This window comes from Anomaloglossus baeobatrachus, chromosome 4, assembly GCF_048569485.1.
Source record: "Anomaloglossus baeobatrachus isolate aAnoBae1 chromosome 4, aAnoBae1.hap1, whole genome shotgun sequence".
Taxonomy (NCBI): Eukaryota; Metazoa; Chordata; class Amphibia; order Anura; family Aromobatidae; genus Anomaloglossus; species Anomaloglossus baeobatrachus.
The window spans coordinates 133077082-133149170 of record NC_134356.1 but is presented as its reverse complement, the minus strand read 5'-3'; positions in this window follow the sequence as shown (position 1 = coordinate 133149170).

The following is a 72089-nucleotide window of genomic DNA, read 5'->3' as shown; positions in this document are numbered from 1 at the left end:
ATGCTCATAGTCCTGGAAGAACCACTCATGGTGGGCGCCGTGGGTACAGTCTGTCTGGAGCTTCTAGCTGCTTCCACAGTGAGCCTCCTCTACAGCAATGCCCTCTCTTGAGCTCTGCAAATGGCATCCATATTATATTCAATGGTGACCTCATCTCAAAGCAGTGCCATCTCCTCATCATACCACACAACCCACTGACTTTTTTGGGTATTAACCTCCAGCTCCCGTCTTTCTTCCTCTTGCTGTGGAAATCCTTCCTCTGTGCCATCTTGTAGGCAAACTCCTTCCAAAGCCTCAATTAGTTGCTCCTTGCAGAGTCCTTTGTAATTGACTCCTAATTCATGGGGCCTTTGTTTCTAGGCTCAACACAGTCCAGTTCCTGTATTCTGAGGATCTGGTTCCAGACGTTGATAGGCCATTGTCCTCCATTCCTTCTGCTCTGATTCCATCGCTGCAAACCAGTTTGTGACAGGGTATGCGACAAAGCTGGCAGGGACACCAGGCTAATGAACAATCCAACAAGTTTTATTGAGGCAGGGAGCATAGAGCATCCAATAACAACATTGTTCTTTAGAGTCCACAGTGAGTCCTCAAAGTTCCAGGGGCGACATTCGGCAATCCAACGCCAGAGAACACGTAGAAGTAATTCTTGGAAGAAGTTAATGGATCCAACAGATGAGAAACACAACCTAATCCCGCTTGACAGCTTCCATAAATCCACACACAGGTGCCAGGGTCTTGCTTCAGCAAAGATCCCAACACATACTCAACTCAACTCAGGATATTTGTCAAAACTTGATTGACCCACCACACTTTACTGTTGGACATAGGATGATAGCCTGAAGAGAACTCCAAGCATAAATTCATCCGCTTGCAGTTGGCCCTCTAAAATCTGGACGCCTCTATCAGAAACTACAGTGGGAAAAAAAAGTATTTAGTCAGCCACCAATTGTGCAAGTTCTCCCACTTAAAAAGATGAGAAAGGCTGTAATTGACATCATAGGTAGACCAAACAAATCCAGAAAATCACCTTGTCTGATTTGGCAAGATCTTTTTTGCAAATTATGGTGGAAAATAAGTATTTGGTCAATAAAAAAAGTTAATCTCAATATTTTGCTATACACCCTTTGTTGGCAGGTCAAAAGTTTTCGGTAAGTCTTCATAAGGTTGGCACACACTGTTGCTGGTATGTAGGCCCATTCCTCCATGCAGATCTCCTCTAGAGCAGTGATGTTTTGGGCCTGTTGCTGGGCAAGACGGACTTTCAACTCCCTGCAAAGATTTTCTATTGGGTTGAGATATGGAGACTGGCTAGGCCACTGCAGGACCTTCATATGCTTCTTATGAAGCCACTCCTTCATTGACCTGGTGGTGTGCATGGGATCATTATCATGCTGAAAGACCTAGCCATGTTTCATCTTCAATGCCCTTGCTGATGGAAGGAGGTTTGCACTCAAAATTTCATGATACATGGCCCCATTCATTCTTTCATGTACACAGATCAGTCATCCTGGTCCCTTTGCAGAGAAACAGCTCCAAAGCATGATGTTGCTACCCTCATGCTTCACAGTAGATATCGTGTTCTTTGGATCCAACTCAGCATGCTGTCTCCATCAAACGCGATGAGTTGTGTTTCTACCAAACAGTTCTACTTTGGTTTCATCAGACCATATGACATTCTCCCAATACTCTTCTGGGTAATCCAAATGCTCTCTTGCAAACTTCAAACTGACCTGGACATGTACTAGCTTAAGCAGGGGAAAACGCCTGGCACTGCAGGAGAGTCCGTGGTGGCGTAGTATATCACTGATGGTAGTCTTTGTTATGGTGGTCCCAGCTTTATGCAGGTCATTTACTAGGTCCCTCCCGTGTGGTTCTGGGATATTTCCTCACCGTTCTTGTAATCATTTTGACCCCATGGTGTGGAGCCCCAGATCAAGGGAGATTATCAGTGGTCTTGTATATCTTCCATTTTCTTATTATTGCTCACAGAGTTGATTTCATCACACCAAGCTGCTTGCCTATTGCAGATTCAGACTTCCCAGCTAGGTTCAGGGCTACAATTTTGTTTCTGGTGTCCTTCAACAGGTCTTTTGTCTTCACCATAGTGGAGTTTGGAGTGTGACTGTTTGAGGTTGTGGACAGGTGCCTTTTATACTGATATCATGATCAAACAGGTGCCATTACTACAGGTAATGAGTGGAGAACACTCTTAAAGAAGACGTTACAGGTCTATGAGAGCCAGACATCTTGCATATTTTTAGATGACTAAATACTTATTTTCCATCATAATTTGCAAAAACAAAAACTTGACAAATCAGACAAGGTGATTTTCTGCATTTGTTTTCTCATTTTGTCTCTCATAGTTGTGGTCTCTCATCTTTTTAAGTGGGAGAACTTCCACAATAGGTAATCCGTGAAGGTGGAAGATATGCTGAATGTACTACTTGGTGAGCATGGAAGCAGAAGCAAGACTGGACAAAGGAGTGAAGTATGTTATTTTGGAGATTCGGTCCACTACCACACTTATGATTGAACTTCCTATGGACACCAGAAGATCTATGTTGAACTCCATAGCTATTTACTACCAGGGAGCAGAAGGCACAGGGAAAGATAGTAACTGACCTTATGGAAGCTGTTTTAGAGTCATATTCCCACACAAGATGGACAGGCAGAAAAAAGTTTGCAATGTCTTTGCATGAGGATGGCCACCAGTAATGCTGACAGATGAGAAGAGCAATCTTCTTCTGCTCAGCATGACGAGCCAACTTAGACAAGTGACCTTACTGTAAGACTAGCTTCCTGTCAGCTTCTGTGACAAAGGTCTTTACGGGAGGAACCCAAGATAAGTTTACCGAAGCCATGGTAAGCATCCTGGAGGGCTAAATGATGTGTTGAGGCTTCTCCTCCTGGTTGGATACAAAATGGACCCTGAAAGCACATCCACCTTAATTTTCTTGTCTTTCGGCTGAAAAAACCTCTGTGCAGACTATAAGCCAAATTCTTATGATTGGTGTAAATGACAACTGGGTGGACTGACTCTTCAAGTAGATAATGCCACTCCTCCAAAGCCATCTTAATTGCCAAAAAATTCTCGGTTACCAATCGAATAATTGCGCTCTGGGGCAAAGAATGCCTTGTAAAATAAGCTGCAGATTGCCATTCGGCTGGTTTAAAATTTCTGCCCGAGGACCCCACTGGCCCCAGAGGAAGAAGCATGCACTTCCAAGAATTGCTTGGCGATCACAGGTCTATGCAGCACCGAGGCAAATGAGAAGGCCTGATTCAGGTACTCTCAGCCTCCGGAGTCAACATCTTCAGATTCGCCCCCTTGCGGATCATAGTAAAAATTGGAGAGGTTCAGAAAGAGAAATGTGGAATAAATTGGCATTGGGTACAGATGACTGTACATGGAACAAGCACAGGTTGAAAACTATGCATTTTGAAAACTAGAAAACATACAGCAGACAGACTTTACATGTTGCTCAGACACCTCCCAAAGGGGGAGGATGCTGTACATACTTAGTGCCTCCCAGATATAATATGGGAGGCACTTATGGGTAAGGGCACACTAGCCCTTTAAAAGGAGGAAGAAGCGCCGACCCTAAATGCGCTCATTGGAGATCTATGGGGCATGTGTAGGCCCCAGGAACAAGAGGCAGTAACGGGGACAGAAGCCAGGGCAGGAAGGTGAATGCGCCAGCATTGACGGCGGGACAGTGCCGGGAAGCCGACACTAGTGTTACAGCTATGCAAATAGGTCTATATTAGATTTCTATATCAGTTTATTTATTTATTTTTAAATGTCACTATTTTAATACAGTAAGAAATCCAAGTAAAGAAATTGGAGAAACAGCTCTATGTAGTTTTGTATTTAAAGATGTACCAATGAAACTTATAAACTTTATGCTATACTTTCAAAAATTTGGCATAAATAAAGACAACTTAAAAATATCTCATATGATAAATTTTCTCCAATGTATTTATAGTGATCCATGCAGCGCGGTTCTCTTTCTGCCTGGCTTTATTATTAGAGTTGAGCGAGTACCTAACTATTCATACTCACTATACTCATAACGAGTACTGTCTACTACTCGCATATTCGTTCCGAATTGTTTGTGCAATACAAGTCAATGGGGAAAAATTCACAAAGTAATGAGTAACCTGAATGCCGGACTATTCGTGCGAGTAGCGGATAATGCGGAATTCAAGTTACTCGCTGCATTGCGAGTATTCCCCATTGACTTGCATTGCACAATCTATTCGGAATGAATATGCAAGTAGTAGACAGTACTCATTATGAGTATAGTGAGTACGAATAGTTAGGTACTTGCTCAACTCTACTTATTATGCATTCACCTGGTCCTACATAGGTAGTGTCACTAACAATATTCTGTTCTTAAATACTTCAAACAATTGTTTATTGCTTTTTTAGAATAATATTGATGTTTTTTATGTAAAATAATTTAGAATGTAAGCCTGTTAATATAATGAAGAAAATGAAGAAGAACTTTGAATATAGAACTCCTTTGCCTTTCTTTATCCAATAAAGGACCATAGGGGAAAGAGAAGAATAGAACAGCTGCTTGAGCTGCCTTGTGCTGTGGAGCCGATCTGCTTGGTTAACAATTGGTTCATTTTTACTATAGATACTTATTGCAACGCATAACATATGTTCGGTCTATTTTCCAGGTATCACTTAAATAAAGTAACACACATAGAAAACTGTAAACACAAAAATGTTATGACACAGGGGAATGTCAGTAGCCCAGATGTTTTATAGATGACAGCCGCATGCACAAACATATGAAGCAAAGGTGAACTCCGCACATTTTATATCTATAAAATTAAGAACGGTTTCTAGAAGCCAGGAAAAGTGAAAGAGAATGCCACGTAACAGCTTTTTCTAATGCGAGTCAGTGACTACAACTTTCAGAATGTTGAAGTAACTAAGCCGCCATGAGAAGAAAATTCATCTCAGATTTCATCATCAGTAGATGACATCACCATCGCCTAAGTCCTTGAGTTGTCCTCAGTTGTCCTCCTCTATGAGGATACAGTATTAAAAATTGTATACAGCTGTTACTTAGAAATATGATTCTGAGTAACAATTACAACATGGATACACTTTTCAGCTCCCAAGAAAGTTGCCGCCTAGCTTTCCTAGGCATCAGAAAACTGAAACTGCCAATAATATCCTTTAAGAAAAAAAAATTCTATTCAGAGTGAAAGGGAAGCAGTGTGAATCACTGTGGGAGGTGTAATTGAAGCTGTACTGGTTGCTTAAGAAATTGAAATAAAAAAGAAAAAAATATCTTATTTTTTATTTTAATTAGTAATTACTTTTCGTGACTTCTGTACACCACGGTATAACATTTATCTCAGTTAATTAATCACCCTAATTATGTAATTAATATAATTTCAGATAATATTTCTTCTTAGGCCCCCTTTATATACACATTATATATGTATATATATATATATATATATATATATATATATATACAGTATTCTCACCTTCTCATTCAAAGTATTTTCTTTATTTTCATGACTCTGAAAATTTTAGATTCCCATTGAAAAAGCATCAAAACTATGAATTAACACATGTGGAATGAAATACTTAACAGAAAAGTGTGAAACAACCTATAATATGTCTTATATTCTAGGTGCTGCAAAGTAGCCACCTTTTGCTTTGATTACTGCTTTGCACACTGTTGGCATTCTCTTGATGAGCTTCAAGAGATAGTCACCGGAAATGGTCTTCCAGCAGTCTTGAAGGAGTTCCAAGAGATGCTTAGCCCTTGTTGGCCCTTTTGCCTTCACTCTGCGGTCCAGCTCACCCCAAACCATCTCGATTGGGTTCAGGTCTGGTGACTGTGGAGGCCAGGTCATCTGGTGTAGCACCCCATCACTCTCCTTCTTGTCAAATAGCCCTTGCACAGCCTGGAGGTGTGTTTGGGGTCATTGCCCTGTTGAAAAATAAATGATGGTGCAACTAAACGCAAACCGGATGGAATAGTATGCCGCTGCAAGATGCTGTGGTAGGCATGCTGGTTCAGTATGCCTTCAAATTAGAATAAATCCCCAACAGTGTCACCAGCAAAGCTCTCCCACACCATCACACCTCCTCCTCCATGCTTCACGGTGGGAACCAGGCATATAGAGTCCATCCATTTACCTTTTCTGCGTCTCACAAAGATACGGAGGTTGGATCCAAGGATCTCAAATTTGGACTCATCCATTCCTTGTGTTCTTTAGCCCAAACAAGTCTCTTCAGCTTGTTGCCTGTCCTTAGCAGTGGTTTTCTAGCAGCTATTTTACAATGTAGGACTGCTGCGCAAAGTCTCCTCTTAACAGTTGTTCTAGAGATGTGTCTGCTGCTAAAACTCTGTGTGGCATTGACCTGGTCTCTAGTCTGAGCTGCTGTTAACCTGCAATTTCTGTGGCTGGTGACTCGGATAAACTTATCCTCTGCAGCAGAGGTGACTCTCGGTCTTCCTTTCCTTGGGCGGTCCTCATGTGAGCCAGTTTCTTTGTAGCATTTAATGGTTTTTGCCACTGCACTTGGGGACACTTTCAAAGTTTTCCCAATTTTTCGGACTGACCTTCATTTCTTAAAGTAATGATGGCCACTCGTTTTTCTTTACTTAGCTGCTTTTTCCTTCTGCACAACACAACTGATGGTCCCAACCCCATTTATAAGGCAAGATATCCCACTTATTAACCCCTTCACGACCGGCCGATTTTTCGCTTTCCGTTTTTCTTTTTCGCCATTCTTTTTCTGAGAGACTTAACTTTTTTATTTTTCAGTCAATATGGTCATGTGAGGGCTCATTTTTTGCGGAACGAGCTGTACTTTTAAATGAAGCCATCAGTTTTACCATATAGTGTACTGGAAAACGACAAAAAAATTCCAAATGCAGAAAAATTGCAAAAAAAGTGCGATAGCACTATGGCTTTTGAGATATTTTATTCACTGTGTTAACTATATGGTAAAACTGATGTGTGGGTGTGATGCCTCAGGTCAGTGCAAGTTTGTTGACACCAAACATGTATAGGTTTCCTTTTATATAACGGGTTAAAAAAAAATCGGAAGTTTGTCCGAAAAAAGTGGCGCACGTTTTACGCCATATTCCGTGACCCGTAGCGTTCTCACTTTTTTGGGATCTATGGCTCAGTGACGGTTTATTTTTGCGTCTCGAGCTGACGTTTTTAACGGTACCATTTTTGCGCAGATGCTACGTTTTGATCGCCTCTTATTGCATTTTGCGCAAAAGTTGTGGCAACAAAAAAACATCGTTTTGGCATTTTGAATTTTTTTGCCACTACGCCATATACTGATCAGATTAATTGATTTTATATTTTGATAGATCGGGCGTTTCTGAACGCGGTGATACCAAATGTGTGTATATTTTTTATTTTTTTAACCCTTTAATTTTCAATGGGGCGAATGGGGGTGATTTGAACTTTTAGGTGTTTTTTTAAATTTTTTAAAACTTTTTTTTAACTTTTTTTTTATTTTACTAGTCCCCCTAGGGGGCTATTGCGATCAGCAATCCGATCTCTCTGCAGCATCTGCTGATCACAGCTACAAGGCTGCAAACAGCAGATATGCTCTCTTTCTCTTTTGCTGTGCCGCTGGCACAGCGAAAGTGAAAGCAAGTCAGGTGTAGTACAGGAGTCATCACATGACCCTGTGCTACCATGACAACTATCGGAAGTCAAGTGATCGCGTCACGTGACTTCCGGTATCGGGCGGTAAGTAAAAGTTTAGCGCGATCGCGCTTATAATGGCGCTGTCACATATTGACAGCGCCATATAAGGGGTTAAACGGCACGAGCAGATAACGATTCTGCTCGTGCCTAGCAGGCACACATCTCAGCTGTGAAAATCAGCTGAGATGTGTGCCGATCGCAGCATGATGCTGCCAGCAGACCGCGGGCAGTAACGTTATGACCGCAAGGACGTAATTTTACAGCCCGCGGTCGTTAAGGGGTTAAACCTGACAGGGCACACCTGTGAAGTGAAAACCATTTCCAGTGACTACCTCTTGAAGCTCATCAAGAGAATGCCAAAAGTGTGCAAAGCAGTAAAGAAAGCAAAAGGTGGCTACTTTGAAGAACCTAGAATATAAGACATATTTTCAGTTGTTTCACACTTTTTTGTTAAGTATTTCATTCCACATGTGTTAATTCATAGTTTTGATGCCTTCACTGTGAATCTACAATTTTCAGAGTCATGAAAATAAAAAAAACTATATATATTGTGAGGTAGCGTGGTCGGCTGCACGGCAGAAGACACGGGATCCAGGGACCAAGGGTCACAGCACACGGTTTATTACACAAACCAAAAGTCCAAAAACAATATACATGTGTTCCCCGGGCAGAAACTCAGGGAGTTGTGTTCACTCCCTCACACTAAGGCCCCACGCCCATGTTCCTGTTTCCTTTTAACCCTCCTTTCAGCCTGCCGGGAAACAGCATTAACCCTGGAGTGGAGTTGCTTTCTATACATGGAGTGAGCACAACCGGGGCGAGACGTACCGGCCGTCATAGATAACCCCGGTCACAGTCTCACATACCCCCCCTCAGTTCAAGCGAGCGGGGTTGAACTCCCGCCATCAAACACGGGCCGCGGGACAAGGCATCGGCGTTGCCCTGCAACCTACCGGCCCGGTGTTCAACCGTAAACCAGAAGTTCTGCAGAGAAAGGAACCACCGGGTAACCCGGGCATTCCGTTCCTTGGCGGACCTCATCCAGACCAGCGGAGAGTGATCAGTCACCAAGCGAAACTGTCGTCCCAGCAGGTAATAGCGTAGGGACTCCAAGGCCCACTTGATCGCCAGGCACTCCTTCTCCACTACTCTATAATTCCGCTCGGGAGGGGTGAGCTTCCTACTTAAGAAGGTGACGGGGTGTTCCTCCCCCTGAACCACCTGAGACAGCACTGCCCCCAGGCCGACCTCCGAGGCGTCAGTCTGTACTATGAACTCCTTCCGGAAATCAGGGTTGACAAGAATGGGCTGTCCGCACAGGACCCCCTTCAGGGCCCGGAAGGAGTCCTCGGCCTGCGGAGTCCAGCGCACCATGACGGACTTCTTGCCTTTGAGAAGGTCCGTCAAGGGGGCTGAAAGTCCCGCAAAATTTTTTACAAACCTCCTGTAGTACCCCACGATACCCAGGAAGGCCCTAACCTGCTTCGTGGTCAGGGGTCTAGGCCACTTCTGGATCGCCTCAACTTTGTTAATTTGGGGCTTAATCACTCCTTGGCCTATTACGTAGCCCAAGTAGCGGGCTTCCGTGAGCCCCAACGCACATTTCTTGGGATTGGCTGTCAATCCGGCTGTTCGGAGCGCGTTCACCACCGCTTGTACCTGTTCTAAGTGGGTCTGCCACTCAGAGCTGTAAATAATGATGTCATCAAGGTACGCTGATGCATACGCCTGGTGGGGTTCCAGCACCAAGTCCATCAACCTCTGGAACGTGGCCGGAGCGCCATGTAACCCAAAAGGCAAGGCAACATAGTGGAAGAGACCCTCCGGCATAACAAAAGCGGTTTTCTCCTTGGCGGACTCCGTCAGTGGCACCTGCCAGTACCCCTTGGTCAGGTCAAGCGTGGTGAAATATCGCGCCTGTCCCAGCCTATCAATCAGCTCATCCACCCGGGGCATGGGGTAGAGATCGAACTTGGATACTTCGTTCAATCTCCTAAAGTCATTGCAGAACCTTAAGGAGCCATCGGGTTTTGGTATCAGGACAATGGGACTAGCCCATTCACTCCGGGATTTTTCGATGACCCCCAGGCGTAGCATTGTCTTCACTTCCTCTGATATGGCTTGTCTTCGAGCCTCCGGCACCCGGTATGGCTTCAGGCGTACCTTCAGGTGAGGCTCGGTGACAATGTCATGTCGTATCAGACTGGTCCTACCAGGCAGCTCGGAGAAGACATCGGGGTTCTGCTGAACCAGCCGTCTGGCCTCTCGCCTCTGTTGCTTGGTGAGGGCTTCTCCAATCCTTACTTCCGGTTCGTCCTCTCCGGAGGTCGCTGGAGCCGGGTTTGAACGAACCGAAGAGGAGGGAGATGGGGAAAAAGCAACCATCAGGCTTTCCCGTTCCTGCCAAGGTTTTAATAGGTTGACATGGTATATTTGTTCAGGTTTCCGCCTACCGGGCTGCAATACCTTATAGTTGACCACCCCGACTCTTTCCTTTATCTCGTAGGGGCCTTGCCACTGAGCCAGGAATTTACTCTCCGCCGTGGGGATCAATACCAACACCCGATCCCCGGGTTTAAAGGTCCGCACGGTGGCTTGTCTATTGTAGCGGCCGCTTTGCGCGGCCTGAGCCTCCTGTAAATGCTCCTTCACAATTGGCATGACCGCGCTTATGCGGTTCTGCATTCCTAAAATGTGTTCAATCACACTTTTATGGGGGGTGGGCTCCTGCTCCCATGTTTCCTTTGCCAGGTCCAACAATCCCCGGGGATGTCGCCCGTATAACAACTCAAAAGGCGAAAACCCCGTGGATGCCTGTGGCACCTCTCGGATGGCAAACATCAAATAGGGAAGCATCATTTCCCAGTCTTTCCCGTCTTTGGAAATCACTCTTTTGAGCATGGTTTTCAGGATTTTATTGAATCGCTCCACTAAACCGTCCGTTTGAGGATGATACACAGACGTACGCAACTGCTTGATCTGGAGTAGCCGGCATAGCTCTTTGGTCACTTTAGACATGAATGGGGTCCCCTGATCCGTAAGGATCTCCTTGGGCAACCCCACCCGGCAGAACACAGCAAACAACTCCCGAGCTATAAGCTTCGCCGCAGTATGTCTGAGAGGTATCGCCTCTGGATACCGGGTGGCATAGTCAACGATCACTAGGATGTGTTGGTGCCCTCGAGCGGACTTTACGAGGGGCCCCACCAGATCCATCCCTATCCGTTCAAAAGGGACTTCTATAATGGGTAACGGTACCAACGGACTGCGAAAGTGGGCCAGGGGTGCGGTAAGCTGACACTCCGGGCAGGTTTCGCAGAACCGTTTTATCTCCCCAAAGACCCCGGGCCAATAGAACCTTTGCAATATTCGCTCCTGCGTTTTCTTGACCCCTAGGTGGCCACTCATCAGGTGTTTATGAGCCAAGTCGAGGACCCGCCGACGATATGGCTGGGGCACCACCAACTGCTCTACCCCCACGCCCCGTATTTCATCTACCCGGTAGAGTAAATCCTGTTTAAGAGCGAAATGGGGGTACCTTACCTGGGCACCGGGCAGCTGTTCCACCCCGTCAACCACTGTCACCCGACTCCGGGCATGTATTAATGTAGGGTCCTGGAGTTGGGCTGTCCCAAACGGGCTCGACCATCTCAGCCTCTCCTGCCAATACCTCTAGGGGCGACCTATCGGGTTCACATTCTGTCCCTATCATGGAAACCCCTACGGCAGGCGTCCCGGATTCGGGATTGTCGGGCTCAGGTCCCGGACTGTCCAATACCTGAGGGGACTTAGGAGGCCCCTTCCACAGAGTCCAAAAATACGGCAGATCCCTTCCTAGGATCACGTCATAGGGAAGAGTGTTAATAAGTCCCACCTCATGTTGCACCTGACCGCATGGTGCTGTGATGGTGACAATCCCCGTGGGATAGTCTTGGCGGTCCCCATGTATGCAAACCACCCCCACGGTACGTCCTGTGGCTTTTACTTCAGCCCTTAGGGTTGATCGCACAAGGGTCACTAAGCTTCCGGAATCCAACAAGCCTGTAACCGGACATCCATTCACCTGTATTTGGCACAAGTGGGGCTCAGTCTCCGGGGAGACAAGGTCCGCGGTACACACCGCCTGAGCATACATTGAACCCCGCCGGGTAACCCCACAATCCATGGGCTCCATGGTGAGTGGACACTGGGCTTCCATATGTCCCACCCGCTGGCACCGCCAACATCTAATAGGGAAGGAAACCCCCTTGACGAGTTGTCGTTTAGGGTACATAACATTCCGGACCTCAGGGACGGCGGGCGCGGTCTTAGACGGGATGGTAGCGGACTCCCGCACCGGTGTCCGCGGTGGGTCCTTGGCCCGAGGCTTGGAGGGGCTGGACCGACGGGCGGCACGCAAAGTCTCAGTGTCCCGTATCAAGTCCTGCGTAGCCACATGCCGCTCCACCAGGCACACTAATTGGTCCAGGGTACTTGGGTCGCCCTGTCCTACCCACCGTTGAATGGTGACGGGTAAAGTGCGCACAAAGCGATCAACTACTACCCTTTCCACCATTTGCGCAGGGCTCAGAATGTCAGGCTGCAACCACTTCTTTAACAGATGCAACAAGTCATAGGCCTGGGAGCGTACGGGTTTGGCTTTCTCATAGAACCACTGATTTACCCGCTGAGTCCGTACATAGGTATTCACCCCCAACCGAGCAAGTATTTCGGCTTTCAGGGTCGCATATTCTATGGCGTCCTCGGTACAGAGGTCCAGGTACGCTTTTTGGGGCTCCCCCGTCAGATAGGGCGACAATACCTCAGCCCACTGGGGGGTCGGCAGCTTTTCCCGCTCGGCCACCTGCTCAAACACCGCCAGGAACGCTTCCACATCATCCCCCGGGGTCATCTTTTGCAACGCTTGTCTCACCGTTTTCTGGACGCTGCCGTCGTCACCCGGTCCCAGGGTTGTTGCTGCCGGTCCGGCACGGATCGACTTGGCCAGGAGAACCATCTGTTCTTGGTGCCTTTGTTCCTGCAATTGCAAGGATTGCTGCTGACGATCCAACGACCGGAGCAGGTGTGCATTGGTCTGTTGCTGCTGTGCATTAGCCTGTTGTTGCTGTGCATTAGCCTGAGCCAGCTGCATACTAAATGTCCTCCATGGCATCGCCGAGTTTGGGCTGTAGTATAGCCGCTCGAATCCAGGACATGTGCTACCGGGTCATCAGGGATGGATGCTACACCTCACCGGGCTGGCATGCCCGCATTCTCCACCATCTGTGAGGTAGCGTGGTCGTCTGCGCAACAGAAGACACGGGATCCAGGCACCAAGGGTCACAGCACACGGTTTATTACACAAACCAAAAGTCCAAAAACAATATACATGTGTTCCCCCGGCAGAAACTCAGGGAGTTGTGTTCACTCCCTCACACTAAGGCCCCACGCCCATGTTCCTGTTTCCTTTTAACCCTCCTTTCAGCCTGCCGGGAAACAGCATTATCCCTGGAGTGGAGTTGCTTTCTATACATGGAGTGAGCACAACCGGGGCGAGACGTACCGGTCGTCATAGATAACCCCGGTCACAGTCTCACAATATATATATATACATACATATTATACATATATATATATATATATACACACTTTCAAATGCAATTTAAAGAAGTCAAATGTTTAAAAAAATACCACATAAAGGACGGTTTCCACCAATATTTCCCCTCATAACATATTATGGATTGCTTTATATTATTTTAGGTTTCCTTTTCCCTTTTCCCTCAAAAAGTTAATTTATTTCAGGAATTCAACACAAAAAGGGACACACATGTGCTGCCCCTGCAGCGGATCGAACCGCTCTGATCCGGAGGTGGTGATTACTCGTGGCTCGAGGGTCTCCGGACTTGGGGGCTTGGGGCCACATTCAAATGAAGAAGGGGCTATTTACAGGGGAGATAGATATAGTTTGTGACGCCACCGTGGTGTACGGTAATTGGGAGTACCGCCGCTGCCGTTGGGAGTACCTGGGGTGATAGAGTAGGGCAGCAAGGTGTCGTTACCCTCCACGGGTAGGGAAAGGCCCCGACACTCTGGATGGTGATACGGGGTGTAGTGCAGGTGGAGCGCAGACTCGCTGGTTGCAGGGGTTAATCTGGTACTCACTCAGCAATAAAGCAGCCGCTGGCAACAGGATAAACCAAGTCTCTGACTGCCGCTGTCTCTTGAGTGGAGCTCATCTGGGTCCCGTCCCCTGCAGCACTGCCTGGTGGTCCGTGACCTGCCTCCTGGCACAAAATTTAGAGTGTCCTTTGTGGCCCATCAGCTTGAAGCTTTCTGGGCCCCACTCCCCACTATACCTAAGTGAAAGAGCCTGCTCTCAGGAGCTCACGCTTGGGATTTCAGTGGGCCGCTTGTTTGGAAAGTCCTATCCCCCTCATTGCGCTAGTGCCCCCGATCTCTGAGCTTCATAGGAACAGTCCATAAAGGCCCTGTGCTCTATGCGGTTAATTGCCGGGTCGCCTGAAGCGTCTCCCCGACCTAGGATCCGTGTACCCTGTCATGCCTTCAGTCCCGGACCGGTGGTGATAGGACCAGGCTGCTGACCTTCCTCCAAGACGGGTCCCAGGCACCTAGCCTCAATCTCCTGTGACCGGGGGTCCGACTCCTCAAGGTCCAGACCCTTGTCTGCGACCTAGTCTGCCTCTCCTCTGGGAGCGCCAACTCCCAGCTCTCTCTCCGAGCTCCTCACAGCTCCAGAGCCATTTCTGTTCTCCTCGACACCTCTCACCTCCCTGCCTGACCCCTAGGTGGGCAGCCCTATTACTGCTTAAGCAGCTCACTGATGTGCCTGACAGGCTGTGGTGCAAGGTGTATAAAGGATTGGTGAATGCTGGTGGAGGCAGTACTGCAGGGTGGAGACCCAGAACCATGGGGGGTTGACTCCTGCATGGGGAGGGAAGATTGTGCAGAACCATGTGACAACCTGAATAGTCCAGGGCGTCACACACATATATTATATAGAGTCATTACACACAGAGTGATCTATGTCAAGTGTTACTTCTGTTAATGTTGATGATTATGGCTTACAGCCAATGAAAACCCAAAAGTCATTAGCTCAGAAAATTATAACATTATATAAGATCTGCTGAAAAAATGATTTTACACTCAGAAATGTTGGCGCCTACTGAAAAGTCGGTACAGTAAATTCCTCAATACTTGGTTGTGGCTCCTTTTGCATGAATTACTGCATCAATGCGGGGTGGCATGGAGGTGATCAACCTGTGGCACTGCTGAGGTGTTATGGAAGTCCAGGTTGCTTTGATAGCAGCCTTCAGCTCGTTTGCATTAATTGTTGGGTCTGGTGTCTCTCATCTTCCAATTGAAAATACCCTGTAGATTCTCTATGGGGTTTACATCAGACGAGTTTGCTGGCCAATCAAGCACAGTGCTACTGTGGTTATTAAACCAGATGTTGGTACTTTTGGTAGTGTAGACAAGTGCCAAGTCCTGCTGGAAAATGAAGTTTCCATCTCAAAAAAGCTTGTCGGTAGAGGGAAGCATGAAGTGCTCTATGGCTGTGTGCGCACGTTGCGATGTGTTCCTGCAGAAATTTCTGCAGGGATTTGACTGACAATGAATGCAGTGTTTCTGCAGAAAGAAAGCCGATTTCACGCGCTATGGAAGCAGCCTCTCCCATATACAGAGTGGGACCTGCATCCAAAGCACACGGAATAAGTGACATGTTGCTTTTTATAATGCAGCGATTTGGAACAAAATTTTGGCATCCAAATCGCTGCGCTCTTAAACGCAACGTGCACATGGATTATGCACAACATTCATAGATTGTGCAGAGGACACAGGACTTATGCCTTTACGCTGCGATGCAATCCGCAGCGAAAATGCATGAAATTCAGCAACGTGCGCATGAGCCCTAAAATTTCCTGGTAGACAGCTGCTCTGACCTTGGTCTTGATAAAACCCAGTGGACCTACACCAGCAGATGATATGGCTCCCCAAACCATCACGTATTCTGGAAACTTCATATTAGACCTCAAGCAGCTTGGATTGTGGCCTCTCTACTCTTCCTCCAGACTCTGGGACCGCGATTTCAAAATGAAAAGCAAACTTTATTTTCATCTGAAAACAAAACTTTGCACCAGTGAGTAACAGCCCAGTTCTTTTTCTCCTTGGCGCAGATAAGATGCTTCTGGTGTTGTCTATTGGTCATGAGTGGTGTGATACAAGGAATGCGACACTTGTAGCCCATGTCCTGGACTCGTCTGCGTGTGGTGGCTCTTGAAGCACTTACTCCAGCAGCAGTCCACTCCTTGTGAATCTCCACCAAATTTTTGAATGGCCTTTTCTTAATAATACTATCAAGGTTGCGGTTATCCCAGTTGCTTGTGATCCTTTCTCTACTACACTTTTTCCTTCCACTCAACTTTCCATTAATATGTTTGGATACAGCACTCTGTGAACAGCCAGCTTCTTTAGCAATGACCTTTTGTGGCTTACCCTCCTTGTGGAGTGTATCAATGACTGCCTTTTGGACATCTGTCAAGTAAGCAGTCTTCCCCATGATTGTGCAGCCTACTGAACCAGACAAAGGGACCAATGTATAAGCTTAGGAAGCCTTTGCAGGTGTTTTATGGTAATTGTTCTAATTTTCTGAATAATGACTTTTGGGTTTTCATTGGCTGTTAACATTAACAGAAATAAACACTTGAAATAGATCACTCTGTTTGTAATGACTTATTATTTTATATCTCATTATTTTATTGATTGTCATCTCAGTAAGGCCGGCGTTATACGGGACGATATATCGTGCGATCGCATGAGCGATTGCACCCGCTCCCATCGTTTGTGCGTCACGAGCAATTTGTTGCCCGTGGCACACTAAGTCATTTACCCCTGTCACACATACTTACTTCCCGAACGACCTCGCTGTGGGTGGTGAACATCCTCTTCCTGAAGGGGGAGGAACGTTTGGCGTCACAGCGACGTCACACAGTAGCCACCCAATAGAAGCAGAGGGGCGGAGATGAGCGGGACATAACATCCCGTCCACCTTCTTCCTTCCGCATTGCCGGCGGGACACAGATAAGCTGTGTTCGTCGTTCTCGGGATGTCACACGGAGCGATGTATGCTGCCTTGGGAACTATGAACAACCGGGGCGCAGACGGAGGAACGATTTTATGAAAATAAGCCACGTGTCAACGAGCAACGATAAGGTGAGTATTTTTGCTCGTTCACAGTCGCTCGTCGCTATCACACGCTACGATATGTCAAACGATGCCGGATGTGCGTCACGGAATCCGTGACCCCGACGACATATCGCCCAATATATCGTAGCATGTGATGCCTCCCTAAGACTATCCTCTTGCATTATGCATTGCACTGATACTGGAATGATTTTTTTTATAACTTATTATCTGGACTGTTTATGCACTTGCACCATCATAACAGTGAAATCAGCACTTTGTAGCATGCAGAATACTGAAAATAAAGTTAAATTTTGTCAAACTGTTAACTGGACTGTTTTTGTATTTTAACTTTCATAATAATGGATTTGTATGATCATTGCAGCATTCCACCATACCTTGTTCCACATCATGATAATTTTCACCCTATATTTTATGGCTTTAGCAGTGTTTTTAGAGTGTGATTATAATTTAATAAATATTCTTCTTGACTATTTATCCCCTTAGTGACCTAGCCAATTTTGATCTTAAACAGTTATTTGCATAGGTGCAATAATAATAAAATTTTCAAATAACTCCAATTAGAAATGTGGTATATTTCTCCTGATATAGCCAAGTCTCTCACCTCATGTGGAGGGCATTGCAGCTTAGGTATCCATGGTTATATCCATTTATATAGTGACAGTTAGTTAGTTAGCTGCTCGTGGTCGTAACCATTTATACCTAAGCTGCAATGCCCTGCACATGAGGTAAGAGACATGGCTATATCAGGAGAACTATACTACATTTATAAAAGAAAATATTTGCTATCATTAGTATTATTATTATTAGACCTACTACATATTGGGATAGGATCTTGAGATTAGGAATACCTTTTTAATGAACAATGCAATTTTTCTAAATCTGAGCAATATCATTTTATATAGTAGTAACTCTGGAATTCTTCAATATATACATACCAGGGATTCTGAGAATGTTTTCTTCATGGCACATTATACTTTATGTTGGTGGTAAACTTAGGTCAATACTTTTTGCGTTTATTTGTTAAAAAATCTGAATTTTGCCAAACATTTTGCAATTTTCCAATTTTATGACCAGTTAGTCATGCTGTACAAAATCAACAAATAATACTTCCCATATCTGCTTTACATCTGCTAAGGATAGAACGCACAATAGGGTCTTACCCAAAACACATGTAGAAGGTGTTGGGGTGACTGTGCTCACTTGTACACATACCGTATTTTTCGGACTATAAGACGCACCGGACCATAAGACGCACCCTGGTTTTAGAGGAGGAAAATAGGAAAATAAAATTTTAAGCAAAAAATGTGGTCATAACACACTGTTATGGGGTGAGGATCTGCTGCTGACACTATTATGGGGGTAATGTCCCCAAATTCTCTACTAAGGTATCCCATCCTGGTAATGATCCTCCTGCCTTGTATATAATCCCCATCCTTGTGTATATGTCCCTCATCCTGGTATAGACCCCATCCTGATAAATAACCCCATCCTGATAAATACCCCCATCTTGCTACATAGCACCATCCTGGTATATGCCCTCATCCTGCTATATACCCCCATCCTGCTATATACACCATCCTGCTATATGGCCTCCATCCGGATGCTGCAGGGAACGGCGACGCCTCCACACAGGTCAGCGGCGCTGCTGCTGGCACAGACAGGAGGACGAGCGATGCTGCATGGAGCGAGGAAAGGTGAGTATAAACGTATATTTGCAGGGCTCCAAAGGTGCCTATATTGTGTCTATTGGAAATTACACCACTCAAGGATTGTATTTAGGGATATAATGAGAATTTTGAACCTAAATGAACTACACAGAATTTGATACCATTAAGTCGTCATATTGAGAATGTTCATTTTTTTTTAACAAAAATGTTGCTTTAGCCCCAAATTTTTCCTTTTTGTAAGAAGTAACATAAAAGGTGGACCATGAAGTTTTCTACCAAAACGGACAAAAACAGAAAACCCACATTAGTGTGGTGAGCAATTTTCACCTGCAAACTACACAGAATTTTATAAGGTTGGCCCATGAAAACAAAAATCTTGTGGTTTGAGCACATGGCAGGGATTGGATGGAAGGGAGCGCTGTTTGGCTTTTAGAGCACATATTGCATTTGAATAGATTGTCGGCTCCATTAGCCAAGCCCTTGAGGTACCCGATCAGCCCAAAAGTGACCTCATTGTAGAAATTGTACCTCTCAATTAATTCATCTACAGCTGCAGTGACTATTTGTAATATTCATGCCATGTATTTTTTCTGGAGAATTGCAAATTTAGTGTCCATACATTATGCTCAGTTTGTGCCGCTGGTGAAATGACCCCATAAATAGTTAATTGGGCTCTCCCCACTATAATAATGCAACACACATGGTCGCTTAATGTGATTTAGGCACAATGGGGCTCAGAAGGACAGGGAATTTGGATTAAGGAACACAGATTTCACTGGATTTTATTTGAGGGAGGAGCCATGTCACTTTTCAAGAGTTTTTGTTCTACCAGTAACATAAGAGCCCCCTATATTTCCATTGACAGATTATGAACCTGTGTTGGGACTGGTTTTGAAATAATAAAGGGGTTTTGTTGTTAACATTTTGGGGTACACAACATGTTTTGATCGCTGGGAAAATATACTTGTGTTCTATGCTGAGCAAATACGCTATGGTTTCCAAGTAAATCCCACAAATATGCGATTCAGATGAAATCTATGATGGAACCACTCACTTTAATGTATCAGTAGCAAATATTTTGGAATCCGTTTGGCATCTGTTCCAGTAGTATGCATCCTTTTTAGGTGTTCACAAATCTGTGGTTGATCACAATTGTGCACCAAAAAGAAGTCTCAAATGATGGACTATTGCCGTAACAAAGACCAGGAGTCCAAAGTGTCTCCATCTGCCTCATTATAGTGAGTGGTTTCGTCAGAGGTTTTGTATGAATTGCGCTTTTTGGGAATTTCATGGGAATACCGACGTGAAGGTTCAACGGAGAGCACAGGACAAATGTCAGCCGAGCCTTATTCTGATTTTTGGGAAGCAGAATGAACAAATAAACAGCAGCACAAGAATAGTTCTTATTTTTATTTCTGTGTGGTTCACCATGCAGTACTATTGATAGGACGGTTTTATTCTACATGTCAGTGCGATTACAGTGATACCAAATTTATATACAGTGTAAAAAAATGCTTTTTTTTTATAGAAATTAGTGTTGTATCACCGCATTGTAAAAGCTGTAACTTTTATTTTTATTTTTTTAACAGAATTGTATGAGAGTTTATTCTTTGCCCAATGAGTTGTATATTTTTCTAGTAGCACTTTAGGAAACATAACATTTTTTGATTGCTTTCTATTCAGATTTTTCAGATGCAGAGATAACAAAACCATCAATTCACTTTATTTATAGAATTTTTTGGGCGCAGGTCACTGTGCAGTAAAATTAATAGTACTGATTTATTATTTGGATTGGTATGAGTACAGCGATACCATATTTACATAGGTTTTTCTATGCTTTGCTACTTTTACACACTAAAAACAGAATGTTACAGAAACTAACTTGTGTTTGCATCGCCACATTCTGAAAGCTGTAACTTTTTTATTTTTTGGCTGAATGAACTATATTAGGCCTTGTTTTCTGACTGACTATTTGCCGTTTTCATTTGTACCTTTTTTTACATATGACTATTTTACGGCTTTTAATTCCCACGTTTGTGCAACAGTATAATGGAAAAACATATTTGTGTGTTTTTGAATTTTTTATATGGTGTTTGCCATTTTGCCATACAGAATTAAAATAAGTGACTGTTTTATAACTTGGGTCACTTTGGATACGGCGATACCAATTTTGTATACTTTTTTTTTACTTTATTTTTGTTTTACGGAAACACCGCGTTTTTAGTGACAAAACAGGTTTCTGTGCGTTCACTTTTGTACTTTATTAACTTAGTCTCACAGGACATGAATATTTTTTCCTTTGATCACTGGTCTCTTGCACTGCAGGACTCAATTCACAGCAGTATTAGTTTGCTCCGATCGTTCCTAAACCAGTTGGGGCCAATATCCACAAATGTACGCTGTCATATACAGCTAGCACCCACGGTCACTATTAAATGTGGTATCGGCAGTCGTTAAGGCTCCTTATTGTATAGGATGTTTTCATACTTTTGCATAGACTAAATGCTGTTTTTGGCCTGGGTTAGTTTATACTGTGAAAAACATCTGCCCAGGAGCGGGCCAACAGTTTGGGTAGTAAAAAGCTGTACCCCTGAAAAAAAAACTAAACGGAAATTTACACTTTAAGTTAATTGTGAATGAGTTTTGTTAACATAGCTCATTTTACTATTATCTTGAAGTGTAAACAGGCTGTATATCACCAGATGAACAAGCAAAACACTTGATCACTGGGTATAATTATCTTTTGTATAGATAAAAAAAATCATTGTTTTCAATGATGCATCGTCTTGTGTAAATAGGACTCACACTGCTAATAACAGTGATGGCCTATATGCACTAATCGATCTATAGATTACTTAGTGCACATCATTTACCTTCTGTAAATTGTCATTCTAATGGCTGCTGATTGGTAAAAGTGTGCCAATTGACAGTTGTACAAAGAAGCACATCAGTCAAGTGAATGGAACATAAAGCCTGCTTTACACCTTGCAATGGAGCATATGATATCGTATGCGATCGTACCCGCCCCTATCGTATATGTGGCACGTTCAATTTGTTGAACGTGTCGCACAAACGAATAACCCCCCTTCACATGTAGTTACCCGTCCATACGACCTCGATGTGGGCGGCGAACATCCACTTCCTGGGGTGGGAGGGACGTTCAGCGTCACATCGACGTCACGCGGCAGCCGGCCAATAGAAGCGGAGGGGTGGAGATGAGCGGGACATAAACATCCCGCCCACCTCCTTCCGCATTGCCGGCGGGAGCCACGGGACGCAGGTAAGATCTGTTCTTCGTTCCCGGGGTGTCACACACTGCGACTTGTGCTACCCCTGGTACGATGAACAGGGGAGGAGAAGCTCTGCTCACTGATATATGTAGGTGCTCAGAGGTAAAATACAGCAAGAACAAAAGATAACCGTGGCACACTACTACTCCCAAAAAAAGAATCGGATGACTTCTCTTATGCAAATTTTTCTTTATTGATCAAAATAAATCTGTAGAATATGTAATATGATTCGTCCAAACAAGTCGACATTTCGGCCTTAAGCCTTCGTCAGACAGGACATTATCTGAACATGATAACAAAAAAACATGATCAATATCATATACACAATGTCTGATTATATCAGGTACAACAACCGACAGTATGGAAATATGACGAAGAAATAACAAATAGGTAGGGACCTGGCGTATCATTTTGTAGAAGAAATCATCATAATGTAAAGATAAATACCCTCAATGATATAAATAAAGATATAGGTGGTATAAACATTATTTACGTGAATATGAGGACTATGAAATCGGTGTGTATGGCAATGGTGTGTTAGTGGTAAAGTAGTTGGAGAAACCGACCAAGTATAGAAGAAAAGTCAGAGAAAGTTCTAGAAAAGCAGGAGATGAAAATGGCTGATACGATAGTCTAAGGGAGTCTAAGACGCCACTCACCATATGATATGGTATGGTAGTGCAGATTCACATCCAGGCTCAGTATATTGATGGCGGTCTGGGGAAGGATTCAGGTTCCAGCGCCCTTACAGATATGGAGGATATGCCTCTACCAGCGATTCAGAAAAATCCCGCCAGCCGCCAAGTTTTTTAGATCAGCGCAGACCACCCACAAGAAGACAAGGCGGGGGAAGAGAAAGATATCCCAACAACAGAGAAGGACGGATTTGGACTCGTTCACAGGTAACACCAACCTTGTTTACAACATCTCTTCCTACAACTTGTCGCCCGCTGAACATTTAGTATTACAAAAGGGTTTATCATTTAGTCCTACCTCACGGTACGACACCTTTCAAGTGGAACAAGAACTGAATCAATTCTTTAGGTCCTTGAGACTAAAGGTACATTTTGATTCACGTGATAAGAGACCTAAGCCTCTGCTGAGTGGTGATGTCTGTTTTAACCTTAAAGATCTTGGTTTGAAAACCACTAGTTCTTATATGCCACCTAGACAGTACCATCAAGTTGAGACTTTCGTGTCTTTGGTTAACAATGATGTCGATAAATTGAACAGTAACATACATAGGGGTAACCTACATTTGAACCACAATTTGAGCATAGAGGAATCTAGAGCCATACAGAACCTTAAGGATAACACTATGATCATAATCAAGCCAGCGGATAAGGGCGGGGCAATAGTGATCCTTGATCGGGACTACTATGTGACAGAAATCTTAGGGCAACTAGCTGACACAAGTACTTATGAACCCATCCCACGTGATCCCACATCGCAGATCGCTTCCCTCGTTAAAACTACATCTTCACGGTTCCTACAATTAGGTATCATAGACCAAAAATTGGCCGATTTTCTCGTTAATCCACACCCAACAATTCCCGTATTCTATACATTACCCAAAATACATAAAAATTTGACTCATCTACTGGGAAGACCGATAGTGGCATCCACTGATTCCGTACTCTCCCCTCTGGCCAAAACCATTGAAAAAATACTATCCCCGTTTATACATCTCTTTCCATCATATGTAAAGGACACTTCTCATTTTCTCGACATTATCAGGGACCTACACCATATCCCTTCCAACACATACCTGGTCACGCTAGACGTCAATAGCTTGTATACTAGCAAGAGGGTATTTATCTTTACATTATGATGATTTCTTCTACAAAATGATACGCCGGGTCCCTACCTATTTGTTATTTCTTCGTCATATTTCCATACTGTTGGTTGTTGTACCTGATATGATCAGACATTGTGTATATGCTATTGATCATGTTTTTTTGTTATCATGTTCAGATAATGTCCTGTCTGACGAAGGCTTAAGGCCGAAACGTCGACTTGTTTGGACGAATCATATTACATATTCTACAGATTTATTTTGATCAATAAAGAAAAATTTGCATAAGAGAAGTCATCCGATTCTTTTTTTGGGAGTAGTAGTGTGCCGGGGTTATCTTTTGTTCCTGGTACGATGAACAACCTGACGTTCAATTTTTAGGAAATGAACGACGTGCATGCGATGAACGTTTTACCGTTCAATCGCAATCGCACGTAGATATTACATGCTACAATGTAACTTACGATGCCGGATGTGCGTCACTTACGACGTGACCCCGTAAAATATATTGTAGTGTGTAAAGCGCCCTTAAGTCTATAAGAGCTGTTAGGGATATCAGAGTGTGAGGCAGAATATTTGCTGCTCTGAGGCCTAGATGACTCCATACTGTGGATTAGTGGACTAAACAATAGTGATAGGTTTCTGTTGGAGAAGGGCATTTAAGAAAAAAGTTGTATATTATTTAATCCGCCTTCTATTTTATTGCCACAAACTGAGTCAAGCAAGTTGCCTTTGCTTTGTTAATGTCTTTTGTATAACGTTCTGAAGAGCGGTGTGAGGATGAGACTGCTGTGGTCAAAGATTACACATAGAGTCAGCCTAAAGCGGGCTTTACACGCTACGATATCGTTAATGAATTATCGTCGGGGTCACGTTGTTTGTGACGCACATCTGGCGTCATTAACGATATCGCAGCGTGTAACACTTAAGAGCAATCTTAATCGATCGCAAAAGAGGGCAAAATCGTTTGCCGCGGAGAGGTCGTCCTGAAACAAAAAATCGTTTTCAGGATGTTAGCGATGTTGTTCCTCATTCCTGCGGCACCACACATCACTGTGTGTGACACCGCAGGAGTGAGGAACATCTCCTTACCTGCCTCCACCGGCAATGTGGAAGGAAGGAGGTGGGCGGGATGTTTACGTCCCGTTCATCTCCGCCCCTCCGCATCTATTGGCTGCCTGCCGTGTGACGTCGCTGTGACGCCGCACGACCCCACCCCCTTAGGAAGGAGGCGGTTTGCCGGCCAGAGCAACGTCGCAGGGCAGGTTAGTCCTTGTGACGGGGGTAAGCGAGGTTGTGCGACACGGGCAGCGATATGCCCGTGTCGCTCAACCGTCGGGGGCGGGTACGATCACTTGTGATCTCGCTAGCGAGATCGCAGCGTGTAAAGCCCGCTTAACTGTTGAAACAGAGTTACAGGACGTTGAGGCATTCCATGCCAATCAATGTGGATAGCAAACATAAAGTATAATCGCTTGAATTGCAACCATACAGATTCTGTACCCAAAAGTAAAAGCTGCAACCATTAAGCTTGTTATCATTAGAATGTCCTGTATAATTAACACTGGATCTTCATACACTAATACAACGCATGGAATTCCAAACAAGAGATATACGTGTACTATGGCAATAAAACAATATTTTATTGATGAAAAAGTTACGGTAATTCAAAACAAATAAAAATGCCAAAAATATTAGTAGATGCCTCAATATATGACTATAGCACAGAACAAATACAGATAATTAAAAAAATAAATAAATAAAAAATAAAATACATTACGTACAATAATATTATTCTCATACAAGATAATTATGCTTATAAGAAAGTTTATATCAATGTATTTTAGCAGTGAATCTCCTATAAGTAACTAGATGTACCAGCTTAATAGCGACATCTAGTGGTATGATAAGGATCACTGAAAATTCTTTTAATACATTGTGAGGCAATGTATCAGGTAATGTATAAACCAGGTTGCTGATTAGAGTTTAAATTGTAGCAAATCAAAGGTAATAGTGGCCAAAACAACCTATGTAGTATTATGTAAACTCATATAAGGATCACTAGTATAACAGATAATCATAGTATGAAACTCATCGCAGTGTAGATAAAGTGCTCTGTGCTGAAGTGTGCCACCCCCGTGCCAGCAGCCGGGCTGTTCGGATCCGGATCCGCAGTTGCTCGAGGGGTCTCCGGACCCGGGGATCGTGCGGCCACTCAATGAAAGGGTGGGATATTTACAGGGTGATTGAAAAGTTTGTGACGCCACCCACGGTGCGTTGTAATGTGAGGGACCACCGCTGCCATTGGAGAGCCCGGTGACGATGGTGTGGCAGCCTGATGTTTAACCCCTCCGTGGGTAGGGGGTTGGTGTCCGGGGCCCGTCGGATGGTTGGTGATTGGGTGCCGTTGGGGTAGGAACAGGGGTGTTTCAGTGTACTCACTCAGTCCAGGAATAGCAACAACGACAGCTTGTAAACCAAAATTTTAAGCACCTCTGCAGCTTATAGGGAGCACTCTTGGGTCTGTGCCCTTAGTGTTGCTGTTAGCCTGTGGTTCTGTCCTTGGCACCTCTGTCTCTGTTGGACCCGTGGGTATAAAACTTTTCGGGTCCCGCTCACCCGTATGGTTAACGGAGTGAGCTTGCTCTCAGTGTTCACGCATAGGATTTCTTTGGACTGTATTGGGAAAGTCCTATCCCATCGGTGCACTAGTACCCCGATTTTGGAGCGGGTTGGGGATGACACTTGAAGTCTTCACCCCTGTCGGGAAAATTTCCGGAACGCGTGAAGCTAGTTTCCAGCCTGGGGTCCACGTACCCCGTCGTGCCCTGGCCCCTGCCCGGTGATAGCTTAAGGCCACTGGCCGCCCTCCTCGGCAGTCTGTGCCCCTTGACACTGTCCCCTGCGACCGGGGTTCCAGCTCCTACCAGGCCCAGACCAACGTCTGCCACCTAGTACACAGGAGCTCTGCTCCGTGACCTCTCCTCACGAGGGTCACCACTCCACCTCCTCTCCTTTCACTTTCCACTGCTCAACTCCCCAAGCTTAACTGTCACTTTCCTCACTTTCCCCTTACCAAATCCCCATGTGGGCGGCCCTATTCCCTTCAGGCCCCCCAATGGTGTGTCTGGTAGGTTAAAGTGTGAAGTGTTTGTAGGATTTTGATTGGCTAAGCTGTTAGCAACACCTAAGGACCAGTACCCGTAACCAAGGAAGGTGGATACTGTGCAGAAGGGCAGATTGCACAATACACTGTGATGACCTGATAGGCCAGGGCGTCACAGTAGCACATCTGCGCCAGCTGAGTGAGAGAAGGCACAGTGCGCTGGCTCCCTGTGATCAATTGTACTTGCATCTTTCAAACGTGACGACAACTAAAGCCCTGTCCACTGGCCATTCTGGGTCAGGGCTAGAGATGATGTTCAATAAAGGTGCACCAATTTCAAATTTGGTACGAGACTAAGCCTGTTCTTCATGGGCTCAGTAACACAATCACTTCCCCAAAAGTCGGCAATGTTCGTTTTTGTTCATTAACTGATTGCATTTTACAAAAATGTTTTTCTAATAACATGTTATGCTTTTAAATAGGTAGTGCTGTTAGATGAATGGGAGCATGGCTGGCTTTACCTATGCGCGAGTGGTGCGGTCGCACAGGGCGCCGGCTCGCTGACAACAGAGGGGGCGCACAGGAAGCAGCAATTCACTTTCACTTTGCTGATCCTTTGGTGCACAGGCTCCAGAAGAGGGCGCCCTCCTGTCCTCTGTGCTCAGTTTCCTCTCTCCTCCCATCTTTACCAGAGAGAGAGGGGGGAGGGGCGCCTGGACTACCTGAGATGCTGCTAAAGCCCCACTGAAATCTTTGAGCCCAGGAAATAACTGTATGTGAGTATAACGGGATGTGTGTCATATCTGTAATGTATTATATGCTGTTTGTATGTGTTATGTATAACTTGTGTGTCCTGTATACGGTGCAATATCTAGCTGTCTGTCTATACATCCATAGATTTGAAGAAAGATTTATGCATTGTCATCCCCTTATCATCCAGCACGCTCTTCTTTAGCATCGCTACATAGATGACGTGTTCATGATATGGAATGGCAATCAGGACTCCTTACTCACTTTCCATACTGACATCAATAGCCTCTTACCCGGTCTCTCATTCTCCATACATCATGATTAGAGTTGAGCGCGGTTCGTGGTTCGTGGTTCTCCAGTTCGCGGCTCGAGTGATTTTGGGGCATGTTCTAGATCGAACTAGAACTCGAGCTTTTTGCAAAAGCTCGATAGTTCTAGAAACGTTCGAGAACGGTTCTAGCAGCCAAAAAACAGCTAAATCCTAGCTTGGTTTCTGCTGTAATAGTGTAAGTCACTCTGTGAATCAAACTATTATCACATTTCAGTGTATAGTGTGCGTGAACAGCGCCTTCAGATCACTGCTGTTTCTATAATGGCGATCGCCATTTTTTTTTTTTTTCTTGTCTTCCTTCCCTAAGCGCGCGCGTCTTGTGGGGCGGGCCAGCATGTCAGCCAATCACAGACACACACACACCTAAGTGGACTTTGAGCCAGAGAAGCAACGGCATGTGTGATAGGATCTGCATGTCACATGTCCCTGCATTATAAAACCGGACATTTTCTTCACGAACGCCATTATCTGCCTTCTGCGTCTTTGGTGTCAGACATCAGTGTCGCAGCTCCGTCCTCCTGAGTCCTATCGCCGATACAGCTGTATGCGCTGCATACACAGCGTTAGACAGCTTAGGGAGAGCACATTCTAGCAGTCCTTTTAAGGGCTCAAAGCGGCAGGGTCAGAGAGCCATAAGTGACAGGTCCTGCAAACAGCAACAGCGTCTGTGTAGCCCAGGTCAGGGATTTCCTCCCTGCATTTCACCATTAGGAGGGAATAGAAAGGCAGGCTTCCATTCCTCTACCCAGAGCACCACAATCCTGCCACTGTACCCTCTTGTCCTCTGCACACTCCAACTCATTCTAAGTAAGCCATTATACTTCAAACATTCAGTGTACCTAGTGGCATCCTAAACGTGGCTATTGGACTTTGCTATAGTCCCACTAGTGCAAAGACATTTGCAGAGCACGTCTGCCTGCATTGCACACTACAACTTTTTTAAACTAAGCAATTTTACTAGCAAACACTCAGTGTACCTAGTGGCATCCTATACGTGGCTATTGGACTTTGCTATAGTCCCACTAGTGCAAAGACATTTGCAGAGCACGTCTGCCTGCATTGCACACTACAACTTTTTTAAACTAAGCAATTTTACTAGCAAACACTCAGTGTACCTAGTGGCATCCTATACGTGGCTATTGGACTTTGCTATAGTCCCACTAGTGCCAAGACATTTGCAGCACGTCTGCCTGCGTTGCACACTCCAACTAATTATAACTAAGCCATTATACTAGCACACACTCAGTGTACCTAGTGGCATCCTATACGTGGCTATTGGACTTTGCTATAGTCCCACTAGTGCCAAGACATTTGCAGCACGTCTGCCTGCGTTGCACACTCCAACTAATTATAACTAAGCCATTATACTAGCACACACTCAGTGTACCTAGTGGCATCCTATACGTGGCTATTGGACTTTGCTATAGTCCCACTAGTGCCAAGACATTTGCAGCACGTCTGCCTGCGTTGCACACTCCAACTAATTATAACTAAGCCATTATACTAGCACACACTCAGTGTACCTAGTGGCATCCTATACGTGGCTATTGGACTTTGCTATAGTCCCACTAGTGCCAAGACATTTGCAGCACGTCTGCCTGCGTTGCACACTCCAACTAATTATAACTAAGCCATTATACTAGCAAACACTCAGTGTACCTAGTGGCATCCTATACGTGGCTATTGGACTTTGCTATAGTCCCACTAGTGCCAAGACATTTGCAGCACGTCTGCCTGCGTTGCACACTCCAACTAATTATAACTAAGCCATTATACTAGCACACACTCAGTGTACCTAGTGGCATCCTATACGTGGCTATTGGACTTTGCTATAGTCCCACTAGTGCCAAGACATTTGCAGAGCGCATCTGCCTGCGTTGCACACTCCAACTAATTATAACTAAGCCATTATACTAGCACACACTCAGTGTACCTAGTGGCATCCTATACGTGGCTATTGGACTTTGCTATAGTCCCACTAGTGCAAAGACATTTGCAGCACGTCTGCCTGCGTTGCACACTCCAACTAATTATAACTAAGCCATTATACTAGCACACACTCAGTGTACCTAGTGGCATCCTATACGTGGCTATTGGACTTTGCTTTAGTCCCACTAGTGCCAAGACATTTGCAGAACGCATCTGCCTGCGTTGCACACTCCAACTAATTATAACTAAGCCATTATACTAGCACACACTCAGTGTACCTAGTGGCATCCTATACGTGGCTATTGGACTTTGCTATAGTCCCACTAGTGCAAAGACATTTGCAGAGCACGTCTGCCTGCATTGCACACTACAACTTTTTTAAACTAAGCAATTTTACTAGCAAACACTCAGTGTACCTAGTGGCATCCTATACGTGGCTATTGGACTTTGCTATAGTCCCACTAGTGCCAAGACATTTGCAGCACGTCTGCCTGCGTTGCACACTCCAACTAATTATAACTAAGCCATTATACTAGCACACACTCAGTGTACCTAGTGGCATCCTATACGTGGCTATTGGACTTTGCTATAGTCCCACTAGTGCCAAGACATTTGCAGCACGTCTGCCTGCGTTGCACACTCCAACTAATTATAACTAAGCCATTATACTAGCACACACTCAGTGTACCTAGTGGCATCCTATACGTGGCTATTGGACTTTGCTATAGTCCCACTAGTGCCAAGACATTTGCAGCACGTCTGCCTGCGTTGCACACTCCAACTAATTATAACTAAGCCATTATACTAGCACACACTCAGTGTACCTAGTGGCATCCTATACGTGGCTATTGGACTTTGCTATAGTCCCACTAGTGCCAAGACATTTGCAGCACGTCTGCCTGCGTTGCACACTCCAACTAATTATAACTAAGCCATTATACTAGCACACACTCAGTGTACCTAGTGGCATCCTATACGTGGCTATTGGACTTTGCTATAGTCCCACTAGTGCAAAGACATTTGCAGAGCACGTCTGCCTGCATTGCACACTACAACTTTTTTAAACTAAGCAATTTTACTAGCAAACACTCAGTGTACCTAGTGGCATCCTATACGTGGCTATTGGACTTTGCTATAGTCCCACTAGTGCCAAGACATTTGCAGCACGTCTGCCTGCGTTGCACACTCCAACTAATTATAACTAAGCCATTATACTAGCACACACTCAGTGTACCTAGTGGCATCCTATACGTGGCTATTGGACTTTGCTATAGTCCCACTAGTGCCAAGACATTTGCAGCACGTCTGCCTGCGTTGCACACTCCAACTAATTATAACTAAGCCATTATACTAGCACACACTCAGTGTACCTAGTGGCATCCTATACGTGGCTATTGGACTTTGCTATAGTCCCACTAGTGCCAAGACATTTGCAGCACGTCTGCCTGCGTTGCACACTCCAACTAATTATAACTAAGCCATTATACTAGCACACACTCAGTGTACCTAGTGGCATCCTATACGTGGCTATTGGAATTTGCTATAGTCCCACTAGTGCCAAGACATTTGAAGCACGTCTGCCTGCGTTGCACACTCCAACTAATTATAACTAAGCCATTATACTAGCACACACTCAGTGTACCTAGTGGCATCCTATACGTGGCTATTGGACTTTGCTATAGTCCCACTAGTGCCAAGACATTTGCAGCACGTCTGCCTGCGTTGCACACTCCAACTAATTATAACTAAGCCATTATACTAGCACACACTCAGTGTACCTAGTGGCATCCTATACGTGGCTATTGGACTTTGCTATAGTCCCACTAGTGCCAAGACATTTGCAGAGCGCATCTGCCTGCGTTGCACACTCCAACTAATTATAACTAAGCCATTATACTAGCACACACTCAGTGTACCTAGTGGCATCCTATACGTGGCTATTGGACTTTGCTATAGTCCCACTAGTGCCAAGACATTTGCAGCACGTCTGCCTGCGTTGCACACTCCAACTAATTATAACTAAGCCATTATACTAGCACACACTCAGTGTACCTAGTGGCATCCTATACGTGGCTATTGGACTTTGCTATAGTCCCACTAGTGCCAAGACATTTGCAGCACGTCTGCTTGCGTTGCACACTCCAACTAATTATAACTAAGCCATTATACTAGCACACACTCAGTGTACCTAGTGGCATCCTATACGTGGCTATTGGACTTTGCTATAGTCCCACTAGTGCCAAGACATTTGCAGCACGTCTGCCTGCGTTGCACACTCCAACTAATTATAACTAAGCCATTATACTAGCACACACTCAGTGTACCTAGTGGCATCCTATACGTGGCTATTGGACTTTGCTATAGTCCCACTAGTGCCAAGACATTTGCAGAGCGCATCTGCTTGCGTTGCACACTCCAACTAATTATAACTAAGCCATTATACTAGCACACACTCAGTGTACCTAGTGGCATCCTATATGTGGCTATTGGACTTTGCTATAGTCCCACTAGTGCAAAGACATTTGCAGCACGTCTGCCTGCGTTTCACACTCCAACTAATTATAACTAAGCCATTATACTAGCACACACTCAGTGTACCTAGTGGCATCCTATACGTGGCTATTGGACTTTGCTATAGTCCCACTAGTGCCAAGACATTTGCAGAGCGCATCTGCCTGCGTTGCACACTCCAACTAATTATAACTAAGCCATTATACTAGCACACACTCAGTGTACCTAGTGGCATCCTATACGTGGCTATTGGACTTTGCTATAGTCCCACTAGTGCCAAGACATTTGCAGAGCGCATCTGCCTGCGTTGCACACTCCAACTAATTATAACTAAGCCATTATACTAGCACACACTCAGTGTACCTAGTGGCATCCTATACGTGGCTATTGGACTTTGCTATAGTCCCACTAGTGCCAAGACATTTGCAGCACGTCTGCCTGCGTTGCACACTCCAACTCATTATAACTAAGTTACATTGTCAGGGATATTTATTCTTTATTATTCTGCTGTTAATAAAGCTAGACCACCACTGCAATCTTCACCACCTCTCAATTTTTACTACCACATTTTCAGTCCACAATCTTGTTGCAATCAACATGAGTGGCAAAATGACAGATGCTGGTGGAAAGGGGAAGAGGCGTGGTGGAAAAGGCAAAAAAGGTTTTGTCAGTGGGGAAGGTGGCAAAGCTCCATTATCATCTGCTGAAGATAGACCATCTACTAGCAAAAGTAAGATGTCTACTACTTATTGTGGACAATCCGATGTGCTCCCTTTATTACGGACACGAACAAGAGGAACAAAGGTAGATGATGGGCAAAAAAGGAAAATGCTTGAATGGATCTCAAGTGGTCCAACAAGTGCCCTCTCAGCCACTTCAAGTACCGCATCCAAAAAACACCATTCCTCTGAGTTGTCATCCCAATCACACTTGATTTCTCCCAGCTCTGAAGTCTCCATCAGCCCTGCACAGTATGGTGGAACTGAGATGGCTGAGTCTGCAGAGCTGTTCAGTCACACTATAGCCTGGGAATCAGAGGTCTGCTCCCAAGCTACAGTGAGTACAGAACAGGAAATGGTCTGCAGTGATGCCCAGAACCTTTGTGACTCAGATTCAGGCCGTGAGGACCAAGTTTCTGAGCATAATGTTGACCCTTTGTCACAAACTGTAACACCTGTGGTTATAGACAATGAGGAACATACTGATGAAGATGAGACTCAGATACCCGATTGGGATGACAACTTAAATATTCGGTCAGGGCAAGAAGAGGCTCGGTCTGAGGGGGAGGGGAGTGCAAACACAACAATTGATGATGACGTTCTAGATCCCACCTACTGTCAACCCCCAGTCAGGCACTCGAGGAGGTCAACAGAGGCGGTGGAGGAGGATGTAACCGACGACGAAGTTACCTTGCGCCTTCCTGGACAGAGTCGGAGCACTGGTAGCACGTCTACAACTGCATCCTCAGCCACCACTCTGCCTATGAGCATTATTCGGGGTGGATCAACAGGTCGCATGGCCTCTAAGCCTTGCCTAGCCTGGGCCTTTTTTCACATCGAAAAAGATCGCCCAACTCATGTGATATGTAACATTTGTCATGATTCTGTTAGTAGAGGTCAAAACCTCAGCAGTTTGACAACTTCTTCCATGAATCGTCACATGAATAAATATCATAAGTCCCGGTGGGAAGCTCACCGTGCTGCAATGCCGGCTAGCGGAGCGAACCATCCACCGCCCGCCCCTTCCAGTGCATCCGCGCGCTCTTCATCTTCTAGGACTGTGGGGACAGCTGTCACACCTGTTTTTCCACGCAAAACTTCCACCACTGTAACCGCAACAGGCAGTTTGCTTGTAAGGTCGTCAGTTGGTTTGGAAGGGGAAACAAGTGAGTGTGTACAGCTCTCTCAGACATCGATAGCACCAACGTTGGATGAAGGCAACATCATGTCTCCGCCTGCACTTTCCTCACAAACCTGCATTTTTCCAGGGACACCCTACTCAACACCGTCTACACACAGCAGCCAGATCTCTGTCCCTCAGATGTGGTCAAATAAAAGGCCACTTCCTCCGACCCATGACAAAGCTAAGAGGTTGACTCTATCCCTCTGTAAGCTGTTGGCTACCGAAATGCTGCCTTTCCGCCTAGTGGACACACATGATTTTAGAGAGCTTATGTCTGTCGCTGTGCCCCAGTACCAGATGCCTAGTCGCCACTACTTCTCTAAGAAAGGTGTGCCCGCGCTACACCAGCATGTCGCACACAACATCACCGCTTCCTTGAGAAACTCTGTGTGTCAACGGGTGCATTTCACCACCGATACTTGGACCAGTAAGCATGGACAGGGACGTTACATGTCGCTGACTGGGCACTGGGTAACTATGGTGATAGATGGTGAAGGGTCTGCTGCACAAGTCTTGCCGTCCCCACGACTTGTGTGTCAATCCTCTGTCTGTCCAAGTTCCGCCACAGCTTCTGCATCCTCCACCTCATCTGGGTCCTCCACCTCCGCCCCAAGCCTGCCTGGTCAGGCCACCAGCGTTCTCACTGCGCAGAAGGAATCACGCACGCCTCATTACTATGCTGGCAGCCGAGCGCAACGGCATCAGGCGGTCTTTAGCTTGACATGTCTTGGTAATAAGAGTCACACAGCTGAGGAGTTGTGGTCAGCTCTGCGGTCCGAGTTTAATAAATGGTTGTCTCCACTCAACCTGCAGCCTGGTAAGGCCGTGTGCGACAATGCTGCAAACCTGGGTGCGGCCCTTCGCCTGGGCAAGGTGACACACGTACCTTGTATGGCTCACGTGTTGAACCTTGTCGTGCAGCAATTTTTAACACACTATCCCGGCCTAGATGGCCTTCTGAACAGGGCACGAAAACTGTCTGCTCACTTCCGGCGTTCAAGCGCCGCAGCTGAGCGACTTGCATCGCTCCAGAAGTCTTTCGGCCTGCCGGTTCATCGCCTGAAATGCGATGTGGCGACACGCTGGAATTCAACTCTCCACATGTTACAGCGACTGTGGCAGCACCGCAGAGCCCTGGTGCAATACGTCATGACGTATAGCCTGGGCCAACGAGATGCAGAGGTGGGGCAGATCACCCTGATGGAGTGGTCTCAGATCAAGGACCTATGCACCCTTCTGCACAGTTTCGACATGGCGACGAATATGTTTAGCTCTGACAATGCCATTATCAGCATGACGATTCCAGTCATTTACATGCTGGAGCACACGCTAAACACTATTCGGAGTCAGGGGGTGGGACAACATGAAGGGGAGGAACTACAGGAGGATTCATATGCGCAAGGGACAACAACATCACCAAGGTCCAGACGTTCATCATCACCAACGCAGCAGGCATGGGACCATGGGGAACAGGGATCGACAAGGGCGCATAGTAGCAGGCGAAATGTTGAGCAAGGTGCAGGAGAACATGAAGAAATGGAGGACGAACTGTCCATGGACATGGAAGACTCAGCGGATGAGGGAGACCTTGGTCAAATTTCAGTTGAAAGAGGTTGGGGGGAGATGTCAGAGGAAGAAAGAACGGGTAGCACCTCTATGCCACAAACACAGCGTGGACTTGGTCCGCATGGCTGCGCAAGACACATGAGTGCCTTCTTGTTGCACTACCTCCAACATGACAGTCGTATTGTCAAAATTAGAAGTGATGATGACTACTGGATTGCCACACTATTAGATCCCCGGTACAAGTCCAAATTTTGTGACATAATTCCAGCCATAGAAAGGGACGCACGTATGCAGGAGTATCAGCAGAAGCTGTTACTCGATCTTAGCTCGGCTTTTCCACCAAACAACCGTGCAGGTGCAGGGAGGGAATCTCCCAGTTGTAACTTGACAAACATGGGACGGTCTCGTCATCTTCACCAGTCTACCCGTGCCAGTAGGACCGTATCTGGTGCCGGTAACAGCAATTTTATGGAATCTTTTCATAATTTTTTTAGACCCTCTTTTGCAAGGCCACCAGAGACAACAAGTCTGACACATACTCAACGGCTGGAGAGGATGATACAGGAGTATCTCCAAATGAACATCGATGCCATGACTGTGCAACTGGAGCCTTGCTCCTTTTGGGCTTCAAACATAGAAAAATGGCCAGAGCTCTCCAGTTACGCCTTGGAGATTTTGTCGTGTCCAGCTGCCAGCGTTGTCTCTGAACGTGTATTCAGTGCTGCTGGGTGTGTGCTGACAGATAAGCGCACGCGTCTGTCCAGTGACAATGTGGACAGACTGACGTTCATCAAAATGAACAAGTCATGGATCCAGAAGGAATTTACTACCCCTGTGTCATCCTGGGGAGAGTAAATGCTTGTGGATTTGGAATGTGCTTGATGCAAATCAAAACATCCTGTTTGCAACTAGGGCCCAAGTGCTGCCACTGATGGGGTGGGTGTCTGTGTGGCCCAATTTTTGGAAAAAAGGGAGACTCCGCTTGGAGTAACCCTTGCTTACATTGTTTTTAAAAGAAGACAAGATGAACAGAGCTGGGATCAGGAAATACTTTGCTACCTACCCCGGTGTCATCCTGGGGACGGATAAGAATGGCGTATTTTTGAATGTGCTTGATGCAAATCAAAACATCCTGTTTGCAACTAGGGCCCAAGTGCTGCCACTGATGGGGTGGGTGTCTGTGTGGCCCAATTTTTGGAAAAAAGGGAGACTCCGCTTGGAGTAACCCTTGCTTGATGTGTTTTTAAAAGAAGCCAAGATGAACAGAGCTGGTATCAGGAAAGACTTTGCTACCTACCCCGGTGTCATTTTGGGAACGGATAAGAATGGCGTATTTTTGAATGTGCTTGATGCAAATGTAGCTGTGAAGTGTACAACTAGGGCACAAGTGCTGCCACTGAATGGGTGGGTGTGTGTGGGGCACAATTTTTGGAAAAAAAGGGAGACTCCGCTTGGAGTAACCCTTGCTTGATGTGTTTTTAAAAGAAGCCAAGATGAACAGAGCTGGGATCAGGAAAGACTTTGCTACCTACCCCGGTGTCATCCTGGGGACGGATAAGAATGGCGTATTTTTGAATGTGCTTGATGCAAATCAAAACATCCTGTTTGCAACTAGGGCCCAAGTGCTGCCACTGATGGGGTGGGTGTCTGTGTGGCCCAATTTTTGGAAAAAAGGGAGACTCCGCTTGGAGTAACCCTTGCTTGATGTGTTTTTAAAAGAAGCCAAGATGAACAGAGCTGGTATCAGGAAAGACTTTGCTACCTACCCCGGTGTCATTTTGGGAACGGATAAGAATGGCGTATTTTTGAATGTGCTTGATGCAAATGTAGCTGTGAAGTGTACAACTAGGGCACAAGTGCTGCCACTGAATGGGTGGGTGTGTGTGGGGCACAATTTTTGGAAAAAAAGGGAGACTCCGCTTGGAGTAACCCTTGCTTGATGTGTTTTTAAAAGAAGCCAAGATGAACAGAGCTGGGATCAGGAAATACTTTGCTACCTACCCCGGTGTCATCATGGGGACGGATAAGAATGGCGTATTTTTGAATGTGCTTGATGCAAATCAAAACATCCTGTTTGCAACTAGGGCCCAAGTGCTGCCACTGATGGGGTGGGTGTCTGTGTGGCCCAATTTTTGGAAAAAAAGGGAGACTCCGCTTGGAGTAACCCTTGCTTGCTGTGTTTTTAAAAGAAGCCAAGATGAACAGAGCTGGGATCAGGAAAGACTTTATCTACCTACCCCGGTGTCATCCTGGGGACGGATAAGAATGGCGTATTTTGGAATGTGCTTGATGCAAATCTAGCTGTGAAGTGTCCAACTGGGGCACAACTGCTGCCACTGAATGGGTGGGTGTGTGGGGCCCAATTTTGGGAAAAAAAGGGAGACTCCGCTTGGAGTAACCCTTGCTTGATGTGTTTTTAAAAGAAGCCAAGATGAACAGAGCTGGGATCAGGAAAGACTTTGCTACCTACCCCGGTGTCATCCTGGGGACGGATAAGAATGGCGTATTTTTGAATGTGCTTGATGCAAATCAAAACATCCTGTTTGCAACTAGGGCCCAAGTGCTGCCACTGATGGGGTGGGTGTCTGTGTGGCCCAATTTTTGGAAAAAAGGGAGACTCCGCTTGGAGTAACCCTTGCTTACATTGTTTTTAAAAGAAGACAAGATGAACAGAGCTGGGATCAGGAAATACTTTGCTACCTACCCCGGTGTCATCCTGGGGACGGATAAGAATGGCGTATTTTGGAATGTGCTTGATGCAAATCAAAACATCCTGTTTGCAACTAGGGCCCAAGTGCTGCCACTGATGGGGTGGGTGTCTGTGTGGCCCAATTTTTGGAAAAAAGGGAGACTCCGCTTGGAGTAACCCTTGCTTACATTGTTTTTAAAAGAAGACAAGATGAACAGAGCTGGGATCAGGAAATACTTTGCTACCTACCCCGGTGTCATCATGGGGACGGATAAGAATGGCGTATTTTTGAATGTGCTTGATGCAAATCAAAACATCCTGTTTGCAACTAGGGTCCAAGTGCTGCCACTGATGGGGTGGGTGTCTGTGTGGCCCAATTTTTGGAAAAAAAGGGAGACTCCGCTTGGAGTAACCCTTGCTTGCTGTGTTTTTAAAAGAAGCCAAGATGAACAGAGCTGGGATCAGGAAAGACTTTATCTACCTACCCCGGTGTCATCCTGGGGACGGATAAGAATGGCGTATTTTGGAATGTGCTTGATGCAAATCTAGCTGTGAAGTGTACAACTGGGGCACAACTGCTGCCACTGAATGGGTGGGTGTGTGGGGCCCAATTTTTGGAAAAAAAGGGAGACTCCGCTTGGAGTAACCCTTGCTTGATGTGTTTTTAAAAGAAGCCAAGATGAACATAGCTGGGATCAGGAAAGACTTTATCTACCTACCCCGGTGTCATCCTGGGGACGGATAAGAATGGCGTATTTTGGAATGTGCTTGATGCAAATCTAGCTGTGAAGTGTACAACTGGGGCACAACTGCTGCCACTGAATGGGTGGGTGTGTGGGGCCCAATTTTGGGAAAAAAAGGGAGACTCCGCTTGGAGTAACCCTTGCTTGATGTGTTTTTAAAAGAAGCCAAGATGAACAGAGCTGGGATCAGGAAATACTTTGCTACCTACCCCGGTGTCATCCTGGGGACGGATAAGAATGGCGTATTTTTGAATGTGCTTGATGCAAATCAAAACATCCTGTTTTCAACTAGGGCCCAAGTGCTGCCACTGATGGGGTGGGTGTCTGTGTGGCCCAATTTTTGGAAAAAAGGGAGACTCCGCTTGGAGTAACCCTTGCTTGCTGTGTTTTTAAAAGAAGCCAAGATGAACAGAGCTGGGATCAGGAAAGACTTTGCTACCTACCCCGGTGTCATCCTGGGGACGGATAAGAATGGCGTATTTTTGAATGTGCTTGATGCAAATCAAAACATCCTGTTTGCAACTAGGGCCCAAGTGCTGCCACTGATGGGGTGGGTGTCTGTGTGGCCCAATTTTTGGAAAAAAGGGAGACTCCGCTTGGAGTAACCCTTGCTTGATGTGTTTTTAAAAGAAGCCAAGATGAACAGAGCTGGGATCAGGAAAGACTTTGCTACCTACCCCGGTGTCATCCTGGGGACGGATAAGAATGGCGTATTTTTGAATGTGCTTGATGCAAATCAAAACATCCTGTTTGCAACTAGGGCCCAAGTGCTGCCACTGATGGGGTGGGTGTCTGTGTGGCCCAATTTTTGGAAAAAAGGGAGACTCCGCTTGGAGTAACCCTTGCTTACATTGTTTTTAAAAGAAGACAAGATGAACAGAGCTGGGATCAGGAAATACTTTGCTACCTACCCCGGTGTCATCCTGGGGACGGATAAGAATGGCGTATTTTGGAATGTGCTTGATGCAAATCAAAACATCCTGTTTGCAACTAGGGCCCAAGTGCTGCCACTGATGGGGTGGGTGTCTGTGTGGCCCAATTTTTGGAAAAAAGGGAGACTCCGCTTGGAGTAACCCTTGCTTACATTGTTTTTAAAAGAAGACAAGATGAACAGAGCTGGGATCAGGAAATACTTTGCTACCTACCCCGGTGTCATCATGGGGACGGATAAGAATGGCGTATTTTTGAATGTGCTTGATGCAAATCAAAACATCCTGTTTGCAACTAGGGCCCAAGTGCTGCCACTGATGGGGTGGGTGTCTGTGTGGCCCAATTTTTGGAAAAAAAGGGAGACTCCGCTTGGAGTAACCCTTGCTTGCTGTGTTTTTAAAAGAAGCCAAGATGAACAGAGCTGGGATCAGGAAAGACTTTATCTACCTACCCCGGTGTCATCCTGGGGACGGATAAGAATGGCATATTTTGGAATGTGCTTGATGCAAATCTAGCTGTGAAGTGTCCAACTGGGGCACAACTGCTGCCACTGAATGGGTGGGTGTGTGGGGCCCAATTTTTGGAAAAAAAGGGAGACTCCGCTTGGAGTAACCCTTGCTTGATGTGTTTTTAAAAGAAGCCAAGATGAACATAGCTGGGATCAGGAAAGACTTTATCTACCTACCCCGGTGTCATCCTGGGGACGGATAAGAATGGCGTATTTTGGAATGTGCTTGATGCAAATCTAGCTGTGAAGTGTACAACTGGGGCACAACTGCTGCCACTGAATGGGTGGGTGTGTGGGGCCCAATTTTGGGAAAAAAAGGGAGACTCCGCTTGGAGTAACCCTTGCTTGATGTGTTTTTAAAAGAAGCCAAGATGAACAGAGCTGGGATCAGGAAATACTTTGCTACCTACCCCGGTGTCATCCTGGGGACGGATAAGAATGGCGTATTTTGGAATGTGCTTGATGCAAATCTAGCTGTGAAGTGTACAACTGGGGCACAACTGCTGCCACTGAATGGGTGGGTGTGTGGGGCCCAATTTTGGGAAAAAAAGGGAGACTCCGCTTGGAGTAACCCTTGCTTGCTGTGTTTTTAAAAGAAGCCAAGATGAACAGAGCTGGGATCAGGAAATACTTTGCTACCTACCCCGGTGTCATCCTGTGGACGGATAAGAATGGCGTATTTTTGAATGTGCTTGATGCAAATCAAAACATCCTGTTTGCAACTAGGGCCCAAGTGCTGCCACTGATGGGGTGGGTGTCTGTGTGGCCCAATTTTTGGAAAAAAGGGAGACTCCGCTTGGAGTAACCCTTGCTTACATTGTTTTTAAAAGAAGACAAGATGAACAGAGCTGGGATCAGGAAATACTTTGCTACCTACCCCGGTGTCATCCTGGGGACGGATAAGAATGGCGTATTTTGGAATGTGCTTGATGCAAATCAAAACATCCTGTTTTCAACTAGGGCCCAAGTGCTGCCACTGATGGGGTGGGTGTCTGTGTGGCCCAATTTTTGGAAAAAAGGGAGACTCCGCTTGGAGTAACCCTTGCTTACATTGTTTTTAAAAGAAGCCAAGATGAACAGAGCTGGGATCAGGAAATACTTTGCTACCTAACCTGGTGTCATCCTGGGGACGGATAAGAATGGCGTATTTTGGAATGTGCTTGATGCAAATCAAAACATCCTGTTTTCAACTAGGGCCCAAGTGCTGCCACTGATGGGGTGGGTGTCTGTGTGGCCCAATTTTTGGAAAAAAGGGAGACTCCGCTTGGAGTAACCCTTGCTTGCTGTGTTTTTAAAAGAAGCCAAGATGAACAGAGCTGGGATCAGGAAAGACTTTATCTACCTACCCCGGTGTCATCCTGGGGACGGATAAGAATGGCGTATTTTGGAATGTGCTTGATGCAAATCTAGCTGTGAAGTGTACAACTGGGGCACAACTGCTGCCACTGAATGGGTGGGTGTGTGGGGCCCAATTTTTGGAAAAAAAGGGAGACTCCGCTTGGAGTAACCCTTGCTTGATGTGTTTTTAAAAGAAGCCAAGATGAACAGAGCTGGGATCAGGAAAGACTTTGCTACCTACCCCGGTGTCATCCTGGGGACGGATAAGAATGGCGTATTTTGGAATGTGCTTGATGCAAATCTAGCTGTGAAGTGTACAACTGGGGCACAACTGCTGCCACTGAATGGGTGGGTGTGTGGGGCCCAATTTTGGGAAAAAAAGGGAGACTCCGCTTGGAGTAACCCTTTATTGCTGTGTTTTTAAAAGAAGCCAAGATGAACAGAGCTGGGATCAGGAAATACTTTGCTACCTACCCCGGTGTCATCCTGGGGACGGATAAGAATGGCGTATTTTTGAATGTGCTTGATGCAAATCAAAACATCCTGTTTGCAACTAGGGCCCAAGTGCTGCCACTGATGGGGTGGGTGTCTGTGTGGCCCAATTTTTGGAAAAAAGGGAGACTCCGCTTGGAGTAACCCTTGCTTACATTGTTTTTAAAAGAAGACAAGATGAACAGAGCTGGGATCAGGAAATACTTTGCTACCTACCCCGGTGTCATCCTGGGGACGGATAAGAATGGCGTATTTTGGAATGTGCTTGATGCAAATCAAAACATCCTGTTTGCAACTAGGGCCCAAGTGCTGCCACTGATGGGGTGGGTGTCTGTGTGGCCCAATTTTTGGAAAAAAGGGAGACTCCGCTTGGAGTAACCCTTGCTTACATTGTTTTTAAAAGAAGACAAGATGAACAGAGCTGGGATCAGGAAATACTTTGCTACCTACCCCGGTGTCATCATGGGGACGGATAAGAATGGCGTATTTTTGAATGTGCTTGATGCAAATCAAAACATCCTGTTTGCAACTAGGGCCCAAGTGCTGCCACTGATGGGGTTGGTGTCTGTGTGGCCCAATTTTTGGAAAAAAAGGGAGACTCCGCTTGGAGTAACCCTTGCTTGCTGTGTTTTTAAAAGAAGCCAAGATGAACAGAGCTGGGATCAGGAAAGACTTTATCTACCTACCCCGGTGTCATCCTGGGGACGGATAAGAATGGCGTATTTTGGAATGTGCTTGATGCAAATCTAGCTGTGAAGTGTACAACTGGGGCACAACTGCTGCCACTGAATGGGTGGGTGTGTGGGGCCCAATTTTTGGAAAAAAAGGGAGACTCCGCTTGGAGTAACCCTTGCTTGATGTGTTTTTAAAAGAAGCCAAGATGAACATAGCTGGGATCAGGAAAGACTTTATCTACCTACCCCGGTGTCATCCTGGGGACGGATAAGAATGGCGTATTTTGGAATGTGCTTGATGCAAATCTAGCTGTGAAGTGTACAACTGGGGCACAACTGCTGCCACTGAATGGGTGGGTGTGTGGGGCCCAATTTTGGGAAAAAAAGGGAGACTCCGCTTGGAGTAACCCTTGCTTGATGTGTTTTTAAAAGAAGCCAAGATGAACAGAGCTGGGATCAGGAAATACTTTGCTACCTACCCCGGTGTCATCCTGGGGATGGATAAGAATGGCGTATTTTTGAATGTGCTTGATGCAAATCAAAACATCCTGTTTTCAACTAGGGCCCAAGTGCTGCCACTGATGGGGTGGGTGTCTGTGTGGCCCAATTTTTGGAAAAAAAGGGAGACTCCGCTTGGAGTAACCCTTGCTTACATTGTTTTTAAAAGAAGACAAGATGAACAGAGCTGGGATCAGGAAATACTTTGCTACCTACCCCGGTGTCATCCTGGGGACGGATAAGAATGGCGTATTTTGGAATGTGCTTGATGCAAATCAAAACATCCTGTTTGCAACTAGGGCCCAAGTGCTGCCACTGATGGGGTGGGTGTCTGTGTGGCCCAATTTTTGGAAAAAAGGGAGACTCCGCTTGGAGTAACCCTTGCTTACATTGTTTTTAAAAGAAGACAAGATGAACAGAGCTGGGATCAGGAAATACTTTGCTACCTACCCCGGTGTCATCATGGGGACGGATAAGAATGGCGTATTTTTGAATGTGCTTGATGCAAATCAAAACATCCTGTTTGCAACTAGGGCCCAAGTGCTGCCACTGATGGGGTTGGTGTCTGTGTGGCCCAATTTTTGGAAAAAAAGGGAGACTCCGCTTGGAGTAACCCTTGCTTGCTGTGTTTTTAAAAGAAGCCAAGATGAACAGAGCTGGGATCAGGAAAGACTTTATCTACCTACCCCGGTGTCATCCTGGGGACGGATAAGAATGGCGTATTTTGGAATGTGCTTGATGCAAATCTAGCTGTGAAGTGTACAACTGGGGCACAACTGCTGCCACTGAATGGGTGGGTGTGTGGGGCCCAATTTTTGGAAAAAAAGGGAGACTCCGCTTGGAGTAACCCTTGCTTGATGTGTTTTTAAAAGAAGCCAAGATGAACATAGCTGGGATCAGGAAAGACTTTATCTACCTACCCCGGTGTCATCCTGGGGACGGATAAGAATGGCGTATTTTGGAATGTGCTTGATGCAAATCTAGCTGTGAAGTGTACAACTGGGGCACAACTGCTGCCACTGAATGGGTGGGTGTGTGGGGCCCAATTTTGGGAAAAAAAGGGAGACTCCGCTTTGAGTAACCCTTGCTTGATGTGTTTTTAAAAGAAGCCAAGATGAACAGAGCTGGGATCAGGAAATACTTTGCTACCTACCCCGGTGTCATCCTGGGGACGGATAAGAATGGCGTATTTTGGAATGTGCTTGATGCAAATCTAGCTGTGAAGTGTACAACTGGGGCACAACTGCTGCCACTGAATGGGTGGGTGTGTGGGGCCCAATTTTGGGAAAAAAAGGGAGACTCCGCTTGGAGTAACCCTTGCTTACATTGTTTTTAAAAGAAGACAAGATGAACAGAGCTGGGATCAGGAAATACTTTGCTACCTACCCCGGTGTCATCCTGGGGACGGATAAGAATGGCGTATTTTTGAATGTGCTTGATGCAAATCAAAACATCCTGTTTTCAACTAGGGCCCAAGTGCTGCCACTGATGGGGTGGGTGTCTGTGTGGCCCAATTTTTGGAAAAAAGGGAGACTCCGCTTGGAGTAACCCTTGCTTACATTGTTTTTAAAAGAAGACAAGATGAACAGAGCTGGGATCAGGAAATACTTTGCTACCTACCCCGGTGTCATCCTGGGGACGGATAAGAATGGCGTATTTTGGTATGTGCTTGATGCAAATCAAAACATCCTGTTTTCAACTAGGGCCCAAGTGCTGCCACTGATGGGGTGGGTGTCTGTGTGGCCCAATTTTTGGAAAAAAGGGAGACTCCGCTTGGAGTAACCCTTGCTTGCTGTGTTTTTAAAAGAAGCCAAGATGAACAGAGCTGGGATCAGGAAAGACTTTATCTACCTACCCCGGTGTCATCCTGGGGACGGATAAGAATGGCGTATTTTGGAATGTGCTTGATGCAAATCTAGCTGTGAAGTGTACAACTGGGGCACAAATGCTGCCACTGAATGGGTGGGTGTGTGGGGCCCAATTTTTGGAAAAAAAGGGAGACTCCGCTTGGAGTAACCCTTGCTTGCTGTGTTTTTAAAAGAAGCCAAGATGAACATAGCTGGGATCAGGAAAGACTTTATCTACCTACCCCGGTGTCATCCTGGGGACGGATAAGAATGGCGTATTTTGGAATGTGCTTGATGCAAATCTAGCTGTGAAGTGTACAACTGGGGCACAACTGCTGCCACTGAATGGGTGGGTGTGTGGGGCCCAATTGTGGGAAAAAAAGGGAGACTCCGCTTGGAGTAACCCTTGCTTGCTGTGTTTTTAAAAGAAGCCAAGATGAACAGAGCTGGGATCAGGAAAGACTTTGCTACCTACCCCGGTGTCATCCTGGGGACGGATAAGAATGGCGTATTTTTGAATGTGCTTGATGCAAATCAAAACATCCTGTTTGCAACTAGGGCCCAAGTGCTGCCACTGATGGGGTGGGTGTCTGTGTGGCCCAATTTTTGGAAAAAAGGGAGACTCCGCTTGGAGTAACCCTTGCTTGATGTGTTTTTAAAAGAAGCCAAGATGAACAGAGCTGGGATCAGGAAAGACTTTGCTACCTACCCCGGTGTCATCCTGGGGACGGATAAGAATGGCGTATTTTTGAATGTGCTTGATGCAAATCAAAACATCCTGTTTTCAACTAGGGCCCAAGTGCTGCCACTGATGGGGTGGGTGTCTGTGTGGCCCAATTTTTGGAAAAAAGGGAGACTCCGCTTGGAGTAACCCTTGCTTACATTGTTTTTAAAAGAAGACAAGATGAACAGAGCTGGGATCAGGAAATACTTTGCTACCTACCCCGGTGTCATCCTGGGGACGGATAAGAATGACGTATTTTGGAATGTGCTTGATGCAAATCAAAACATCCTGTTTTCAACTAGGGCCCAAGTGCTGCCACTGATGGGGTGGGTGTCTGTGTGGCCCAATTTTTGGAAAAAAGGGAGACTCCGCTTGGAGTAACCCTTGCTTGATGTGTTTTTAAAAGAAGCCAAGATGAACAGAGCTGGTATCAGGAAAGACTTTGCTACCTACCCCGGTGTCATTTTGGGAACGGATAAGAATGGCGTATTTTTGAATGTGCTTGATGCAAATGTAGCTGTGAAGTGTACAACTGGGGCACAACTGCTGCCACTGAATGGGTGGGTGTGTGGGGCCCAATTTTGGGAAAAAAAGGGAGACTCCGCTTGGAGTAACCCTTGCTTGCTGTGTTTTTAAAAGAAGCCAAGATGAACAGAGCTGGGATCAGGAAATACTTTGCTACCTACCCCGGTGTCATCCTGTGGACGGATAAGAATGGCGTATTTTTGAATGTGCTTGATGCAAATCAAAACATCCTGTTTGCAACTAGGGCCCAAGTGCTGCCACTGATGGGGTGGGTGTCTGTGTGGCCCAGTTTTTGGAAAAAAGGGAGACTCCGCTTGGAGTAACCCTTGCTTACATTGTTTTTAAAAGAAGCCAAGATGAACAAGTCATGGGTCAGCAAAGACTTTGCTACCTACCCCGGTGTCATCCTGGGGATGGATAAGAATGGCGTATTTTTGAATGTGCTTGATGCAAATGTAGCTGTGAAGTGTACAACTGGGGCACAACTGCTGCCACTGAAGGGGTGGGTGTGTGTGTGGCCCAATTTTTGGAAAAAAGGGAGACTCCGCTTGGAGTCACCTTGCGGTGTTTTACATGATTTTAGAAGGGCGTGCCATGCCTATATCTGTGTGTCCTCCTCTTTTTCCTTGTCCAGCTGTTTTGTTTTCGCATGAGTATATGTCCTTGTCACTTTCCAATGTGTTTGAGTTGTTTGTCACCTTTAGGACACCTTTGAGGGTGTTTTCTAGGTGTTTTTCTGTGTTTGTGATTGCCTGCCATTGTTTCCTATGTAGTTCGAGTTCGGTTCGTCGAACGTTCGACGAACCGAACTCGAACGGGAGGTCCGTTCGGCGAACCAACCTCGAGCCGAACCGCGACCGGTTCGCTCATCTCTAATCATGATTCTGAGACGATTAATTTTCTAGACTGTCTAGTCATCAAGGACACTACAGACTTGCTTTCCACTGACTTTTATATTAAGCCCAAGGACAGAAATAGCCTACTTCACTTTACAAGTAACCACCCTAGACACATCAAGCGGTCCCTACCTATTTCGCAACACACAAGAGTGGATAGATTGGTTAGTAATAGTGAGACTAAAACCAGTAGGCATCAAGAGATGAGTAGCAAGTTTATACAGAGAGGCTACCCACATGAGATAGCCAGGAGAACCACAACAGCTTCTGAGAGACTACGGGATCCACAAGATCGTATCCACTTCATTAATACTTATCACCCCTTCTCACCCTTGCTCAGAAACATCATTCTCCGTCATTGGCCTCTTTTGGGACTATGTTACCCTCATATTAAAGAGTTACAGAACCCACCACTAGTATGCTACAAAAAATCCCCAAATTTAAAAAACAAACTCATTCGGGCGGATGTAGGCTCCGCCGCAACCACCCCCTGGCAACGGTTTATAAGCAACCCCCAATTTGGGACCTTCCCTTGCCTTAATTGTGCACGGTGTTCCAACATCATTAGAGGCAACACATTCACACACTCCAGAACCGGTAAAGTTTTCCACATCAAAGGTTTCTACACATGCGACAGTTCGTTTGTCATCTAATATATCAAATGTCCTTGCGGTCTCGAATATGTTGGAGAGACCACCCAACATGTCCGAGACCGCATTACCAAACATAAATCTGATATTAGTTGTGGACGCACCTTACTGCCCATCCCCCATCATTTCCTGACAACAGGGCATAGCGTTTCCCAGTTAAGATATCAAGTCATTGATCAGGTTAGTGTTAACCGTAGAGGAGGTGACAGGGTTAAACGCCTCTTAGAAACAGAAGCAAGATGGATACATATCCTGGGCACCATGGAACCCCATGGGCTCAATCGGAAATACGAAACAGGATTTTAATATTTTCTTAATGACTCTGATTGCTGTGATACTTCATATAGTTCCAATGCTATTCCCTATATGATAGTTGTTTATAACATCTACATGTATGATATACCAATTGGTGATTTCCCAGTCTGTTCATATATCTGCTCTCTAGATATCTCCTTCAGATATGGTACATTGTCCTATATCCTTCAGATTTAACCATTATTATGATATGTGATTTGTGCATTATATATTTCTCTAATTCTTCTCTTCTCTTTATTACAGAATTATTCATCCCGTCCTTAACCACCTCCTGCTATCACCCATCAGTGACCCACTCCACCCTATAATCTGACAACGATCCCCTACAGCACTGGAGCCACACAGCATGATGTATAAGCACCTTCATCACCTCCTTTTGTGCCTATGTCTAACACTCATGCGTGATCTGCGTCCCACCATCTATTCCCCTTCACTTCCGTGTTCCAAATACCAGAGGTGACGCGCCTCGCATGTGATTCATGTCACAGCAGCGTCTGTGACATCTGCGCATGCGCGGCGTGTGTTCCACGCCGACACGTATTACTTCCGCATGTCAAATACCAGAAGTCACGTTCCTGGCCCCATATACTATTTATAAACGGCAGCAACAGCAGTATCCAGCACAGGACGCACAGCGCGCACAACCACCAACACATGGAGGGTAAGTGGCTCACCCAGATCCTCTGGTATCCCCTATCTTTGTCTTAACCCTTTGTTTATATGCACTTTTTGTTCCCCTCATTCATTTTCTTTCTCTTCCTACCCACGGGTCGTGGTGAAGATGGGCACCACCGCTGCTGGTGACGGGGAACCCGGGAGCGATGGTAGGGAGCAGCTGGGATGTTGTTTTCCCCCTCCGTGGGTAGGGGTCGGTGGTACCAGGGCCCGATGATGAGACTGGTAGGCAGGGTTGATGAGGTGCAGTGTTGCAGGGACAGCGCGGCGCGGTGCCGGATGGCACGGGTGTACTCACTCAGCAAGAAAGGTACAAAGTCCTCGGTAAACCAAACGGCTGGATGGACGGGTCCCGCAGCCGGCTGCAGTGCTTCTCCCCGGAGAGGTGATGGCGGCTGTCATTCCCTGCACCTTGATGTTCTCTTTCTGACTACTATGGATTCCCAATGGTAGTCCGTTCCCCGGTGTATGGGTACCGGAGGAGCCCGTTTGCCCGCAGACGCTGGCCCTTGGGTCTCTAGCCTTAGGCGGTAGCTGTATACCCTCACGGTGTGGGCGGTTGCCTTCAATCGGGACTTTTGCTGTTGTGAAACCTCTGGGGTTCCAGTCACATTCAGATCTGACTATTGTTGGCGGCTCCAAGCCTGGTCGGGGTCCGATGGCCCTGCCTGTGTGTGCTGGCTTCACTTGGCTCCCCGGTCGGTACCGGCGGTCCGTCGCCCGTCCCCGGTCCTACGGTTCTGCATTGCTCCACCACTCCTGCAGACGGCCACCACCGTCTGCCAACCTTGCTGTTGGTGCCTGGGCCACAAACCCAGACACCCAAGTGTTTGTTCCTCTCTCTTCAACTCCTAAACTCTATCTCACACTTTTCCCGCCTCCAGGCCTGTGAACTCCTCGGTGGGTGGGGCCAACCACTTGGCTCCGCCCCACCATGTGTGGACATCAGATACTGGAGGGAGGCAAAAAGGATTTTTGTTTGATGGGTGTTCCTGACCAGGGGAGGGGGTGTGTGTGTATGTGATTTATTTAATTTAATCGTATGAACGTATATCTTACCATCATATAAAAATAAACACCAGACAATAGACAGTGATTGAAAAATATCAAAAGGATAAAAATCAAATTTGAATATCAAGATTTTCTATATATGCAATAGCGTTATCATTTACAATATAGAAATCCTTCTTGTCACCATGGTAGGATCTCAGGGGGCACTCCTCAACAATGTGCTGGATAGTTTGACGATCTGCTCCACAGTCACAGGTCGGAGAGTCATATTTTCCCCACTTATACATAAAATCTGCACAGACGCCAAAGTTTGTTCTGATACGATTTAGAGTAACCCATGTTTTCCTTGGTAGATTGAAGCCTGGTGGAGGGTTTTGCACATTAGGGAACATTTGGGGATCACCTTCTACTACGTTGACCCAAAGTTCTCGCCATTTCTCCTCTAAATTGAAGTTTTGTTCATGCAAGGTGATTGCAGTTCGGATGGGTGGATGTCTTGATTTCAATCGTTGTATTGTAACATCTCTGATATTTTGGTGTATTGGAAGTTTTTCATTATTCACTACTTTAGTGTATTCTTTAAGTAGGAGCTTTTGTCTTCTTAGATTTGCGGGTGCGATATGACCCAGCACAGGTAACCAGTGAACAGGTGTAGGTCTAGTAGCACCAGATATTATACGCAAAGAGTTGTTCAGCTGAGTGTCAATTAAGTTTACATGACAGCTATTTAACCATGCTGCAGCACAGTATTCTGCAGCAGAGTACACCAGGGCAAGAGTAGATGTTCTCAAAACAGATGTTGCCGAGCCCCATGAGGATCCACAAAGTTTCTGAATAATATTATTACGTGCTTTCAGTTTCTGTGCCAATTTATCCAGATGGGATTTAAAAGTTAGACTTCTATCAAGGGTTACACCTAAGTACTTAGGATTGAAATTGTGATTAACAGATTGGCCTTCAAATTGTACTTTAAGTTCAGTCTTGGCACTTGCATTGTGTAAATGAAAGCAACAAACTTCCGTTTTTGATGGGTTAGGTTTTAATCTCCATTGTCGGAAGTAATTTCCCATTACACTAAGATCTTTTGTAAGAACGTCCTCTGCTTCCTCCATTGTTTTGCTTACCATAGCAAGTGCCCAGTCATCGGCATATCCAAATTTCCGTGACACTGTTTTAGGAATATCAGCTAGGTACAGGGCAAACAGGAGAGGTGCCAGCACTGATCCCTGGGCCAGTCCGTTGTTTAAAGATTTCTTACAACTGGTTGAATCGCCCATAATAAGATGAAAAGTTCGATTTGCAATCATATTGTTCAAGAGGTACATCATTTTCTTACATGGAATCACCTTCAGAAATTTATATAAAAGTCCTTCCCTCCACACAGTATCATATGCGGCAGAGAGATCGATAAACGCCACTGAAACTTTCTTGTTCTTCTGGAATTCAGCTTCAATGAGAGTTGTCAAAGCTAAGACTTGGTCACTACAGTTTCGAGCAGGTCTGAAGCCGGCTTGCTCTATAGGTATTGAGTCGAAAATCTTTAGACTGATCTTGTTATATATTAAGCGTTCTAAGAGCTTATATAAGCAACTCAACAAGGCAATAGGTCTATAACTTGATGGATTATCTTCAGGCTTCCCAGGTTTTAACAATGCAATTATTTTGGCATGTTTTAATTTACTAGGGACTTGAGCATTCTCCATAATATCTGAGAAGAACTTTGCCATCCATTTTTTCGCATAAGGTCCACAGTTTTTGAGAAATTCAGGATGGATCCCATCAGAGCCGGGAGCTTTGTTAATTTTAGTTTCAGCTAGGGCAATTTCAATGTCACAGGTTGTAAAAGCACGTGAGTATTCTTCAGATGGTGCCACTGATGATTTTAGTAGCTTAAACTTACTTTTAACTTCTATGGTGTGAGCTCGGTCTTTTGAGCTTCTTGATATGTTCACAATATGTGCTGCAATTTGATTTGGAGTTATAGAATTCGTTTTGTGCTTTACTTTACGATTTCCTTCTAGTTTTCTTAAAAGAGACCATGCTTTTCTGCTGGACCTTTTAAAGTCCAAATTCTCAACTGTTTCCATCCATTTAATACAACGTGCTGCATTCAGTTTGTTCAACAATTCCTCACCAATTTCCCCATCTTCACTCTCAAGAAATTGTCTATACAGTTGTTCACATTCATCAGACCATCCTGGGATATATTCTTTGCGAAAGCCACGTGGTATTGATTTCTTTGCAGCTGTAATAACTGCTTTACAAAACCGTTCATAGTTTTTACTGATTGGTGGTATCCAGCCGATACACTTATCAAGGTGATCTGCAAACTTCTTCCAGTTGGCTTTGGCAAGGTTCCATCGAGGACGCAGATACGACGTTACAAGAGGAATAGATACTCCAATGGTGATGATGACAGGGCGATGCTGGCTACGAGGGAAATGTTTGACAACACATCGAGATGTAGACAAAGGATGATTGTTTCTATTGCGTAAGACAAAACATAAGTCAGGATTGTATCCTCTCTGCCAGGCTGCTGACTGGAAAGTTGGCAAGTCCTTTGCATCAAAAACGAGGAATATATTATGCGCTTCAGACCAGTTTACCAGATACTCGCCATTGTCATCGTTGCTAGCATATTGCCAAAGCTCGTGTTGGCTATTAAAATCTCCTATGTATACAGTAGGGTGTGGGTGAACATGAATGACTTCTGTGGGCCATTGTACTGCAGGAGGCTTGTAAATATTAACAATTGTGATATCGCCAACTTTGCTCACAACTTCATGGATGTCATTTTCAACAGATGTAGATACAAGCATTGCGTTTTCAATGTTACTTTTCACATATGTGGCTACACCGTAATGAGAGTCATATGTAGCACCAATTAGATCAAAGCCATAGATGGAGCCACGAACTAGGAGTTGATCTTCATTTTCAACATTCGTTTCCTGAAGAACAAGTACATCTATTTTGTTATCAGTGAGGAACTTGTGGAGGAAAACACATTTTAGGCGGCTGATACCTTCAATATTAATTTGGCAGATATTCACCATGGGTCCAAGATCTTTCATTTGAGGAGTGACATTTGTGACAATACCATTATATTTTTTAGGCATTGTCAAAGTTGTTCCTTTGTTCCTCTGTTGAATATCAGGTATGAGGTAAGATATACTGACCAGGAAATCTAGATATAATTTGATTGTTTGGTCATCAAGATTGTTAGTCCTTTAGCGTTACCCAGGATGCACCGCGTGGAGGCGGACTAACATTGCACCCCCCGGTGTATGGGTACCGGAGGAGCCCGTTTGCCCGCAGACGCTGGCCCTTGGGTCTCTAGCCTTAGGCGGTAGCTGTATACCCTCACGGTGTGGGCGGTTGCCTTCAATCGGGACTTTTGCTGTTGTGAAACCTCTGGGGTTCCAGTCACATTCGGATCTGACTATTGTCGGCGGCTCCAAGCCTGGTCGGGGTCCGATGGCCCTGCCTGTGTGTGCTGGCTTCACTTGGCTCCCCGGTCGGTACCGGCGGTCCGTCGGCCGTCCCCGGTCCTACGGTTCTGCATTGCTCCACCACTCCTGCAGACGGCCACCACCGTCTGCCAACCAAGTGTTTGTTCCTCTCTCTTCAACTCCTAAACTCTATCTCACACTTTTCCCGCCTCCAGGCCTGTGAACTCCTCGGTGGGTGGGGCCAACCGCTTGGCTCCGCCCCACCATCTGTGGACATCAGATACTGGAGGGAGGCAAAAAGGATTTTTGTTTGATGGGTGTTCCTGACCAGGGGAGGGGGTGTGTGTGTATGTGCTGTTATTCTGTGACCCCTGGGGTCCAGGGCGTCACACTCCCCCTTGGTAAAACGCAGTCCTTCCGCGGGCTGCCCGTCCACCACTGGTTTTATTTTTCTGAAAAAGATAAATAACAAAGAACAGTATGCATTTTCAAATCTTCCCTTACGGGAGGCATGTCACTTAAACGTTGCAAACATTAATAAAAACATTTTTAATAACATGGACGGGTCCCATTTCTTCCGCTTCCCCACCCAAACAACCTAAACCTTGATGCTGCCCCTAAGAAGCGGGCAGCACCCCTTTTCCCCAGTCCGGAAAACAGAACCTGGTTCAGGTTGCCCAAGCGGGAACGGGTACGGTATCTCGCACCCGACTGTCATTCAGGCGGCCCCACGTCCAGGGGGACTCCTGACCCTGGAGGGTGGTCACCGGTCCTGGTGGGGACCGGACCCCAGCCTGCTCTGCTGCGGATCCCTCCTCCAACCTGCCTCTCCAGAGGCGGTCAACGGGACTCCAGCCCACAATTATTTACAAGCCCACAAGTTCGTGGGTGGCCTGCTAGTTCTCGGCCGTGTTCATGAGTAGTTTCTCATGTGAGTATGGGCTTTTAAGGCAAGCATGTAACTTAAGGTCCCAACGGGGGCCAAACTCTTCATATCAAACGGGCTACCACACTGTAGGTCCCAATGGGGACAACTGTTCTTTTACCGTTACTCCAGCTCTCCCTTCGACGCAGACTCGACCTCTGCTTCAAACATCTCTAACACACAGCAGGCATGGTGGGGGAGGGCTGTCCGATATCCATTCCCTCTGGTCCGCGGGATGTAAGTGGCCGCTGGAGTACTGCCGTTGAGGAGGCTTTCATTAGCCTCCTCCGATTCCGAGACCGGCTCCGTGTCAGCCCCCGAGCCGCTACCATCTGACTCCAGGTGGCTGGCGGCGGGGTCCTGCAGATCGGCTACGGCTTCCAACAGGGTCCAACTCAGCGGCTCTATTGAACCAACCGCTCCCGCGGCCTGTACGGGAACTTCAGCGCTCGGCTGGCTGGTTATCTCTTTGACATCCGGGCCTTGGCGGGGCAGCCTCACGGACTCCGCTTCTGACGTTGCAGGCAGCGGGCTGAGCGGGGAAGCACAAGCGGCCGGCACGGGCCACGGAGGAGGCCAGATAGGGGCCAAAGGCAGACCGGGTCCCTCAGCCGCAGCGGCCGGTCCGTCGGGGACATAGGGGCGTGGGTCACCTGCCAGCTCCACTAAAAAGGCCTCCATCTCAGGCTTCCGAGCCATCTTCGCCAGCTCCTCCGCCTCTTCGGTCCAGTCCCTCATCCACGCCGCTGTTCCGGGCGTGAGCCCCGGGATCTCAGGTTTGCCGGACGGGACGGACATCTTGCTTGCTCGGCCTCCAGGAACAATACGGGTGGTAGAGTCCTGGCGTCCCTGCCCTCTATTCCTTCGGTTACATCAGTCAGACTTCCACCCGCCCCCCTTTGTTCTCTCCGGCACCTCCTTCTCCAGGGGGTGGGGCTTCACTTTTCGCGCCTTCCCTGCTTGGGGAAGACGGCTCGAGCGGGAACTTTTCGCGCCCAAGATGGTGGAATTTCAAAATTTTTGTCCGGACACTGCCGGCGGGTACTGCAAGGCGCACTTCTACTGGTAAGTAGATGGGTAGGATCCTGTTCGCGACGCCAAGTTGTCGCGGGCGGAGGGGTTCTGGGAACGCCGCTCATCTTGGGGAATCGCTGGCGCTCGGGTCCGGTGCTTCTGCTCCTCGGTGGCTCGAGCACGGTGCCGGACCCAGGGCTTGAGCAGCGCCTTCTCACCCACGAGTGAAAAGGGGAGGTTTGGTGGTGGAATGTCGGTTGTGACGCCACCCACGGGGTTGTGGTGATGGTGGGCACAACCGCTGCTGGTGACGGGGGTTCCCGGGAGCGATGGCGGGGAGCAGCTGAGGTGTTGGCCCCTCCGTGAGTAGGGGCTGTTGGTCCCGGGGCCCCGGTTGGGGGTTAGTGGGTAGGGGTTAGGTGCAGGTGCCGATGCGGGGAGGCAGCGTGGATGCGGGGCAGCATTACGGTGCAGCGCTGTGTCGGATGGCACTGGTGTACTCACTCAGGTAGTCAATAACAGAGTCTCTGGTAAACCAAACGGCTGGATGGGCGGGGCCTACAGTCGGTTGCAGTATCTTCACTCTCCCCGGACGGGTGGATGGTGGCTGTCGTAACCTGCACCTATGTGTTAAGTGTTTGACCCCTATGGATCCCCACGGGTGGTCCGCTCCCCGGCTTGTCGGGAGAGCCCGTTTTGCCCACAGGCGCTGGCCCTTGGATCTCTGGCCGTTGGCGGTGGCTCTTATCCGGACAGGTTGGGCTGTTGCCTTCTGACGGGACTTGGTTGGGAATGAACCCCTGAGGTCCAGACCGCAATCAGAGAATTTGACCTTTACGGCAGCTTCCGAGCTTAGTCGGGGTCTGAGTACCCTGCCTTGGTGCTTGGCTTCAATCCGCTCCCCGGTTCGGTACCGGCGGGCCAACGCCCAACCCCGGTCCTACGGTGCCGCATACATCCACCTACTCCTGCAGACGGCCACCACCGTCTGCCGACCTTGCTGATGGTGCCTGGGCTGCGACCCAGACACACACAGTCTCTCCTGCTCTCTCTCTACTTCCTCTCCATGTCACCTCCAAAACTCAACTCTAAACTACAACTGACTATTTTTCCCACCTTCAGGCCTGTGAACTCCTCGGTGGGTGGGGTCAACCGCCTGGCTCCACCTGGTGTGGACATCAGACCCTGGAGGGAGGCAACAAGGGTTTTGTTTGACGGGTGTTCCTGACCAGGGGAGGAGGAGTGTGTATGTGATGTTATTCTGTGACCCCTGGGGTCCAGGGCGTCACACATTGGAGGCTGTGTAGGGGCTCCTGCTGGTCATAGGAGACTGTGTGGGGGCTCCTGCTATGCATAGGAGGCTGTGTGGGCTTCCCTGCTGTGCATAAGAGGCTGTGTGGGGACTCCTGCTGTGCATAGGAGGCTGTGTGGGGGCTCCTGCTGTGTATAGGAGGTTTTGTGGTTGCTCATGCTGTGCATAGGATGCTGTGTGGCGGCTCCTGCTGTGCATAGAATGCTGTGTGTGTAGGCTCCTGCTGTGCATAGGAGGCTGCGTGAGAGCTCCTGCTGTGCATAGGAGCCTGTGTAGGGGCTCCTGCTGTGCATAGGAGGCTGCGTGGGGGCTCCTGCTATGCATAGGAGGCTGTGTGGTTGCTCCTGCTGTGCATAGGAGGCTGTGTGGGGGCTCCTGCAGGTATTTGCATATAGTTGTAGTGTGGCCTCTAGATTTAACTCCTGTGGCCCCAGACACTGCAGTCCAACCCTGCATCTATTTATCTTTTATATAGTATATAGATACTGTCATGTGTATGGTGTAATTTATGCAGTGGCAAACGACTGGGCCTGTGGGTGATGGGGGCCTTTGCTATTTCCTTGGATTCATGGTTGAACACCATTGAGGAGCAGATGGCCACTGGCTCCCTGTTTCGCCCTTGCTCTGCAGCTGTGGGTCTCAGATAGGTGTAATGACATTAGGCAGAGCCTGTGATGTGATGCCAGTGGGCCCTGCAGCTGCGGTCAGAGTGGGTGCAGAGCATGTGTAGGGGGTAATAGATACATATATATATATTTGTTATACACCCTACATATGCCCTGTACCTGTCATGTATAGTGTGTAATGTAATGTAATTCTGAATATTGAACTGCCATATCCTAAAGGTGTGTAATAGGCGCTCTGTTAGGATTTAACTTGCCAATTCGAGTAGTTGTAATCTGATCGCTCACATGTGATTTGCAATGTGTGGTTATCTGCAAGAATGACGTCTCCTCCTGTTTCTCTCAAATTGAAAATCATAACAATGAGAGAAGCAGGAGGAGATGTCATTCTACAGATGACACAGAGTCTGCAAATCACTTGTGAGCGATCACACGACCACTCAAATTGGCAAATGAAATCCTGACAGTGTTTATTACACACTTTGGAGATCCGGCCAGTCAATGTGCAGAATGTCAAACCCAGGGGAGAGACTGGTCAGTCTAGGGCAGCATAGCAGGGAGAAGCAGAATAATCTGCAGAATATCACATGATTCGACATGGATTTACCTTACAAATTTTCCAACAAAAGTATTTGCAGCATTGCCAGCTGGTGTGAGCTCAGACTAATAAATAAAGGGATTACAGTATATATGCCATAGTTCTTCCATACACAGTGCCCCTCCCTCATGGTTTGTATGTGGTACGGCATCGCAGTCTGTTTAGGTCATTGGAGCTGAGAGGCAGCGACACATATGTGACGCCCTGGCAAAACCAGGTAGTCACAGAGGTTGTACAAATCTCTCAGGTACAAAACTCCATCCTACTTGGCTCACCAACACAAAACCCACACCCAGGTGCACAACACCAGCCAGTAAAGCCTAGTCACCCCCCATGACAATAGGGACACACCAGTGGCCGGGACGAGGCGGATGGGAGCTTCCACCTAGGGGTCCTGAGGTGTTCTGGGAGGGAACAAGACAGAACAGTACTGACAGTTGAAGTGGAGAAGTGTGGAGTGTCAGCGAAGTCAGGGGTTGGGGGCCCTGGACTACTGGACTAGGTGGCAGATGGCAAGCAGGACCACAGGCGATGGAGATCCGGTCGCGGGAGACCTTAAGTGGACCGGGGCAGGGTTGTAGCCCGCCGGTGCCGACAGCGGGAATCCGGTCCGGAGGCCGTGCACAGTCGAGGTGCGGGGACCCTAGGGCAAGGAAGGTTTCAAGCCCCTTGTCATATGACCAGCCGGGGACAAGGTTTCAGGCCTTGTTCTACAGTTAGCACAGAGAGCGAAACGGAAGCTCAACGCGGAGGTAGGGTGTTCCCCAAAACCCACAGAGATCTTAAGGGTCAGATTTCGCGGGCCACAGCTCCCAACATACAAAATACCGGGAGTGGACTTCCCTGTTTCAAGAAGAGTCGTCCCATTGAAGACACAAACACTGAGTGCAGGAGGAAGGGACCCCTGTTTGCTACACCAGGGTGTGGGACCCGAGAACACCCGCCGGAGGCAACCGGTCACTGGCAATTTGGTTTACCACTGGACTCTGTGTGCAATTCTGTGGAACTGTGAGTACGCAATCTATCCCTGGTCCAACCCTGCATGACACTCTCCGCAGCCACCACTCCCGTTCACCTGGGCTCCGGGACTACAGCTCCCCTACCCTTGGAGGGGATTCCATCCTGCTGCCCCGCTCCATCAGCCCCGGGCGTCCCATCACTAGGCAGCGGCAGTGCTACCAACTCTCACCGCAACCCACGGGTGGCGTCACTGACAAAATAATCCCCTGTAAATACCCCCTTTCCTACGGTTGTGAGGACGGACGGCTGTACGAGCATGAGTCCGGCTACCACTCGAGCCATAGTAACGAACCAGGAGCAGCCCCTGCAGCGGCCCGACCCCCGTCCGCAACACATGCACAACACCCCCAGTCCCTATGGTCTGTATGTGGTATTGCACCACAGTGTGTTCAGGTCAATGGAGCTGAAAGGCAGCGACACATATAACCTAAGGACTCTTTAATATGTAGAAAGCAGAGATTTTTTTTCTAATTTCTTACATTCCCCTTTAACATCTGTATTTTGGACTTTTTGGTTCGGAGTACACACAGCATCGGCCGCCGGCTCCATGGTGCCTTGTCTGGTATCATCTGGTACATTTATACACAGGATTTGTATAGCAGATGCTGATCCCACCAACAGGGCCACGACGTGCACTGCTCTGATTCCAGATATGACAGAACTTCCATCCAAGTGTACTGGAATTTATACCATCTCTGCTTCAACAGCTTCAAGCACCTTTCCGATTAACCAGCAGGGGACAAGATTCCACGTCTTGTCCCACGAGTAGCCCAGATAGAGCGAGACGGAAGCCCAACGCGGGGATAGGGCGTCTGCAAGTGCCTGCAAAAATCCCAAGGGTCAGATCTCGCGAGCCATAGCTCCCACAGCAAAGACACCGGGAGTGGACTTTTCCCGTTCCATGTCGATTAGTCAACACATGAGACACCAAACTAGAGTGCAGGAGGAAGGGCCCCTGTTCTATTCACCGGTGTACGGGACCCAAGCACACCCCTCTGGATGCTACCGGTATCTGGCACTTAGGGGTACTTTGCACGTTGCGACATCGCTACTGCGATATCGTCGGGGTCAAATCAAAAGTGACGCGCATCCGGCGCCTTTAACGATGTCACAACGTGTAAAGCCTAGGAGAGAAGATGAACAAGCGTGAAACAGTCAACAATCGGTGATCTGTGTCACATCGTTCATTTTCATAATGTCGGTGCGTCTGCAGGTACGATGTTGTTTGTCGTTCCTACAGCTCCACACATCGCTGTGTGTGAAGCCGAAGGAGCGACACACATCTCCTTACCTGCGTCCACCGGCAATGCGGAAGGGAGAAGGTGCTCCGCTGCTACGGCCCGATTCCGTGACCCTGGTGGAGTCATTTAATGGTGGCGATATTGGGGGGATGATTATAATAAAGTTTATGAAAGATTCGTGACGCCACCTGTGGTAAATTGCAGCTCTTTAGGGCCGCAGCTGCTGGAAGGGACCTCCGGGGCTGATGTTATGGCAGCTGAGGTGTTTCTTGCTCTCCACAGGTAGAGCAGGTACCCCGGGGCAACCTTTGGTGCTTGGTAAAGTCTATAGTGTTTGTCGACGAGGTGCAGAATGAATCAGACGACACAGGGCTTGCAGTTAAGGTCTTTTACTCACTGGTTTTGAGTCCAGCTGCTAGCAAACCGGTTGCCCACAGTATGCTGGGATCCACTGTCAGGTGCCTCCGCCGATCCCGGGTAGTTCAGAGGTCAATAACGGTGTACCTTTCCTGTGTCTCTTTCCTGACTGACTTCCTAGCCTTGACCGTTGTAGCTGTGCTGGTCTTGGCCTCCACCACAGGGCCTGAAGAAATGGAGCTAACCGCAGTTGTATCTTGCCCCCTTCACAGGGGATCTGTGGCAGGTAGTGGCCCTGGGCGCTTGCAACCACCCCCGGGCCTTCGGTGTTACTTTTGAGGAATTGTCTTTCTTCCCTCTGTCTGGGGACCGTCCCCGAATGCAGCCAGATTCCTCCACCCGATCTTTCAGTGGAACAGGCCACAAGCCAATATGCCCTTCCGTGGCCCTGGGATCCTTTCTTTTTCGGTGTCACCTGGGCCTAACTAGACCCCAGGATCTCCACCAGGAACTTCCTTCTGTCACTTTCTCTTCAGACTTTTCTCCTTCACTCTCCTGAGGTAACTAACTCCATCTCCTCCTCCCTCTGTCTCCCTCCGACTAGACTCAACTTGAACTTCCTGGTTCCCTTATCTACTCTCTCTTTCTGACTCCTCCCACACACCAACTGACTAGGCCCCACCCACACCATTGAGACCAGCGATGGGACTTACGGCCCCATGAGCTAAACATCTATGGGGGTTGCTGCCACTATCCCTGACCCGGTGTATGCCTACCAATTGGTGTGTTCAAGTTTTGTCTGTAGACTGGTAGGTGACCCCATTCTTACCCTGGATGGGATATCACACCTCTGGCTGAGGTGCAATATCTCTGTGGCGACAGAAGCCTCAGGGGGCACCACACTAGCATCGGCTAGCGATGTTGCAGTGTGCAAAGTACCCCTTAGTTTACAACCTGGACTCAGTGTGATTTATTCAAACACTGTGAGTACAGCGGTATCATCCGGTCCAGCCTGCAGACTGCGCCCCAGCATTCCACTCCACCTACACCTGGGCCCCGGGACAACACCTCCCCTACCTGTGGAGGGGATACCATCTTGCTGCCCCGCTCCATCAGCCCCAGGCGCCCCACCCATACCAAGGCAGCGGTAGTGCCACCAACCATCACCGCAACCCACAGATGGCGTCACTGACAAACTCTCCCCTGTAAATAACCCCTTTTATATAGTTGTGGGCGGCGGGCTGCTGCACGAGCCCCAGGTCCGGCTGCCACTCCAGCCACAGCCACGATCCCGGATCCGAGCATCTCGAGTAGCCCCCCTGCCGTGGTCTGTGCCCCCGCCCGAGACACTACTTGTGAGTGCCTGCTAAAGAGTTGCCAGTGAACTATCTAAATAGGTATTGCTATTTATTATTGCCTGCTCGAAATTACCCAGTGAACCACACTTCTAGGTATTGTTTCTTAGTAGTGCCTGCACTAATTTTGCTAGTGATCTAGCTAAATAGGTCCTGTCACTTTTCAGTGTCTGCTACAAATTACGCAGTGAACCAAATTTCTAGGTATTGCTACTCCAAATTACCCAGTAAATCACATTTCTAGATACTGTTACTTAGTGCCTGCTGGAAATTTGCTAGTGAACTAGCTGTAGCGCTTGCGTCCCTGCACATGCGCCAGTCACTGCCGTGGCCAGCTTGCACATGTGTCCCAGCATCTTCCTCCTCCATGTGTGCGCTCCCTGCTTCCCCCTTCCGAGGCCTGTATGTGCGGCGCAGGTCCTCCGGGAGTGTTCCTGGAGTGTTTGTCACTGCTCTTTTCTTAAAGGTCCAGTGTGTCACTCTCAGGAAGTGCCTCTCAGCCTATCACTGAGAGGCACTGGGTACATAAGGCCAGCTCCCACTAGGGGAGTTGCCTGATCAATGTGGTTAGTTACCTAGAGTTTCTATGCCCTTGCCTGTCCAACGTGCCTTACACTGTACTAATTCTCTGTCTGTCGAATCCTGCTGTGCGTCCAGCCTCAACAACCTCATTGGCTCACACCATGTCAGAGACTGTGTCGGTCCCACATGGCCAAGCCTCGAGCCTCAGTTACCATGGTAGTTTATATTACACCAAAGACTGTGCCTGTTCTACCCGGCTACCCTGTGGTCCTTGCCATACCAGTGACTGCCTGTCATTCCCGGCCATGCCACCTGACCCAGCCTGTCTGCTCCTGTGTCCGTCCTTTCCCTTGGGGTCAACTGCCACAGTCTGCCTGGTGTCTGCCTCGCGGTGGGCACTTAATCAAACCCCTCCCACGAATAGGAGGGTCCACTTTAGCTCACCACTTTTCCATCTCCAGTGGTGAGTATTACAGTTTGATCAGGCCATGGACTCCGCTGGCTCCGGTCATCTGCTTCTGGCAGAAATATATGAAGAGATGGCGCAGATGTGGGAACCACAAAGTCAGATTTTGGCCCATCTTCAGTCTGTGAATGTCCACCTGAATGCCCCAGCTCCCGCTCCACTGGTATCCGTACATCAACTGGTAACCCCACTTCACTTTGATGGTAACCCCAAGCAATTTTGGGGTTTCATCAACCAGTGTATTTGCACTTTGAACTACTGGCTCACCAGTTTTCTTCAGACCGATCCAAGGTTGTGTTCCTGATTTTGCACCTTGGTGAAGAAGCTCTTGCATGGATCAATCCTCTATGGGAAAGAAGAGATCCAATTACCGCTGATATTCTGGAATTCCTGCAGGTCGTCCGAAGAGTCATTGATGATCCGGGCCATGTCATATCCGCTACATCTTCTCTTCTACAGCTGCACCAAGGAGTCCAGTCTGTGGGTCAATAGGCAGTTCAATTCTGTACCCTCCCGTCTAAACTTGGATGGAATAATCAGGCTCTTCTGTCTGGCTTTTGGGAAGGTTTATCCAGGAGGATAAAGGACCAACTGGCCAGTCGCGAAATTCCTGTTTCTTTGGATAATCTTATCTCTTTATCCACATGGGTCGATGGCAGGTTCCAGGAATGGTTTAAGGAAGTCACCCATGAAAAGAGGACTACGTGCTTGGCTCAGGCCTTCCAAAAACCATTAGCCCCTCGAGCTTCAGCTTCCGCCCCGGTTCCCGAGCACATGCAAGTAGATGACATCAAGATGGGGGAAAAGCGCAGAAACCATCATCGAGCCCTAGGAATGTGTTTCTACTATGGAGGAGCAGAGCACTTCATCCAGTCCTGTCCCCGAAGACCTGGACCCTCTTATCTTGGCCCAGTAGGTGGGGTCTCCTTAAGCGAATGCGGTTCCTCTTCATCTTTGGCCTTGTCTGTGACTTTTTCGTATGAAGGAATAGAGTTCTCTGAAACGGCTCATGTGGACTCTAGTTTTGTGTGAAATTTCATTCAACGAGTTGTGGTGGAGTGTCTCCAGATTCCCATCTGGTGCCTTCAGAGTCCATTAACAGTGTCGTGTGTGGATGGAAGGCTCCATTCTGAACCCATATGTTTCATCTCTGAGCCTGTGGAACTGCGTGTGAGAGACGAGCATTTGGAGAAAGTCTCCTTTCTTGTTCTTTCCGATTTGTCTTGTCCCTTTATTCTAGGTCTGCTTTGGCTCTGTGCCAATGAGCCCTTTCTGGACTGGAACTCCAGTGAGGTACTTCATTGGGGCAGAGATATCATGAGAAGTATTTGGAGAGAATCTAGCCAAGCAGGCCCGCCAAGGTACCAACCCTGCCAGTTGGTCCTGTCTCCTACCTGTCTACCTGCTACAGTGACTTCACAAAGGGGAGAGAGGAATTTCTAAGTGTTCCAGAACCCTCTGCGATGTTTGTTCAGGTCACCAGTTCTGTGCCTAAGAGGACGACTCTCAAGTTAAGACCAGCCAACCCAACCCTTCCATCAAAAGCCTCTTCTTCCATCATTCCTGAGGACCTCTTCTTGGAGAGGAAAGCTTCCTTTGGCCCGGTGAAGCATCCTTGTGCTCACTGCTCACTTCCTCCAGCAAGGAGCGCACCACTCACCGCCACAGCCAGCTCGCACATATGTCCCGGCATCTTCCTCCATGTGTGTGCTCCCTGTGTATCCCTCCTGGTACCTGGACGTGCAGGTCCTCCGGGAGTGTTCCTGGGGCGCGTGCCACTTCTGTTTTCTTAAAGGGCCAGTGCGTCACTCCCAGGAAGTGTCTCTCAGCCTATTGCTAAAAGGCACTGGGTACATAAGGCCAGCTCCCACTTGGGGAATTGCCTGGTCAATGTGGTTAGCTAGCTAGAGTTCCTGTGCCTTAGCCAGCTAGTTGTCAGGTGCCCTTTTACACTGTGCCTTACAGTGTACTATTTCCCTTCCTGTACATTCCTGCTATGCATCCAGCCTCAACTACCCCGATGGCTCATGCCATGCCATAGACTATGCCGGTCCCACCTGGCCGTTCCTCATGCCTCAGCTACTCCAGTACACCTTATTACACCAGAGACTGTGCCTGTTCTACTCGGCCATACCTCCAGCCCCAGCTACCCTGTGGTCCTTCCCATAGCAGTGACTGCCTGTCGATCCTGGCCGTGCTACCTGCCCCAGTCTGTCTGCTCCTGTGTCTGCCTAAGCCCTGGGGGTCAGCTACCACAGTCCCGGTCTCTGCCTGGGAATAGCACCTGGCATCCGCCTCACAGTGGAGGTTTAGCCAAGCTGCTCCTATGAATAGGGTAGGCCTGGGTCCTCCCTGTGGCCCAATGTGTAAACTTTAGCTTGCCACTTCTCCATCTCCAGCAGCAAGCGTTACACTAGCTCAATAGGTCTTGGCACTTTTTAGTGCCTGCTCCAAATTATGCATTGAACCACATATCTAATTATTGGTACTTTTTAGTGCCTTTACAATATTGCCATCTCAGGCAAGAAATAAAGAATTTAACATTTGTGTCAGGTGTCTGACAGGTGTGAGCGTAGGGTTGCGAAACATCTGTTTCAAATGGGAAGGGTACATCAACCATTAGTGGTAAATCATGACAAAATTCTGGTGAAAGGATAATAGGGACAGCGTTCGAGGTATACATGTGGGACGTTCTAATGTTAGTCAAAGCTCTAGTGACCAAACGTCCTATCCCAAGAGAATTACGAACAATGTCCGTTACTGGATAGCCTATTCCACTAGCTTTCATTGGCAGTCACACATCAATTCAACTTCAAAATGAGGTTGACAAAAAGCATCTGTTAGAGATGATGGCAAGCACTGCATCAAGTGGCCTCTCCTCCTCTTCCTGAACCTCAACATCACACACAGTTCATTCCTCAGAGGTGCCACCCCAATTACACTTGTTTCCCCCGTGTCACAAATCTCCAACCGGCAAAATGACTGTGGGGAACCACACATGGGCGAGTCTGCAGAGGTATTTAAGGTGGCGCTCTGGCCTAGCCAGGTCGTCACAGATAACATACAAACACCCCCACCCCCATTAGACAGGGACACCAGCCAAACAAAAATCCTTGTTGCCTCCCTCCAGTGTCTGATGTCCACACCAGATGGGGCGGAACCAAGCGGTTGGCCCCACCCACCGAGGAGTTCACAGGCCTGGAGGCGGGAAAAGTGACAGTTTAGTGTTGGAGTTTGAGGAGTGAGGAGTAAGCACTTGGGTGTCTGGGTTTGTGGCCCAGGCACTAACAGCAAGGTTGGCAGACGGTGGTGGCCGTCTGCAGGAGTGGTGGAGCAACACGGAACCGTAGGACCGGGGATGGGCGACGGCCCGCCGGTACCGACCGGGGAGTGAAGTGAAGCCAGCACACACAGGCAGGGCCATCGGACCCCATCCAGGCTTGGAGCCGCCGTCAATAGTCAGATCCAAATGTGACTGGAACCCCAGGGGTTTCACAACAGCAAAAGTCCCGATTGAAGGCAACAGCCCACACCGTGAGGGTATACAGCTACCGCCTAAGGCTAGAGACCCAAGGGCCAGCGCCTGCGGGCAAACGGGCTCCTCCGGTACCCATACACCGGGGAGCGGACTACCGTTGGGAATCCATAGTAGTTAGCAGAAGAACATCAAGGTGCAGGGAAAGACAGCCGCCATCACCTGTCCGGGGAGAAACACTGCAGCCGGCTGCGGGACCCGTCCATCCAGCCATTTGGTTTACCGAGGACTTTGTACCTTTCTTGCTGAGTGAGTACACCCGTGCCATCCGGCACCGCGCCGCGCTGTCCCTGCAACCCTGCACCTTGCCAAACCTGCCTCCCCGTCACAACATTACTGGGCCCTGGGACCACCGACCCCTACCCACAGAGGGGGAAAACAACATCCCAGCTGCTCCTTATCATCGCTCCCGGGATCCACGTCATCAGCAGCGGTTGTGCCTATCTTCACCACGACCCGTAGGTGGCGTCACGGACTAAATTCACCAAACCAACCACCCCTTTCACTCGCGGGCGAGGAGCGCCGCTCGAGTCCCCGGATGCGGCCCACCGCTCGAGCCACTGAGCGGCAGCAGCAGCGCCGGACCCGAGCGTTAGCGAGAGCGCAGCGGCGACGGCGTCCTCCCCGCCCGCGACATTTACACATTGTATTTCATGGAGATCAGAGTTCTGCTCCAAAGATTCCCAGACTCAGAAAGTATCTGTACTGATGCCCAAAATCTTTGTGAGTTGGATCCTGGCCCGGATGAAGTAGGGTCGGACCAGGATCGCAACCTTTATCAACTGACGTTAACCCCCGGGGGTGGAGGTGATGATTGATGATACTCAGATACCTGAGGCACTTGCATACTCTTTTCTGTTGACATGAAGAGGAGTGGGACAAGATAGAGCATGAAGATGAAGTTGTAGATCCCATTTGGTATGAACCCAGAGGCCTGCAGCTGTGTAGCTTATCAGATAAGGAGGAGGATAAGGATGTTATGTTGGCAATTAACGCAAAAACACATATCACTTGACCCTGTGTATAAAGGACACCTTTTCTTTCTTCCATAGCACGGGGGAAAATTTTGAATAAGATGGTTAACAAGTTGCCCTTATAGCTTTTCCCTGGAGCTGTAGGAACAGGTTATCCTGTACAAAAAAATGATAAATTATATATGTCGCGGGAGGAGGAGGGGACGCTGCGCTCTCCCACTGCTCGGGTCCGGCCGCTGCTGATGTGGCTGCTCGGTGGTGGCTCGAGCGGTGGGCCGGATCCCGGGGACTCGAGCGGCGCTCCTCGCCCGTGAGTGAAAAGGGGATTTGGATTGTGGGGGTTTTGATTATTGTCCGTGACGCCACCCACGGTTGTGGTGATATTAGTGACACCACCGCTGCTCTGGACGGGGTTCCCGGGAGCGGTGACAGGGAGCAGCTTTGTTTTTTGTTCTCCCCTCCGTGGGTAGGGGTTGGTTGTCCCGGGGCCCGGTGATGGGGTAGGGATGGATGGCAGGCAGGTTACGGGGCCTGGTGAGGTGCAGGGTCACGGGGGCAGCGCTGTGCCGCACGGCACGGTAGTACTCACTCAGCCAATGATGAGGACACAGTTCTCGGTAAAACACACGGCTGGATGGACGGGTCCCACAGACAGCTGCAGTGTTGTTTTCTCCCGGCAGGTTGATGGTGACTGCCTTTCCCTGCACCTATGTACGGTAGATGGTTCCAATGGTTTCCCACCGGTAACCCGCTCCCCAGCTTGGATATGGGCTGGAGGAGCCCTTTTGCCCGCAGGCGCTGGCCCTGAGAAACGGTTGCCTTGGCAGTGGCGGTGTCTCCCTTTCCTGGTTGGACTGTTGCCTTCTGTCGGGACTTGGCTGTTGGGAAACCCAGGAGGTTCCCTTCACTAACGAGTTCGGCAAATTCACGGCGACTCCTAGCCTTGCCGGGGTCCGTAAGCCCCTGCCAGATGGTGCTGGCTTCTCTTTGCGTACCGGTCCGGTACCGCCGGGCCACCGCCCGTCCACGGTCCTTACGGTAGACTCCAATTGGCCACTCCTGCAGACGGTCACCACCGTCTGCCAACCTTGCTCATCCGTCCGGGCCACACACCCGGACCAACTTCAGGCTGCTCTCTTACTACTTTCCCTCTTTCCACTTTCACTTCCAAACTCTATCTGCCTGGTTTTCCCGCCTCCAGGACTGTGAACTCCTCGGTGGGCGGAGGCAACCGCCTGGCCCACCCCCTGGTGTGAACATCAGCCCCTGGAGGAAGGCAACAAGGGTTTTGTGTCTGACTTCGGTGTGCCTGCTGGGAGTGTGGGGTGTGTTGGTGTTGTTCTCTGTTGCCCCTGGCTTGTCCAGGGCGCCACATATATATATAAAAAAAAATCATTCAATTCTGAATCTAAATTGGTCATATAAAAAAAAATATTTAGCAACACATATCCCATGGTCATCATGGTACATAGACATGCACAGGGACTTCACATAACAGTTGACCAGCCATAAGTCATCCTCCAATTCTATACCATGCAATCACCTCAGAACATATGTGATACTTGTAGAGCAGGCAGCAGGGTGTCAGTGCAGGCAGCACAACTGGAGGGCTTGGTGGGGCTGAACGGGGGCCCCATTTATAAGTATGTTTTAGGGACCAGGCTCTACTAGTTATGCCCTGGTTCATCTTTAAACAACAGTGAAATGGCAGAGCTTTAGTTGTGAAGTAAATGCAGAAGAGACATCCAAACGGAACAATCCATTTAAGGCTTCTGCCACACTCACGTGTAAAAAACGTACGTGTGCTGTATTCCGTTTTTTGTGTCCGTGTTCCGTATTTACAGTCCGTTTTTCACCTCCGTGTAGTGTCCGTATGCATATCGTGTGTCATACGTGTGTACGTGTGTGCGTTTTCCTGTGCGTGACATACGTCAGTGTGTGTTCCGTGTGCAGTCCGTTTTTTTGTGCGTTTTTCACATGTTTCACACATTGAGATAATGGTGATCAGTTGGAATTATATGACACATAGGTGTATGTGATTAGGACATAAATATAAGTTACCTATAAACTGTTTCCTGCTTGTATTCTGCCTTGGAGCACCTATGTGTTGTCACAAATTTTTCGCAATGCCATTATCCACGGAGGCCTTAGTGTTTTTATGTTGGATTATATCTCGTCGTTTTGGCGTTAGACGGCACATGTTGCAATATGATAATGTAAGAAGAAACAGATTGTGGGTGCATCCACTAATCATGATGCGGCCTATGCATGGTCATTTCCATACTTTATTTTTTGAGTTACGGAATTTCCCAGATAAGTTTTTTTCATACTGCCGTTTGTCAGTTGAGAGTTTTGATTACTTACTAAATATTTTACGACCTCATTTGCAACATCAGGACACTTGGATGCGGCTTTCCATTTCCCCTGAGGAGAGATTTTTGGTGACTCTGAGGTATTTGTTGTTTTTTTATTCTTTTTTAAATGTGTTATGTTTCACATTGAAATGTGTAATTGATATTTCTTGATCTCATCTCAGTTTTTAATCAATGTTTGTGTTTTGTTTTGTTTGCTTTTCTTTAAAAAAACATATTGCTAATTGAAAATCATTGTTTGTCTTGTGTTCATAGATTCTTGGCGACTGGTCAATCTTTTAGTGCTTTACATTTTGATTTTTTGTTGGGGAGATCAACCATTGCCGTTATAGTACGTCACACATGCGACATAATATGGCAACATTTAAAAGACCAAATGATGCCTCAGCCAAACAGAGAAGATTGGTTGAAAATCTCTAAGGGGGCCTCCTACACTCCGTCCTCCCACTTCTCCCCACGTCCTCCCCCCTGGTCCTTTGCCCTACACCACTTCATATTTATTTATTTATTTTATTTATTTTTTTTTTTTTTTATTGTCTCACTCAATCTGTTGCTCCCCCTTTCATTCTTTACATCTGGATCTGATACTGAGCTCTGGTTTAATGGCATTTTATATTGAGTTGATAGCCTCGTGTTCTCCTCCCGATGTGCGATCCATACCCAAAACACACCAAGTAATTGGGGGTGTGGGGGAGGGGAATGGAAAAGTGATTAATCACTACTAGACTGTATACGTTGATTGTTATTCATATTACTTGTGGGCGTTCTCCGCAGAAGGGAGTTCCTGAAAGACCGTAGGCTTTCCCGCACCTCTATTAGGGACGTGGCAGAGTGCCACATTAGACAATAGTCTACCAGTAGATACCTAAGATCAGTAGGCACCCTAGTCCTACTTAGCTTATCTAATTTTACCTTTCACCACTATCTTATCTCTGCTCTTTCTCTTCTCCCCTTGGTTTTCCCTATACCCTGCCTACCCTTTTCTGTGATGTCGCACCTCACCTTTTGCACTTACAATACTAAAGGCTTAAATAAACCCGAAAAGAGAAGTCAGATCCTATATCGCCTGCACAGGAAGGGAGTTAAAATAGCCCTATTTCAAGAGACACACTTCATAGCCTCCAACACTCCCAACTGTAAAACCAAGAATTACCCGACATGGTTCCATGGCCCACACCCCAACAAGAAGGCATGTGGGGTTTCCATTGCTTTTCACAAGACATTCCAGCCAACAGTTCTCGACACGCTCACTAGCCCGGAGGGACGCTGGCTATTTCTTAAAATATCTTTCCTGAATAATACTTATACAATCGCTAACATCTATTTCCCAAATCAGGACCAGGTATCCTTTGGAGTGGAGACTCTGGAGAAGCTGGCAGAGTTTGCGGGTGGCACCTGTATCATCTTGGGAGGAGACTTCAACCTTGTGCTGGATCCAGCCATGGATTCGTCCTCTGGTAGGTCTGCAATCCCCTCCTCGGCACTACACAGATTAAAACGAGAACTAACATCCCTTAAACTAGTCGATCTTTGGAGGGTCTTACATCCCGGAGTCAGAGACTACAGTTTTCATTCCACAGTTCATAATAGCTACACCAGACTAGACCACATTTTCATATCCCACGACCTGCTAGACAAATCCCCGGGTTGTTCAATGGATGTTTTTCTCTGGTCGGACCACGCACCAGTATATGGGGAAATTGGGGTGAGAGATATGGGGGGGGTGGGACACACATGGAGACTGAACGACAACCTGCTCAAGAATGAACAATGCCTGGAGGATATTCATAAAACCATTGCAAACTTCAAAATAGATCATATGGCAGATCCCACACCTGCCCCGGTCAAATGGGAAGCGTTGAAATGTATGATCAGGGGGGTCTGCATATCCCATGGATCAAGAATTAAAAAAGAAAGTGCAAGGGAACTAAAAGAACTGTTAGCACAACTAGGCCATAAAGAAACGATAAACAAAACCAAATCCAGTGACACCATTAAAACGGAAATTTCTACTATCCGCCACCAAATATTATCTATCCTTGAC